Raw genomic sequence first — 72,089 nt, forward strand, 5'->3', positions numbered from 1 at the left:
AGTGCGGGGGAAAGTGTGGTTTGGGATCCAAACCAAGTATTTGCGAGTACCTCTCTATGGTTAGTGGAGGTTTTTAAACTACATCCCTAACCTGGGAACACCTGTGCCCCCATATATATCCGTGGAGTCTGTTTCCAGACCTCCAGCACACACACGAACACTTGCACAGTTATCCTGAGAGTGGGCAGCCTCCTCCAACTGACAGCAGGGCCTGGGTTCTAATAAAATCGCTTAACTTGTCTTCCCTGTTTGGTTGCCTGATACGGAGTGCGGGGGAAAGTGGGGGTTGGGCTCTAAATCCAAGTATTAGCGAGTGCTTCTTCATGGGAAGTGGAGGTTATTAACCAAAATCCCACAACCTGGGAACACCTGTGCTCCTTGAAAAATGCGTGGACTCTGTTTCCCCACCTCCAGCACACACATGAAGAAGTGTTCTGGTATCCTGAGTGTGGGGAGGCACCTCCAACTGACAGCAGCATCTGGGATCTAATAGGATCCCTTAGGTTGACTTCCCTGTGTGTTTTCCAAGGACCGGCTGGGAGCGAAGGTGGGGGTTGGGCTCTAAAGCCAAGTAAGAGCGAGTGCCTCTCTATGGGCAGTGGAGGTGTTTAAAGTACATTCCCTCCCTGGGAACACCTGTGCCCCCATAAAGTTGCGTGGACTATGTATCCCCAAAACCATCATACACATAAAGACTTGTTCAGGTATCCTGAGTATGGGGAGACTCCTCCAACTGACAGCAGCGCCTGGGTTCTAATAGAATCCCAAAGCTTGTCTTCCCTGATGGCATGCCTAGGCTGGAGTGTGGGGGAAAGTGGGGTTTGGGCTTGAAGTCCAAGTAGCAACGAGTGCCCCCTGATTTACTGGGGAAGTACTTAGAGGATTTCACCCTAAAATGGAACACCTGTGCCCCCATTCATCTGCGTGGACTGGGTCTCCACAACTCCCCCCCACACAAGGCTGGGATCCGGAATCCTGAGTGTGTGGAAGTTCCTCCAACTGACAGCAGCGCCTGCGTTCGAATAGAATAACTCAGCTTGTATTCCCTGAGTGTTTCCCTAGGCCGGGCTGCGAGCGAAAGCTGGGGGTTGTGCTTGGAGGCCAAGTAGCAGCTTGTGCCAACCGATTGACTGAGGAATTACTTAGGGAACTCCCCTACCGGGGAACACCTGTGTCACCATTCATCTGCGTGGATTGGGGCTGCACACCTCCCCCACACACAAGAGTGTCTCCGGAGTCCTGAGTGTTGGGAAGTTCCTCCATGTGACAGCAGCATCTAGGTTCAATACAATCCCTTAGCTTGTCTTCCGTGATGGCTTGCCCTGCCAGGAGTGCGGGAGAAATTGGAGGTTGGGCTCTAAAACGAAGTATTAGCGAGTGCCTATCCATGGGATGTGGAGGTGTTTAACCTACATCCTCCAACCTAGGAATACCTGTGCCCCAGGAAAAAGGCGTGGACTCTGTTTCCACACCACCAGCACACGTGCGAAGAATTGTTCTCGTTTCCTGAGTGTGGGGAGGCTCCTCCAACTAACAGCAGCACCAGGGATCTAGTAGAATCCCTTAGCTTGACTTCCTTGAGTGTTCTCCTAGGCCGGGCTTTGAGCGAAGGTGGGGGTTGGGCTGTAAAGCCAAGTAATATCCAGTGCCTCTCTAAGGGCAGTGAAGGTGTTTAAACTACATCATCTACCTAGGAATAACTGTGCCCCCATAAAGATGCATGGACTCTGTTTCCCCACTTCCAACACACACACAAAGACGTGCTCAGGTATCCTGAGTGTGGGCCGGCACTTTCAAGTGACAGCAGCGCCTGGGTTCTAATAGTATCCTTTAGCTTGTAATACCTGAGTTGTTCCCTAGGCCTGGCTCTGAGGGAAAGCTGGGGGTTGGGCTTTGAGGCCAAATAGTAGCGAGTGCCCCCCGATGGACTGAGGAAGTATTTAGATGAATTCTCCCTAAAGGGGTACACCTGTGCCCACATCCATCTACGTGGAGTGCGGATACACAAATCCCTCCCCCCACAAGTCTGGCTACCGGAATATGAGAGTGGGAAAGTTCCTCCAGCTTACATCAGTGCCAGTGTTCTAGCAGAATCCTTAAGCTTCTCTTCCCTGATGGATTGCATTAGCTGGAGTGCGGTTCAAAGTGGGATTTGTTCTCTAAATCCAAGTAATAATGAGTGCCTCTCCATGGGAATTGGAGGTGTTTAACCAACAACCCCCAACAAGGGAATACCTTTGCCCCCTGGAATATGCGTGGACACTGTTTCTCCACCAACAGTACACACACGAAGAAGCTTTCTGGAATCCTGAGCATGGGGAGACTACTCCAAATGACAGCAGCACCTGGGTTCTATTAGAATCCCTTAGCTTGTGTTCCCTGAGTATTTACATAGGCCAGGCTTTGATCTATTGTGGGGTTTGGTCTCTATAGCTAGGTTTTAGCGAGTGCCTCTCTATCGGCATGGAGATTTTAAAACTACATCCCTAACCTTTAAACACCTGCCCCCCATATAAATGCGTGGTCTCCGTTTCCCCACCTCCAGCACACCCACGAAGAACAGTTCTGGTATACTGAGTGTGGGTAGGCACCTCCAAATGACAGCAGCACCTGGGACCTTATAATATCACTTGGCTTGCTTTCCCGGAGTGTTTCCTTTGGCCAGGCTGTGAGCGAAGGTGGGTGTTGCGCACTAAAGACTAGTAATAGCGAGTGCCTCTCTATGGGCATTGGAGGTGTTTAAAATACATCCCCAAACTTGGAACACCTGTGCCCCCCCAAAAACGCGTGGACTCTGTTTCCCCACCTCCAGCACACACACGAAAACGGGTTGAGGTTTCCTGAGTGTGGGGAGGCACCTACAACTGACAGCAGGGCCTGGGTTCTAATACAATCCATTAACTTGTCTTCACTGATGGCTAGCCTAGGCGGGAGTAGGGGGAATGTGAGGGTTGGGCTCTAAAACCAAGTATTATTGAGTGCCTCTCCACGGGATTTGAAGTGGTTTAACCTACAACCAAATATTTGGGAATACCTGTGCCCCCTGAAAGATGCAAGGACACTGTTTCCCCGCCTTCAGCACACACACTAGGTTGTGTTCTGGTATCCTGAGTATGGGGAGGCTCCTGCAAGTGACAGTAGCACCTGGGATATAATTGGATCCATTAGGTTGATATTCCTGAGTATTTTCCTTGGCCGGGTTGTGAGCGAAATTGGGGGTTGTGCTCTAAAACCAAGTATTAGCGAGTTCCTATATTTTGGCAGTGGAGGTGGTTAAAGTATATCCCCAACCTGGGAACATCTGTGCCCCCATAAACTGCGTGGACTCTGTTTCCCTCCTGCAGCACACACACGACATTGGGTTCAGATGTCTTGAGTGTGGGGAGGTTCCTGCAACTAACAGCAGCGCCTGGGTTGTAATACAATACCTTAACTGGTCTTCCATGATGGCTTGCCATGGCCGGTGTGCGGGGGAAAGTTGGGATTGGGCTCTAAACCAAGTATTAGCGAGAGCCTATCCATGGGATGTGGGTGTTTAACCTACAAACCACCACCATGAAATAACTGTGCCCCCTGAAAGATGCTTTGACTCTGTTTCCCCACATTCAGCACACACACGAAGAAGTGTTCTGGTGTTCTGAGTGTGGGGAGGTTCGTCCAACTGACAGCAGCACCTGGGTTCGAATAGAATCCCTTAGCATGACTTCCCTAAGTGTTTTCCTAGGCCTAGCAGTGAGCGATGGTTGGGGATGGGCTCTAAAGCCAAGTATTAGAGAGTGCATCTCTGTGGGCAGTGGAGGGTTTGAAACTACTTCCCCAACCTTGGAACACCTGTGCCCCCATAAAGATGAGTGGACTCTGTTTCCCCCCCGCAGCACACACACGGAGACGTGGTCAGGTATCCTGATAGTGGGGAGGCTCCTCCACATGACAGCAGCGCCTGGGTTCTAATAGAATCCCTTAGATTGTTTTCCTTGAGTGTTTCCCTAGGCTGGGCTTAGATGGATAGCAGGGAGTTTGGCTTGGAGGCCAAGTAGCAGCAACTGCCCCCCGATGGAATGTGGAAGTATTTAGAGGACTTCTCCCTAATGGGGAACAAGTGTGACACCATTCATCTACTTGGATTTTGGCTCCACATTTCCCCGCCACAAAATGATGGGTTCCGGAATCCTGAGTTTTGGGACGTTCCTCCAACTGTCAGCAGCGCTTGTGTTCTTGAATCGCTTCACATGCCTTCCCTGATGGTTTGCCTGTGCTGAAGTACAGGGGAATGTGGGATTTCGGCTCTAATACCAAGTATTAGCCAATGCATCTACATGTGAAGTTGAGAAATTTTAACTACACCCAGCAACGTAGGAATACATGTGCCACCTGAAAGATGCCTGGACTCTGTTTCCCCACCTCCAGCACACAAACGAGGAAGTGTTCTTCTATCCTGAATGTGGGGAGTTTCCTCCAAATGACAGCAGCACCTGAGGTCTAATAGAATCCGTTAGCTTTACTTCCTTGAGTGTTTACCTAGCCCGGGCTCTAAGCGAATGTGGGGGTTGGGCCTTAAACACAAGGATTAGAGAGTGCCCCTCTATGGGCAGTGGAGGTGTTTAAACCAAATCCCCAACTTTGGAACACCTGTGCCCCCATAAAAATGCGTGGAATATCTTTCCCAAATCCAGAACACACACGAAGACTTTCAGATATCCTTAGTGTGGGGGGGCTCCTCAAAATGACAGCAGCGTCTGGGTTCTAATAGAATCCCTTAGCTTGTAATATGAGTGTTCCCCTGGTCCGGGATGTGAGGGAAAGCTGGGGGTTGGGCTTGGAGTCCAAGTAGCAGTGAGTGCCCCCTGATGGATTGAGGAAGTACTTAGAGGACTTCTCCCTAAAAGGAACACATTTGCCCCCATTCATCTGGGTGGAGTGGGGCTGCACAACTCCCCCACAAACAGGAATGTGTTCCGGAATCCTGAGTGCAGAGAAGTTCCTCCAACTGACAGCAGCGCCTGGGTTCTAACTGAATCCCTTTGCTTGTCTTCCCTGATTGTATGCCTAGGCGGGAGTGCGGGGGAAAGTGTGGTTTGGGATCCAAACCAAGTATTTGCGAGTACCTCTCTATGGTTAGTGGAGGTTTTTAAACTACATCCCTAACCTGGGAACACCTGTGCCCCCATATATATCCGTGGAGTCTGTTTCCAGACCTCCAGCACACACACGAACACTTGCACAGTTATCCTGAGAGTGGGCAGCCTCCTCCAACTGACAGCAGGGCCTGGGTTCTAATAAAATCGCTTAACTTGTCTTCCCTGTTTGGTTGCCTGATACGGAGTGCGGGGGAAAGTGGGGGTTGGGCTCTAAATCCAAGTATTAGCGAGTGCTTCTTCATGGGAAGTGGAGGTTATTAACCAAAATCCCACAACCTGGGAACACCTGTGCTCCTTGAAAAATGCGTGGACTCTGTTTCCCCACCTCCAGCACACACATGAAGAAGTGTTCTGGTATCCTGAGTGTGGGGAGGCACCTCCAACTGACAGCAGCATCTGGGATCTAATAGGATCCCTTAGGTTGACTTCCCTGTGTGTTTTCCAAGGACCGGCTGGGAGCGAAGGTGGGGGTTGGGCTCTAAAGCCAAGTAAGAGCGAGTGCCTCTCTATGGGCAGTGGAGGTGTTTAAAGTACATTCCCTCCCTGGGAACACCTGTGCCCCCATAAAGTTGCGTGGACTATGTATCCCCAAAACCATCATACACATAAAGACTTGTTCAGGTATCCTGAGTATGGGGAGACTCCTCCAACTGACAGCAGCGCCTGGGTTCTAATAGAATCCCAAAGCTTGTCTTCCCTGATGGCATGCCTAGGCTGGAGTGTGGGGGAAAGTGGGGTTTGGGCTTGAAGTCCAAGTAGCAACGAGTGCCCCCTGATTTACTGGGGAAGTCCTTAGAGGATTTCACCCTAAAATGGAACACCTGTGCCCCCATTCATCTGCGTGGACTGGGTCTCCACAACTCCCCCCCACACAAGGCTGGGATCCGGAATCCTGAGTGTGTGGAAGTTCCTCCAACTGACAGCAGCGCCTGCGTTCGAATAGAATAACTCAGCTTGTATTCCCTGAGTGTTTCCCTAGGCCGAGCTGCGAGCGAAAGCTGGGGGTTGTGCTTGGAGGCCAAGTAGCAGCTTGTGCCAACCGATTGACTGAGGAATTACTTAGGGAACTCCCCTACCGGGGAACACCTGTGTCACCATTCATCTGCGTGGATTGGGGCTGCACACCTCCCCCACACACAAGAGTGTCTCCGGAGTCCTGAGTGTTGGGAAGTTCCTCCATGTGACAGCAGCATCTAGGTTCAATACAATCCCTTAGCTTGTCTTCCGTGATGGCTTGCCCTGCCAGGAGTGCGGGAGAAATTGGAGGTTGGGCTCTAAAACGAAGTATTAGCGAGTGCCTATCCATGGGATGTGGAGGTGTTTAACCTACATCCTCCAACCTAGGAATACCTGTGCCCCAGGAAAAAGGCGTGGACTCTGTTTCCACACCACCAGCACACGTGCGAAGAATTGTTCTCGTTTCCTGAGTGTGGGGAGGCTCCTCCAACTAACAGCAGCACCAGGGATCTAGTAGAATCCCTTAGCTTGACTTCCTTGAGTGTTCTCCTAGGCCGGGCTTTGAGCGAAGGTGGGGGTTGGGCTGTAAAGCCAAGTAATATCCAGTGCCTCTCTAAGGGCAGTGAAGGTGTTTAAACTACATCATCTACCTAGGAATAACTGTGCCCCCATAAAGATGCATGGACTCTGTTTCCCCACTTCCAACACACACACAAAGACGTGCTCAGGTATCCTGAGTGTGGGCCGGCACTTTCAAGTGACAGCAGCGCCTGGGTTCTAATAGTATCCTTTAGCTTGTAATACCTGAGTTGTTCCCTAGGCCTGGCTCTGAGGGAAAGCTGGGGGTTGGGCTTTGAGGCCAAATAGTAGCGAGTGCCCCCCGATGGACTGAGGAAGTATTTAGATGAATTCTCCCTAAAGGGGTACACCTGTGCCCACATCCATCTACGTGGAGTGCGGATACACAAATCCCTCCCCCCACAAGTCTGGCTACCGGAATATGAGAGTGGGAAAGTTCCTCCAGCTTACATCAGTGCCAGTGTTCTAGCAGAATCCTTAAGCTTCTCTTCCCTGATGGATTGCATTAGCTGGAGTGCGGTTCAAAGTGGGATTTGTTCTCTAAATCCAAGTAATAATGAGTGCCTCTCCATGGGAATTGGAGGTGTTTAACCAACAACCCCCAACAAGGGAATACCTTTGCCCCCTGGAATATGCGTGGACACTGTTTCTCCACCAACAGTACACACACGAAGAAGCTTTCTGGAATCCTGAGCATGGGGAGACTACTCCAAATGACAGCAGCACCTGGGTTCTATTAGAATCCCTTAGCTTGTGTTCCCTGAGTATTTACATAGGCCAGGCTTTGATCTATTGTGGGGTTTGGTCTCTATAGCTAGGTTTTAGCGAGTGCCTCTCTATCGGCATGGAGATTTTAAAACTACATCCCTAACCTTTAAACACCTGCCCCCCATATAAATGCGTGGTCTCCGTTTCCCCACCTCCAGCACACCCACGAAGAACAGTTCTGGTATACTGAGTGTGGGTAGGCACCTCCAAATGACAGCAGCACCTGGGACCTTATAATATCACTTGGCTTGCTTTCCCGGAGTGTTTCCTTTGGCCAGGCTGTGAGCGAAGGTGGGTGTTGCGCACTAAAGACTAGTAATAGCGAGTGCCTCTCTATGGGCATTGGAGGTGTTTAAAATACATCCCCAAACTTGGAACACCTGTGCCCCCCCAAAAACGCGTGGACTCTGTTTCCCCACCTCCAGCACACACACGAAAACGGGTTGAGGTTTCCTGAGTGTGGGGAGGCACCTACAACTGACAGCAGGGCCTGGGTTCTAATACAATCCATTAACTTGTCTTCACTGATGGCTAGCCTAGGCGGGAGTAGGGGGAATGTGAGGGTTGGGCTCTAAAACCAAGTATTATTGAGTGCCTCTCCACGGGATTTGAAGTGGTTTAACCTACAACCAAATATTTGGGAATACCTGTGCCCCCTGAAAGATGCAAGGACACTGTTTCCCCGCCTTCAGCACACACACTAGGTTGTGTTCTGGTATCCTGAGTATGGGGAGGCTCCTGCAAGTGACAGTAGCACCTGGGATATAATTGGATCCATTAGGTTGATATTCCTGAGTATTTTCCTTGGCCGGGTTGTGAGCGAAATTGGGGGTTGTGCTCTAAAACCAAGTATTAGCGAGTTCCTATATTTTGGCAGTGGAGGTGGTTAAAGTATATCCCCAACCTGGGAACATCTGTGCCCCCATAAACTGCGTGGACTCTGTTTCCCTCCTGCAGCACACACACGACATTGGGTTCAGATGTCTTGAGTGTGGGGAGGTTCCTGCAACTAACAGCAGCGCCTGGGTTGTAATACAATACCTTAACTGGTCTTCCATGATGGCTTGCCATGGCCGGTGTGCGGGGGAAAGTTGGGATTGGGCTCTAAACCAAGTATTAGCGAGAGCCTATCCATGGGATGTGGGTGTTTAACCTACAAACCAGCGCCATGAAATAACTGTGCCCCTTGAAAGATGCTTTGACTCTGTTTCCCTACATCCAGCACACACACGAAGAAGTGTTCTGGTGTTCTGAGTGTTGGGAGGTTCCTCCAACTGACAGCAGCACCTGGGTTCGAATAGAATCCCTTAGCTTGACTTCCCTAAGTGTTTTCCTAGGCCTAGCAGTGAGCGACGGTGGGGGATGGGCTCTAAAGCCAAGTATTAGAGAGTGCATCTCTGTGGGCAGTGGAGGGTTTGAAACTACTTCCCCAACCTTGGAACACCTGTGCCCCCATAAAGATGAGTGGACTCTGTTTCCCCCATGCAGCACACACACGGAGACGTGTCAGGTATCCTGATAGTGGGGAGGCTCCTCCAAATGACAGCAGCGCCTGGGTTCTAATAGAATCCCTTAGATTGTATTCCTTGTGTGTTTCCCTAGGCCGGGCTTAGAGGGAAAGCTGGGATTTTGGCTTGGAGGCCAAGTATCATCAACTGCCCCCGATGGAATGTGGAAGTATTTAGAGGACTTCTCCCTAATGGGGAACAAGTGTGACCCCATTCATCTACTTGGATTTTGGCTCCACATCTCCCCACCACAAAATGTTGGGTTCCGGAATCCTGAATTTTGGGACGTTCCTCCAACTGTCAGCAGCGCTTGTGTTCTTGAATCCCTTAACTTGCCTTCCCTGATGGTTTGCCTATGCTGGAGTGCAGGGTAATGTGGGGTTTCGGCTCTAATACCAAGTATTAGCCAATGCATCTACATGTGAAGTTGAGAAATTTTAACTACACCCAGCAACGTAGGAATACATGTGCCACCTGAAAGATGCCTGGACTCTGTTTCCCCACCTCCAGCACACAAACGAGGAAGTGTTCTTCTATCCTGAATGTGGGGAGTTTCCTCCAAATGACAGCAGCACCTGAGGTCTAATAGAATCCGTTAGCTTTACTTCCTTGAGTGTTTACCTAGCCCGGGCTCTAAGCGAATGTGGGGGTTGGGCCTTAAACACAAGGATTAGAGAGTGCCCCTCTATGGGCAGTGGAGGTGTTTAAACCAAATCCCCAACTTTGGAACACCTGTGCCCCCATAAAAATGCGTGGAATATCTTTCCCAAATCCAGAACACACACGAAGACTTTCAGATATCCTTAGTGTGGGGGGGCTCCTCAAAATGACAGCAGCGTCTGGGTTCTAATAGAATCCCTTAGCTTGTAATATGAGTGTTCCCCTGGTCCGGGATGTGAGGGAAAGCTGGGGGTTGGGCTTGGAGTCCAAGTAGCAGTGAGTGCCCCCTGATGGATTGAGGAAGTACTTAGAGGACTTCTCCCTAAAAGGAACACATTTGCCCCCATTCATCTGGGTGGAGTGGGGCTGCACAACTCCCCCACAAACAGGAATGTGTTCCGGAATCCTGAGTGCAGAGAAGTTCCTCCAACTGACAGCAGCGCCTGGGTTCTAACTGAATCCCTTTGCTTGTCTTCCCTGATTGTATGCCTAGGCGGGAGTGCGGGGGAAAGTGTGGTTTGGGATCCAAACCAAGTATTTGCGAGTACCTCTCTATGGTTAGTGGAGGTTTTTAAACTACATCCCTAACCTGGGAACACCTGTGCCCCCATATATATCCGTGGAGTCTGTTTCCAGACCTCCAGCACACACACGAACACTTGCACAGTTATCCTGAGAGTGGGCAGCCTCCTCCAACTGACAGCAGGGCCTGGGTTCTAATAAAATCGCTTAACTTGTCTTCCCTGTTTGGTTGCCTGATACGGAGTGCGGGGGAAAGTGGGGGTTGGGCTCTAAATCCAAGTATTAGCGAGTGCTTCTTCATGGGAAGTGGAGGTTATTAACCAAAATCCCACAACCTGGGAACACCTGTGCTCCTTGAAAAATGCGTGGACTCTGTTTCCCCACCTCCAGCACACACATGAAGAAGTGTTCTGGTATCCTGAGTGTGGGGAGGCACCTCCAACTGACAGCAGCATCTGGGATCTAATAGGATCCCTTAGGTTGACTTCCCTGTGTGTTTTCCAAGGACCGGCTGGGAGCGAAGGTGGGGGTTGGGCTCTAAAGCCAAGTAAGAGCGAGTGCCTCTCTATGGGCAGTGGAGGTGTTTAAAGTACATTCCCTCCCTGGGAACACCTGTGCCCCCATAAAGTTGCGTGGACTATGTATCCCCAAAACCATCATACACATAAAGACTTGTTCAGGTATCCTGAGTATGGGGAGACTCCTCCAACTGACAGCAGCGCCTGGGTTCTAATAGAATCCCAAAGCTTGTCTTCCCTGATGGCATGCCTAGGCTGGAGTGTGGGGGAAAGTGGGGTTTGGGCTTGAAGTCCAAGTAGCAACGAGTGCCCCCTGATTTACTGGGGAAGTACTTAGAGGATTTCACCCTAAAATGGAACACCTGTGCCCCCATTCATCTGCGTGGACTGGGTCTCCACAACTCCCCCCCACACAAGGCTGGGATCCGGAATCCTGAGTGTGTGGAAGTTCCTCCAACTGACAGCAGCGCCTGCGTTCGAATAGAATAACTCAGCTTGTATTCCCTGAGTGTTTCCCTAGGCCGGGCTGCGAGCGAAAGCTGGGGGTTGTGCTTGGAGGCCAAGTAGCAGCTTGTGCCAACCGATTGACTGAGGAATTACTTAGGGAACTCCCCTACCGGGGAACACCTGTGTCACCATTCATCTGCGTGGATTGGGGCTGCACACCTCCCCCACACACAAGAGTGTCTCCGGAGTCCTGAGTGTTGGGAAGTTCCTCCATGTGACAGCAGCATCTAGGTTCAATACAATCCCTTAGCTTGTCTTCCGTGATGGCTTGCCCTGCCAGGAGTGCGGGAGAAATTGGAGGTTGGGCTCTAAAACGAAGTATTAGCGAGTGCCTATCCATGGGATGTGGAGGTGTTTAACCTACATCCTCCAACCTAGGAATACCTGTGCCCCAGGAAAAAGGCGTGGACTCTGTTTCCACACCACCAGCACACGTGCGAAGAATTGTTCTCGTTTCCTGAGTGTGGGGAGGCTCCTCCAACTAACAGCAGCACCAGGGATCTAGTAGAATCCCTTAGCTTGACTTCCTTGAGTGTTCTCCTAGGCCGGGCTTTGAGCGAAGGTGGGGGTTGGGCTGTAAAGCCAAGTAATATCCAGTGCCTCTCTAAGGGCAGTGAAGGTGTTTAAACTACATCATCTACCTAGGAATAACTGTGCCCCCATAAAGATGCATGGACTCTGTTTCCCCACTTCCAACACACACACAAAGACGTGCTCAGGTATCCTGAGTGTGGGCCGGCACTTTCAAGTGACAGCAGCGCCTGGGTTCTAATAGTATCCTTTAGCTTGTAATACCTGAGTTGTTCCCTAGGCCTGGCTCTGAGGGAAAGCTGGGGGTTGGGCTTTGAGGCCAAATAGTAGCGAGTGCCCCCCGATGGACTGAGGAAGTATTTAGATGAATTCTCCCTAAAGGGGTACACCTGTGCCCACATCCATCTACGTGGAGTGCGGATACACAAATCCCTCCCCCCACAAGTCTGGCTACCGGAATATGAGAGTGGGAAAGTTCCTCCAGCTTACATCAGTGCCAGTGTTCTAGCAGAATCCTTAAGCTTCTCTTCCCTGATGGATTGCATTAGCTGGAGTGCGGTTCAAAGTGGGATTTGTTCTCTAAATCCAAGTAATAATGAGTGCCTCTCCATGGGAATTGGAGGTGTTTAACCAACAACCCCCAACAAGGGAATACCTTTGCCCCCTGGAATATGCGTGGACACTGTTTCTCCACCAACAGTACACACACGAAGAAGCTTTCTGGAATCCTGAGCATGGGGAGACTACTCCAAATGACAGCAGCACCTGGGTTCTATTAGAATCCCTTAGCTTGTGTTCCCTGAGTATTTACATAGGCCAGGCTTTGATCTATTGTGGGGTTTGGTCTCTATAGCTAGGTTTTAGCGAGTGCCTCTCTATCGGCATGGAGATTTTAAAACTACATCCCTAACCTTTAAACACCTGCCCCCCATATAAATGCGTGGTCTCCGTTTCCCCACCTCCAGCACACCCACGAAGAACAGTTCTGGTATACTGAGTGTGGGTAGGCACCTCCAAATGACAGCAGCACCTGGGACCTTATAATATCACTTGGCTTGCTTTCCCGGAGTGTTTCCTTTGGCCAGGCTGTGAGCGAAGGTGGGTGTTGCGCACTAAAGACTAGTAATAGCGAGTGCCTCTCTATGGGCATTGGAGGTGTTTAAAATACATCCCCAAACTTGGAACACCTGTGCCCCCCCAAAAACGCGTGGACTCTGTTTCCCCACCTCCAGCACACACACGAAAACGGGTTGAGGTTTCCTGAGTGTGGGGAGGCACCTACAACTGACAGCAGGGCCTGGGTTCTAATACAATCCATTAACTTGTCTTCACTGATGGCTAGCCTAGGCGGGAGTAGGGGGAATGTGAGGGTTGGGCTCTAAAACCAAGTATTATTGAGTGCCTCTCCACGGGATTTGAAGTGGTTTAACCTACAACCAAATATTTGGGAATACCTGTGCCCCCTGAAAGATGCAAGGACACTGTTTCCCCGCCTTCAGCACACACACTAGGTTGTGTTCTGGTATCCTGAGTATGGGGAGGCTCCTGCAAGTGACAGTAGCACCTGGGATATAATTGGATCCATTAGGTTGATATTCCTGAGTATTTTCCTTGGCCGGGTTGTGAGCGAAATTGGGGGTTGTGCTCTAAAACCAAGTATTAGCGAGTTCCTATATTTTGGCAGTGGAGGTGGTTAAAGTATATCCCCAACCTGGGAACATCTGTGCCCCCATAAACTGCGTGGACTCTGTTTCCCTCCTGCAGCACACACACGACATTGGGTTCAGATGTCTTGAGTGTGGGGAGGTTCCTGCAACTAACAGCAGCGCCTGGGTTGTAATACAATACCTTAACTGGTCTTCCATGATGGCTTGCCATGGCCGGTGTGCGGGGGAAAGTTGGGATTGGGCTCTAAACCAAGTATTGGCGAGAGCCTATCCATGGGATGTGGGTGTTTAACCTACAAACCAGCGCCATGAAATAACTGTGCCCCTTGAAAGATGCTTTGACTCTGTTTCCCTACATCCAGCACACACACGAAGAAGTGTTCTGGTGTTCTGAGTGTTGGGAGGTTCCTCCAACTGACAGCAGCACCTGGGTTCGAATAGAATCCCTTAGCTTGACTTCCCTAAGTGTTTTCCTAGGCCTAGCAGTGAGCGACGGTGGGGGATGGGCTCTAAAGCCAAGTATTAGAGAGTGCATCTCTGTGGGCAGTGGAGGGTTTGAAACTACTTCCCCAACCTTGGAACACCTGTGCCCCCATAAAGATGAGTGGACTCTGTTTCCCCCATGCAGCACACACACGGAGACGTGTCAGGTATCCTGATAGTGGGGAGGCTCCTCCAAATGACAGCAGCGCCTGGGTTCTAATAGAATCCCTTAGATTGTATTCCTTGTGTGTTTCCCTAGGCCGGGCTTAGAGGGAAAGCTGGGATTTTGGCTTGGAGGCCAAGTATCATCAACTGCCCCCGATGGAATGTGGAAGTATTTAGAGGACTTCTCCCTAATGGGGAACAAGTGTGACCCCATTCATCTACTTGGATTTTGGCTCCACATCTCCCCACCACAAAATGTTGGGTTCCGGAATCCTGAATTTTGGGACGTTCCTCCAACTGTCAGCAGCGCTTGTGTTCTTGAATCCCTTAACTTGCCTTCCCTGATGGTTTGCCTATGCTGGAGTGCAGGGTAATGTGGGGTTTCGGCTCTAATACCAAGTATTAGCCAATGCATCTACATGTGAAGTTGAGAAATTTTAACTACACCCAGCAACGTAGGAATACATGTGCCACCTGAAAGATGCCTGGACTCTGTTTCCCCACCTCCAGCACACAAACGAGGAAGTGTTCTTCTATCCTGAATGTGGGGAGTTTCCTCCAAATGACAGCAGCACCTGAGGTCTAATAGAATCCGTTAGCTTGACTTCCTTGAGTGTTTACCTAGGCCGGGCTGTAAGCGAATGTGGGGGTTGGGCCCTAAAGACAAGGATTAGCGAGTGCCTCTCTATGGTCAGTGGAGGGGTTTAAAGTACATTCCCTCCCTGGGAACACCTGTGCCCCCATAAAGTTGCGTGGACTATGTATCCCCAAATCCATCATACACATAAAAACTTGTTCAGGTATCCTGAGTATGGGGAGACTCCTCCAACTGACAGCAGCGCCTGGGTTCTAATAGAATCCCAAAGCTTGTCTTCCCTGATGGCATGCCTAGGCTGGAGTGTGGGGGAAAGTGGGGTTTGGGCTTGAAGTCCAAGTAGCAACGAGTGCCCCCTGATTTACTGGGGAAGTACTTAGAGGATTTCACCCTAAAATGGAACACCTGTGCCCCCATTCATCTGCGTGGACTGGGTCTCCACAACTCCCCCCCACACAAGGCTGGGATCCGGAATCCTGAGTGTGTGGAAGTTCCTCCAACTGACAGCAGCGCCTGCGTTCGAATAGAATAGCTCAGCTTGTATTCCCTGAGTGTTTCCCTAGGCCGGGCTGCGAGCGAAAGCTTGGGGTTGTGCTTGGAGGCCAAGTAGCAGCTTGTGCCAACCGATTGACTGAGGAATTCCTTAGGGAACTCCCCTACCGGGGAACACCTGTGTCACCATTCATCTGCGAGGATTGGGGCTGCACACCTCCCCCACACACAAGAGTGTCTCCGGAGCCCTGAGTGTTGGGAAGTACCTCCATGTGACAGCAGCACCTGGGTTCTATACAATCCCATAGCATGTCTTCCCTGATGGCTTGCCCTGCCAGGAGTGCGGGGGAAAATGGAGTTGGGCTCTAAAACGAAGTATTAGCGAGTGCCTATCCATGGGATGTGGAGGTGTTTAACCTATACCTTCAAACCTAGGAATACCTGTTCCCACACAAAATTGTGGACTCTGTTTCCACACTTCCAGCACACGTGGGAAGAAATGTTCTGGTTTCCTGAGTGTGGGGAGGCTCCTCCAACTAACAGCAGCACCAGGGATCTAGTGGAATTCCTTCGCTTGACTTACTTGAGTGTTCTCTTAGGCCGGGCTTTGAGCGAAGGTGGGGGTAGGCCTCTAAAGCCAAGTAATAGCCAGTGCCTCTCTTTGGTCAGTGAAGTTGTTTAAACTACATCATCTCCCTGGGAAAAACTGTGCCCCCATAAAGATGCATGGACTCTGTTTCCCCAATTCCAACACACACAGGAAGATGTGTTCCGGTACCCTGAGTTGGTCCGGCACATTCAAGGGACAGCAGCGCCTGGGTTCTAATAGAATCCCTTAGCTTGTAATCCCTGAGTATTTCCCTAGGCCTGGCTCTGAGGGAAAGCTGGGGGTTGGGCTTTGAGGCCAAATTTTAGCGAGTGCCCCCCGATGGACTGAGGATGTATTTAGATGAATTTTCCCTAAAGGGGAACACCTGTGCCCCCATTCAACTACGTGGATTTGGGATACACAATTCCCCCCCCCACAAGTCTGGCTTCTGGAATCCTGAGAGTGGGAATGTTCCTCAAACTGACAGCAGTTATAGTGTTCTAGTAGAATCCTTAAGCTTCTCTTCCCTGATGGATTGCGTAATCCTGAGTGCGGATCAATGTGGGATTTGTGCTCTAAATCCAAGTATTAGTGAGTGCCTCTCCATGGGAAGTGGAGGTGTTTAACCAACAATCCCCAACTAGGGAATACCTATGCCCCCTGAAATATTCGTGGACTCTGTTTCTCCACCAACAGAACACACACGAAGTACTTTTCTGGAATCCTGAGCTTGGGGTGGCTACTCCAAATGACAGCAGCACCTGGGTTCTATTAGAATCCCTTAGCTTGTGATCCCTGGGTGTTTCCTTAGGCCGGGCCATGAGAGAAAGCTGGGGGGTGGGCTTGGAGCCCAAGTAGCAGCGAGTACCCCCCGATGGACTGAGGAAGTCCTTAGAGGAATTCTCCCTAAAGGGAAACACCTGAGCACCCCTTCATCTGCGTGGAGTGGGGCTCCACACTTCCCCACCACACAAGGTTGTGTTCCAGAATTCTGAGGGTGGGGTGGTTCCTCCTAGTGACATCAGCATCTTGGTTTTAATAGAATCGATTTGCATGTATTCCCTGATGGTTTGCCTAGGCCAGAGTGTGATTGAAAGAGGGATTTGGGCTCTTAATCCAAGTATCAGCGTGTGCCTCTCCGTGGGAAGTGGATAAATGTAACCTAAAACGCACACTATGGGAATAAATGTGCCCCCTGAAAAATGCGTGTGCTTTGTTTCCCCACCTCCAGCACACACAGGAGGTTTTCTGGTATCCTGCATGTGGGGAGGCTCCTGCAACTGACAGTAGCACCTGGGATCTAATTGGATCCATTAGGTTGATATTCCTGAGTATTTTCCTTGGCCGGGTTGTGAGCGAAATTGGGGGTTGTGCTCTAAAACCGAGTATTAGCGAGTTCCTATATTTTGGCAGTGGATGTGGTTAAACTTTATCCCAAATCTGGGAACACCTGTGCCCCCATAAAGATGCGTGGACTCTGTTTCCCTCCTGCAGCACACACACGACATTGGGTTCAGATGTCTTGAGTGTGGGGAGGTTCCTTCAACTAACAGCAGCGCCTGGGTTGTAATACAATACCTTAACTGGTCTTCCAAGATGGCTTGCCATGGCCGGTGTGCGGGGTAATGTTGGAATTGGGCTCTAAACCAAGTATTGGCGAGAGCCTATTCATGGGATGTGGGTGTTTAACCTAAAACAACAACCATGAAATAACTGTGCCCCCTGAAAGATGCTTTGACTCTGTTTCCCTACATCCAGCACACACACGAAGTAGTTTTCTGGTGTTCTGAGTGTGGGCAGGTTCCTCCAACTGACAGCAGCACCTGGGTTCGAATAGAATCCCTTAGCTTGACTTCCCTAAGTGTTTTCCTAGGCCTAGCAGTGAGCGATGGTAGGGGATGGGCTCTAAAGCCAAGTATTAGAGAGTGCATCTCTGTGGGCAGTGGAGGGTTTGAAACTACTTCCTCAATCTTGGAACACCTGTGCCCCCATAAAGATGAGTGGACTCTGTTTCCCCCCCGCAGCACACACACGGAGACGTGCTCAGGTATCCTGATAGTGGGGAGGCTCCTCCAAATGACAGCAGCGCCTGGGTTCTAATAGAATCCCTTAGATTGTTTTCCTTGAGTGTTTCCCTAGGCTGGGCTGAGATGGAAAGCTGGGAGTTTGGCTTGGAGGCCAAGTAGCAGCAACTGCCCCCCGATGGAATGTGGAAGTATTTAGAGGACTTCTCCCTAATGGGGAACAAGTGTGACCCCATTCATCTACTTGGATTTTGGCTCCACATCTCCCCGCCGCAATATGTTGGGTTCCGGAATCCTGAGTGTTGGGAAGTTCCTCCAACTGTCAGCAGCGCTTGTGTTCTTGAATCCCTTAACTTGCCTTCCCTGATGGTTTGCCTATGCTGGAGTGCAGGGGAATGTGGGGTTTCGGCTCTAATACCAAGTATTAGCCAATGCATCTACATGGGAAGTTGAGAAATTGTACCTACCACCAGCAACGTGGGAATACATGTGCCACCTGAAAGATGCCTGGATTCTGTTTCCCCACTTCCAGCACACAAATGAGGTAGTGTTCTTCTATCCTGAATGTGGGGAGTTTCCTCCAAATTACAGCAGCACCTGAGGTCTAATAGAATCCGTTAGCTTGACTTCCTTGAGTGTTTACCTAGGCCGGGCTGTGAGCGAATGTGTGGGTTGGGCTCTAAAGACAAGGATTAGCGAGTGCCCCTCTATGGGCAGTGGAGTTGTTTAAACCAAATCCCCAACTTTGGAACACCTGTGCCCCCATAAAGATGCGTGGAATGTCTTTCCCACCTCCAAAACACACACGAAGACTTTCAGATATCCTTAGTGTGGGGGGGCTCCTCAAAATGACAGCAGCGCCTGGGTTCTAATACAATCCCTTAGCTTGTAATACGAGTGTTTCCCTGGTCCGGGACGTGAGGGAAAACTCGGGGTTGGGCTTGGAAGCCAAGTAGCTGTGGGTGCACCCTGATCGATTGAGTAAGTACTTAGAGGACTTCTCCCTAAAGGGAAAATTTTGCCCCCATTCATCTGGGTGGAGTGGGGCTGCACAACTCCCCCACAAACAGGAATCTGTTCCGGAATCCTGAGTGCAGAGAAGTTCCACCAACTGACAGCAGCGCCTGGGTTCTAACTGAATCCCTTTGCTTGTCTTCCCTGATGGTATGCCTAGGCGGGAGTGCGGGGGAAAGTGTGGTTTGGGCTCCAAAACCAAGTATATGCGAGTACCTCTCTATGGTTAGTGGAAGTTTTTAAACTACATCCCTAACCTGGGAACACCTGTGCCCCCATATAGATCCTTGGAGTCTGTTTCCAGACCTCCTGCACACACACGAACACTTGCACAGTTATCCTGTGAGTGGGCAGCCTCCTCCAACTGACAGCAGTGCCTTGTTTGTAATAGAATCCCTTAGCTTGTCTTTCTTGTTGATTTGCCTAGGACGCATTGTGGGGCAAAGTGGGGGTAGGTCTCTAGTTCCAACTATTAACGAGTCCCTCTCCATGGGAAATGGAGTTGTTTAATCTACAACCCTCAACCTGATAATACCTGTGCCCCCTGAAGTATGGGGGGACTATGTTTCCGCACATCCAGCACACACACGAAGTAGTGTTCTGATATTCTGACTGTGGAGATGCTCCTCCAACTGACAGCAGCACCTGGGATCTAATAGTATCCCTTAGCTTGACTTGCAAGAGTGTTTTCCTACACCGGGCTGTGAGCGAAAGTGGGGGTTGGGCTCTAAAACCTAGTATTAGCGTGTGCCTCTCCATGGGAGTTGGAGGTATTTAACTTACATCCCCCAACCTGGGAATAACTGTGCCCCCAGAAAGATGCATGTACTCTGTTTTCTTACCTCCAGCACACACACGAAGTCGTGCTCTGTTATCCTGAGGGTTGACAGGCTCCTCCATCTGACAGCTGCCCCTGGGTTCAAATAGAATCCATTAGCGTGTCTTCCCTTTGTATTTTCCTACGCCGGGCTGCGAGGGAAAGCTGTTGGCTGGGCTTGGAATTCAAGTAGCTGCGAGTGCCCCCTGATTGACTCTCGAGGTAATTAGCGGACATCTACATAACGGGAAACAAGTGTGCCCCCAGCCTTCTGCCTGCTGTTGGTCTCCCCAGCTTCCCCCCACACAAGGCTTTTTTCCGGAATACTGAGTGTGGGGAAGTTCCTCCAACTGATAGCAGCTTCTGGGTTCTAATAGAATCCCTTAGCTTGTCTTCCCTGAGTGTTTTCCTAGGCCGGTCTTACAGGGAATGTGGGGGTTGGGCTCTAAGCCAATTATTGGCGTGTGCCTCTCTATGGGCAGCGGAGGTTTTTAGCCGATATCCCCCAGCCTGGGAACACATGTGCCCTCAGAAAATGTGTGGACTCTGTTTCCCCACCTCCAACACACACACGAAGTCAAATATGGTGGAATGACTGCTGTTATTTTAGGTTCTACAAACTCTTAAATGGATTGATTTCTATCTCCATTATACAAGCACTCCTGGGTAACCTTTATATTCATGTGAGGATCAAAAGAGTACTCATTAATAGTATTACCATACTTCTACTGAATTAACTCTTCTGTAACAGTATAATGGCCACACTTCTTAACAACTGCCTCTGTAAGGGTCTTGTAAGTCACAAATATTTATTATAAAGAAATTATATAAAAAATAATAACAATTACAACAACTATGTTGTTTATAACGATGATAGTGTTAGCATCTCCCTCTCATATTAAACAATACCCATCACTGGATTCCTTAGGAAGCAACGCCAATGCATTTTTGGACTCTTCTAAGTCTTCACCCAATGAAGCCTTTTTACTCACGCTGGTCCACCACAGCCAGAATTGCTGTTACTTTCATGGTTGACTGCCACGCTGTGATGTTCTGGGCTTTTTCTGGCACCATGCGTCTATACTTTGTAGTCAAGTTTCCACGTACCGAGTCTGATTTCCAATATATTGTTCTCCAGAGCCAACAGATGGGCCACTGGAAAGAGGCAACAGATAATGTGGTGAACCCAAACTGAATACCTGTTTAAGGGATGGACACATAACATGCAGTGGTGGACGGATGGAAAGACAACATCAATTCCTTTACTCCTGTAAAGAGAGGGGGGCAAATGGTGAACTAAATCCCAAAGAGAAAACACATTCATGGTAATGATAATGTTTAACAGTGAAAGAATCCAAACAAAAGGCAAATATAATATCTCTGGGAAGAAGACTTATTACAAACTGTTTCTTTCACGTATATACCCTTAGTAGGAATAACATACTTAAAAATCTTCAACCAACCATAGTTATTTGCTCGTAATAAACTTGGGAATCTTGAAGCATATTATTCACTCTCAGTGTTGAAATAATGCAATCTTGGAAGATAATTTGTAATTGAGGATTAAAAAAGAATATTGTGGATTTATCTAACAATTTAAATAGGAATAAGGAATGTACTTTTGGGAAAGCTCTGCATAGAGAATGTTGGAGGAAATGCACTGAAAATAGGGAAGTGAGCAAGCTCCCTTGAGTCTGGGAAGGTGAGTGCAGCACATTCAGAGAGTCTATGAAGTTATTACAAGTCACAGAAAGGTATGCAAATAAAGTGTCTTCCTAAGCAAAATATCCTTCTTCAGGAATTTTTATCTTGATATTTCTATGATCTGTGTGGTCACAGGAAGTCAAAGTTATGGTGGTGGCTTAGAAGTTCTTTTCTCTCTGTCTGTAGTTTACAGGGCATTGCTACAGATGGGGCAGCAGAGATCTGCGGTAAGCTGTTCCATGGGGTGGGGGAGCAGTTAGAAATGATAAGGCCAGAGATCTAAAAGACTTTTAGACCCTCCCCTCCTAACTGGCAGACCTTTAAAGTAAACTAGCACAGGTATGTAACTAAGACAGAGGATGAGAGGCAAATTTAAAGTCCCTTTAGTGTTACTGATCAGTCAAGGGGTAGGGACCACTCTGGCCAGGAACGGCAAGACCGTGGATGGGGTGGATGGGTAGGAGGAGCTGACATTTGCTTCTGATCTGAGAGGCAGGGATGTGTTGCATAAAAGCCGACAGTGCTGGAAAGATGCAGTAGGTCCACAGCCCAAAAGGAGCTGTCATATTCAGGGAGGTCAGAGAGCAAGAACCAGAGTTAGTGATGCCAGAGTGTCAGCAGCGTGGCAGCAGTGATGTCAGTATCAGTGTCCAAAACCCACCTAACCCTACATGAACTCATCTGCCTACAGGGGGCAGGTAAGTAGCAGAAATGTGTGGAGTGGGTGCAGCCACTGGCAAATTGGCAAGTGGACATCCTAAGGAAACACACTGCTCACAGTCACCATATTGGAAAGAGTGCCCCACACTGTCAGATCTCCTTCTCATTGCCAGAAATTAGGAGTTTATTAGCAATCAACCCAGTTAAAAACCCAGAAAAGATATCATTTATAATGACAACAAAGGCACAGACTATTCAGAAATAAATTAATTAAAAATGTTAAGATGATTCTGATAAATGACTTAAAAAAAAGAAAAAAAATATGATGATTGAATGAGCAGTAGAATGCACCATACTCTTCATTGGGCAGACTCAAGCTTGGGGGACATAGAACATTATTTCTCCAAAGTAAATTTAGAATCTGAATGCAAATTTAGTTAATAATCCAAAATGGATTTAAGAAAAACATCTGAAAGGTGATCGTATTGTTCTTCCAGAAATATACACAAATATACAAATAAAATAATGAGGAGGGAAGTTTGAATTTGCAGTATTAGGGATATTCTGGAAAAAGATTAAATAGGACCAACTCTAGGAGGCATTAATCTATGGTCGTGGAAAAAGTATAGAAATAGTGCACTGAGAGTATGAATGTAATACAATGCATTTCAAGAATAGACGTGGATATTTTTGAGATTTTAGTAATATTATAAAACTGACACTTCACATCAGTGGATTCAAGTACTGGAGTAATTAGCTAAATCATTGGAAGACCTGGCACAGTGTCCCCACTTTTGATATTAAAATAAATTCCAGATAATTTATTAATTAAAAAATAAAATACCAGAAATAACCCAACATGATTTAATCTGTTCAGATATTCAAACGAGAAGAACATTCTAAAAAGCTTTTGGAACAAAGACCAATAACAGCAAAGGCCTAGGAACTCATCAAGGCCAGAAACGCCCACTGTAAAACAAAACTAACCCTCTCCCAACCCTCTCACGGCCCTGTGTTGCTCTCTGATACTTTCTACTCTCTCTTCTTCCCTTTAAAGTCCAGTTTCTTGGAGAAGTGCCAGCGCTGATGACTCCTCCAGGGCTCGGAGCCCTGCATCCCCCACGGCCCTCACCGTGGCACTGAGACAGGAGTTGCACTGCCGGCGGCTGCGTGTTTCAAACCAGTGGGCATTTTCAGCTCCTGTTTATTTGATTACCAGGTAGCTTTTGCCGTGGACAAATATTTTCCTCTCAGTGGAATGTTTTCCCCCCTTAATTTTTGTTTTACTTAAATAAATTTAAAAAGCCCAGGCAGAAAAGTGTGTGTGCACATATGCACACACACAGATACACACAGATCTGTTTTTTACAGGCTACCTTAGTCCTCCTCCTCCCTTTCCCCAGTCTCGGCAATTAAAGGTGGGATTTAGCCCTTGCTTTTTTGCCCCACACACCCCCAGTTTCTCACTATGCTCCCTTTAGTCAGTGTTCAAATCCCTCTTAAGCCAGGTTACAGCCTTCTCTGTGTTGCCTCAACTAGCTTTCTCCCAACTGCTCTACTGTTCTTTCTCCTGGTGGATTTCTCGTCTCCCATTTGCCATGTTCATGGCCCTTTTCCCCAGGGCCTCTTCTTCAGTCCTCCGCCTGGCAGGACTGAATCGCCCCCACGGCCTCACCCACAGCTCCTCTGAGCTCCTGACTGGTGAATCCAGCTTAACAACAGACATCACCCCTCAGATGTCCCATAGACACTTTGCACTCAAACTGCCACACACAGAACCATCTCGAAATCAGCTCTTCCCCTTACACTGCCCCTGCAGATCCTCTTTCAAGATGGGTCACTGGAAAGTCACCTCAGCAGCTCTGTGGCCCACCGCCCCAGCCCTGCAGTCCTACTGCAGCAGTCATCACTTCTGCCGCCCATGTCCCTCTTCCTCTGCCCAGGGCCTCTCTGCAGGCGTGTGACACTTGTTGTCTGGGTTACCTGGATTGTTCCCAAAACATCCTTTCCCCCCAAAATATGGGCCTCTCCCAAAAATAGTATCTTCCATTCTGCTGCTAGAATAACCAGATATTCTTCAACATAAACATTATGCAATTCTCTTACTTACAAATATTCCAATATATACCTGTTTCATTAAGGATACATTCAAGTCTAAGCACACAAGGCCCATCGTGACAGAGGCCATGTGCACCTGATATTCCCACCTATGGATCCTTTGTTCTAGCCCTACTTGTTGTTCTTCACTCTAGCCAAGCCAGTTCATGCCGTGTACACTTATGTCTCTACCTCTCTGCATGAAGTGTCCACTCCCTCTACCACACATTAGAGAGCTAACTTCCTTTCACCTTTCAAAATTCAGTTCAAATATTTCTAGCTCTAGGAAGTCCAATTTGTGTTCACCTGGTTAGCAATCCATCAACTACTCGCCAAGTCTCGCCTGGCCTGGGGAGTGCAGACACCAAGTCTTATCTGTCTTGGTCTCCCCAGCAGCTGATACAGTGTTTGGCATAGCAGGTGCTCAGTGTTTTTTGGATAGATAAACGAATGAATCGGTAAAGAGATGAGAGGTCTACAATCCCCCCCAGTTACTCAGCTGCCATTTTGGGAAGTTCATTCTGCAGAGTTAAGGAAATGTCAGTGCAGGTGGTGGGCAGACAGAACAGAGGTGAGGGCGTGGGGGAGACAGGCCTGGTCCTGGAGAGCACAGGAGAGGCGTGGGTGGGATAGCACTGGAGAGAGAGGGAATGGATGGTTCGGGTGCAAGGAGATGTTGAAGAACAACTGATATTAACTGCAATAAATTAAATGGAGAACATAATATATGAAGGGAAGATCAAGTTAACACAGCAAGGGTGGAAAAGGCAGTACCAGAGACAAAGAGCTCTCACTTCATCCCTCACAGCATTTCACTTATGGCGCCCGCCCTCTGGGAAGGCAGCATCAAATTTTTGAGAGACTGGTGTTTGTGCTGTGGGTGCTCTAAGTACAAAATGGTATCTTATGGCTTCCAGATTTTAAGACTGATAGATTATTTCTCTTATGTCCCATGTCTGAGTTCTCAGACAGCAGGATCTTTCGCTGGTGTGGGGAGAGCTATTGTGGTTAACAACTCAGGATTACTCTAATAATCTCAAAGGACAGTGGGGAATTCACTAAAACAAATAAAAGAGAAATTTCACTCAGAAAAAGCCATATGCCATATAGAACCTTGTGGGGCCCTTGGGGGCAATATTACCGCCAACTCATCTAATAGTTTTATGTGAGTGTGCTGAAACTCCAAGCTCAAGTCACTTAAACACGTATGAGGCCCAGGGTCCAGGCTGTGGTGCTCCAGACAATGACGGGAGGATGAAAAGCCTGACTACAGCCTCCAACAGGATCAGTCCAGCCACGGAGCACAATGGACACGGACACGATCATGCACCATCAAGACAAGAATCAAGTGCAATTCATGCCTAGACAGGAGAGCAGATAATCTCTAAAAAGTGGAGGGGTCCCTGCCAAGGCTTGGCAAGAGTCCTTCCAGGCAGAAAAGCAGAGAAAGATACTTCAGGCGAAGGAGACTAGGGTTGGTGGCTGGGTGCGAGGCCTAACGAAGCTCAGGTGGAGGGCTCCAGGGTCATCTGTCAGTAGCTGTTCCCCTTCAGCAGCTAAGAGGCATAACTAAAAAGGCAGGTGGGGTGACATTAATGATCATGGGAAAAACTGGGAGGAGGAAACTGAGGTCAGGAGATCACCACCAAAGGCAATTTATTTTAGAGGAACAAAAATAATTCAAAAAGCACTTGGAAATTCTACCTCCCATGAATGAAAAGAACACAATATAAGTTTCACTCCAGCGTTGAACACAGAAAAACAGACTGCCTACTCTCAGAAATGGATTGAATTTTCTAATTCGTCAGGGATTATTTAGATAATAGGAAAACAAATAAATCTGAACAATCTCTCTAGAATAGCTGTTACTCCATCCTGTTATGTAGGGAGAATGTAATTTAGGAAAAAGTAAACTCCCTCTATCTGTAGACTTATAAACAGGAAGCACAAAGGGGTGCCTTTGTAGACATGAACCCGCATGCATAAATGCAAAGCCTGTTGACCCAAATCCTTTCTTGTCTCCTAAGCTTAAAAAAAAAAAAAAACTACTTCAAGGCAGTGGTGAGCTGAAAGGGCTCAGATACAAAACGTGCACTTCATCAGCCTTCTAGTAGATAAAAGTGCGCCATGCATAATAGAAAAGATAACGTTTCCTATGGAAATCTATTTTGAGATGCAACAATTTAAAGGCAACTGAGAGCTCAAAACCAAGTTCAACCAAAGAGAAACCGAGCCCAAGCAAATGTACAGAAATGGACAAAGACATTGGAGAAGGAGGGGATGTGTGCTCTACCGATACTCCAGATCAGCAAATTCATCTTGAATTCAAGCCAGTGATGTGCCATGAGGTCACTCAACGAATCAGGCAGAAACCATATCAAAGGCAGGTGTGAGATGTGGAAGGGGTGACCCTGTGAACCTTGCTGCAATGAGGCAGGATGCCCTTGCAGGCTTTCTGCACAGGCCGGCTGGCTCACATGACTCTGTTTAGAAGGATATCAGCCAGCAGCTGTGCCACACGGGCTACAGCCCTAGCTGAGTCACATCTAGTAACGGTTCTGAGTTCATCCTCAGACGACATGACCAGAAGGATCTGAGAATCAATGGTGGAGACGTATCTGAATGAGTATTCCATTTCATTCCTTGGCAGTAAACATTCAGCTTTGTACAACATAAATATTGACAAAGATACACACAGGCACCCTATTTGAAAGCCTGACTGCATAATTGCATCTAATGGAGAAAAGTGGGCTCCTTGTCGATATGCTAGGTCATTGTTTGGCTCGGTAACCGATGCTTCTGAGACCCAAAGCATATACTAGTATAACCAACAGCACAGAAATCTCCACTGATGACTTACTCATTTCAGGGTATTCATAAAAAACCCCAGTTTGCCCATGGGATACAGACGGTTGTCCCATTCCCATCGTGGGGTGGTCTGTCCTGCTTCTGGAACTGTGGCACCATTAGATTAATGACCCAGCTGTCAAACAGATCAAATTATAAGGCAGGATATTATCAGACCAAGGTCATAAAAGTATTACTGACATTTCAAGCTGAACACATCATCTTCCCAAGAATTTAATTTCTTGTTTTCAGGATAAATTTCTTTTTATTGCTGCCTCCCTACCCTCAAAAATTGTGAAAACTAGTCCTGACCACGTACCTTGGGTTTACCAAAATTGTAACGACTACTGCTACTTTATCTCCTACCTCCTTTTCAGGTGGGCATTTTAGGTTTTAGAAGATGCCTTCCCTCATTTGTCTTTTTTACCCCCATTTCTATGCTATTATCCACCATGGCCTTTCCAGTCTGAAAATCTCACAGAAAATAAGTAAAAGACAGAAATACAGGGTCTGTGAGCCGGTGATAAGTGCTGTGAAGGAAAATAAAGGAGGGTGAGGAATGTGTGCTAGGGAGGAGTGGGGATGGGGCAGTGACCTTTGAATAAGGCAAAGAAGAAAACAAAGGGGTGGGCAGAGGAGGGGCAGAGGGAACAGTGATTACAGGCCTGGAGGTCTCTCACGCTGGAAAGACAGCATGGAGACTGGTGTGGGCCACAGTGAATAGGAAATAAGTGGTGGTTTTGGGGGTGGAGCCTTAGAGGCTGCCATGAGGATGTGGGCATTTTTCCCTCTGAAGGAATTGCGGAGCCATGGAGGGTCACCGAGCAAAAAAGTGATACTCTAACGTTGGATAGAACAGGTCCAAGACCCTAATTTAAGCTGAACAAATCAAGGGCCAGAGAAGTGGCATGCCACCTCAAATTCAGTGCAGAGCTTGAAAGAAACACAGCCTCGACTCGCAGCCCAGTGCTCTGCCCCCTTCTGGATGCTGTCCCACAGAGCTGTCTCTAACGTTATGTTTTTTCCTCACTCAGAGGCTTGTGGGCCAACTGAATGCTTTCCCCTTTTTCAAATGGCAATTTTTCCTGAAAGGAAATCAGAGTTGGCAGTGAAACAAGGCATGGACCTGTAGCCTACAGAGCTGTTGTCCCTGAAAGCAACAGCTGGCGCGTGGTTTACTCGTGGAGTTCAGCAGAAGAGACAGAGCAACAACAGACAACTTAGCGTCTGGCTGAGCTTCGACTGACTGCACTGCACGTTTGGATGGATTTCAAATTTGGACAGTGAGGCGGCTTCACATGAAAGGCAGGTGTATACATCATACATGCCCACACGTCTGTATGCATACACACGTAGACACACACAGAGCATATGATGTGACTTGTAAAGAGCTGCCTCTTCTTGGTTTCCCATGGCCTCTAATCTCAGCATTAAGTTTTCACTGGCCATGCTCCCAGGTTTGCTACGAGATTTCTTTGCAATGGAACTTGCCCTTCGCTTCACAAACTTTCCCCACTTCTTTCAATGACATTAGGGGAAGAGCAGGGAGCACTGGGAAGTGCTGGGGATATGGACTCGAGATACCCCTGAATCTGAATCCACACTTCATGGCTTATTTTTTATTTAACTTTATTTACATTCAAAATGCAACTGTTGCAGATCTCAGAAGATGACTTACACTCACTGCTATGGCAGAATGTTGCGGTTAGTAGACCCACCACTGGATCCTCTTATTCAACACATTCTTCCAATAATTCAGATATTACTGTATCACAAATGCCCATTTCTATATTTTGATATCTGCTTTCCAGTATAATTATCTTCCTTCTTTATTCTCTAAATCTTATGATTTTAAAACATATTTCTGAGAAGTGTTCCACAGGCACTTTACATATGATAATTTGATAAAGAGATCCTGGAGATCAAAACCACATTTAAATCCTGAGATAAACTCAACTGTGTCATATACATGGCTAGGTTTAGTCTGCTTACTTTGTTACTTTGTTTAGTAATTTTTGTTTCAAACAACAAGATCCTTCTGTATAGCACAGGGAACTACACTCAATAACTTTTAATAGCCTATAGTGGAAAAGTATATGACAAGGAATATATATATATATATATGAATCACTATGCTGTACAGCAAGAATTAACACAATATTGTAAACCAACTATACTTCCAACAAAAAAAGTTGAAATAAAATTGAGAGATGAAACTTCAACTGCCCAGGCTGCTGTCAGGATGAAATGATTCAAAGCAGGCCAGGTATTAGCAACCCCCCTGACACATCAAAACCCCATGGGGGATCGTCCTTTTGAGCAGCACTGGCTAACCGGCTGTGGTCACCTGTAAATAGGGTTGAAGTCACTTAGACCCTTGGCTTGGGATCAACGTGGCCACAGGGTTGGGGGTCACTGCAGCACCTACGAGAATGATGGGGCCAGCCTGCTGCTGAAGCCGCTCCCCAGGCTGCAGCCCAGAGCACTGCAGGCAGGTCTGAGGTCCGGCCGGGGGCGCGCAGCTCCACAGCCACTCGGAACCCTGCGGTGCGGGTGGCGCTGGGACCACGCTCGTCCATCACCCTCCCTGGCACCCAGACTCGGGATTCTCCTGGGGGAATTTTTCTCTGCCTCATACTTCCTGTCTCAGCCTCTTGTGGAATCCGGTCCATGCCACAGGGAAGCAGGGCTTTTACCCTCCGGGACCCAAATCTATCACGGTATGGATCCAGGGTGAAACTTCCATGTTAAATCACCTGGCGCTCCCTTCTTGTGCTGAAATGCCCTCCCCTGTCGATGGCATTAGGTCGTATTAGAAGTCCTGACTTGCTTGTCCTTAGCTAAGACTCTGAGCCTCTTGCTCAGTCTTCCTGAGTGGAACCACTCATCTGTGGCAGAAAAGCTTCGGCTCTCGTCTACCTATCATTGTCCACGGTCTTTTGGGTTTTCTGTTGGTTTAAGGTTCTCGTGCAGGAATATCAATTTGCACATGAGACGCACCTCTAGACATTTAAAAAAATACAGACACTGGAACCTCCCCCTTCTCCAGCCAATGCTGGAAGCTTTCTTCCTCTAGCAGGGGTTACACAATCATTTGCTTGGGAATTGACCACACATATTGGCATAATCATAGTAAATTGCCCTTTACACTGTGCTTGCCACGTGGCATTTTCTACTTCATGTTGTCTTTTTACCTTTATTATCACATTTAATCCCTGAATTATAGATTATCACCATTTCTGTTGAGGACACTCCTACTTGCTAATCTTGAATACAAGTATCTTTGATTCTCTTAATCTATTTCATTCCTGAGTTTCCTGTTCCTGAATTTAAAGAGTGAATTATGGACGCATGTATTTAAGATTCTCTTATTATATTTCTCTGACTCATCCTCTAACCAAATCATATCTGGAGAAGAGAGATTTTCTCTTTTAAACATTTGCTTTTTCTTATTATATAGTAGTGCATACACACAGTGGAAAATGTAGAAAACATATAAAGTAAGAAAATTACAGCCATACATTATCTAAACACCAAAGGACAATGCTATGTCATTTTGGGCATTTAACTATTTTTCTAAATATTTTATCATAAAATTTCCCTAGGAAATTTGCTTAACCCTGGAATTGTACTAGCCTTTGGTCCAGTACAGAATAACATTCCCAGAAATGACCCCAACATCAAAATAGTATGTGAGGCTGGGAAGGCCACAGGGCACTCAGCTTATTCTCTGAGTCCTACAAAGAATGCTGTTAATTCACTGATGTTACGCATTCGATGCCTGTGAGTCACTCACTCACTCAGCTGGCTTGGACTGAGACCTACGTTATACCAGGTGCCGATCCAAGTGCTGGGGAGAACCCAGAGGGAGCCTGGATCACGGCATCACTCTCCTTCTTCATTTACTCCCAGATTCCTACTCAAGAAACCCACATGGGATTGGGGGGGTGGAGGCAGGTGAGATATGGTGAAATTCATTTCATTATGTTCCTTTAGACATATTTGAATAGCATGAAAATAGTCGCTAATTTTGATAAGTTTTCTTTTCCCTTCCTATGTATTTTTGAGGATGGGTATAGCTTTGGTGCAGCAAGAGTAATTGATAGATCTTTGGTATGTTAGGATTTTATATGAAAAATTAAGAATGAAACTGCACTTAAACAAAGAGAAGAGGCAGTGAGGAAAACACAAGCCACCCTCGAACTTGGCTACAATTCAGAATTCCTGGTTTTCAAAAAAGGGAATCATAATTCAAAATAAATTCCCTAAATATTTTAGCCCATAGTAGAAATACATGGAGGCAAAGTTCAGCTCACTGGAACCTAGAACAGTGTGCTTACTTAAGCGAAGGTATAAATAGACCACAGATACTATAATGCATCCTTTACTTTAAACTAGCTCATGTGAGCAAGTTTCATTTCACATGAATTGCTCAGTATCAGTTTAGGAAATATATCCTTCTTGATTGGTAAAAATAGCTCACGGATAACCAGATTCAACAAAATTTAGTGTTAAATAATTTACTTATTTCCTTCAGGAAATGCTTTTGAGTAATCTGAGTTAAGTATTTCCTCTATCTGACCCTATATCTTTTCACAGAGAAAAGTAGTATTATTTGCACATGACCTACTTTTACTCCTCTGGAAATATCTGACTGTGAGCTCAGGGTAAGTGTCGTCTACTGCACAGTAGGGAAAAAGAAGATTCATTTCACAGCGAAGATCAGAATCTTTTTTTTGAGGGGCGTGGTGAGCTGGGGGACAAGGGAAATGCCTTTGTTTCGAGACAGACCCCAGTAATCCATACTGAAGCTGAAAGTTGAAGCCATTATGAAGAAATGTGGGAGGACACACTGACACGCAAAGGTGTTCACTCTGCAAAAACAGAAAGAAAGAAAGAAAGAAAAAATAATTTAACTGCCCTATAAAGAGAATGGACAGAAACTTGGTAATAAGGGTAAGAGAAGGAAGGTTAGGGAAGGGAGGAGAAACAATGAAAGGGAACTTGGATGCGGTGGGCAGAAGAGCAGTTTTCTGGAATCTAAAATGAAGGATTATAAGAAAAAAAGTAAAGTTTAAAAAAAGTTACAAAATTTAAAATAGTTTAAAAATTAAAAAAAGAAGTTAAAAAAATAAATTTTTTATAGTGGCATGGAAGATTTTAAAATGATGGAGGTTTTTTATTTCAAAATTCAAGTTGTTTGAGTTTCTCCCCCATGCTCCAAACAACAGTAAGATCTGCTTGTGTAAGTGGTTTTGGGGGACACCACAGAGAGGGGAGGGCTCTGCAGTTACGTTGGCCAGGAACAGAATGCTGGTGTGGAAGGCAAGACAGAAGAGAGATCAACAGTTTCATGAGAACAGAAACTCAAAGCCAGAAATTATCTTAAAAAGTTTAGTGTGGTAGGCAGAAAAATGTTCCGCCACAATATGTCTATGTCCTTATCCCCAGAACATAGGAAGAGGTCAGATTCCCTGGCAAAGGGGGCCTATGGTTGCAGATGTGGTTAAGGTTGCTAACCAGTCGACTCTAAGAGAGATCACCTGGATTATAGATGTGGGCCCAGTGTAATCACCAGGGTGGTTAAAGGAGGAAGAAGGAGGCAGAAGAGGGGAGAGGGGAAAGGAGATGTTATCACAGGATCAGTGTCAGAGGCACACAACCATGCTGACCTTGAGATAGAGAAAAGTGGTCACAGGCCAAGAGACGCAGGTGGCCTCTGGAAGCCTCAAAGTCAAAGATACAGGTTCCCCTGAGGCCTTCAGAAACAGCCGTGCCAACACTTTGACTTCAGCAGGCTTCTGCATTCAAGAAAACTACAAGGTTATATTTGTGTTGTTTAGAGGAGACTTTTTCTTTTTTCTTCCTACTACCATGATATTTGGGGATACTAGTTAAAACAGCAACAGAAAGCGAATACAGTAAGCTCCTTGAAATGTTCAGAAATTGCAGATAACACTGGACTGTCCACTTTGATGTGGGATTGGGCTTATGTGAAAATCAAAAAGACAGTGTGACCTTTGCTAACATCTGCTTTTCTCATTTTTAGGAAGAGAACAGTAAGTCAAAACCTCTGTTGCTATTATTTTAGACAAGTGTCTCTTAAAACATTATGTAACCCTGTGCCTTAGGACCCCAAGGGATTCTCTGTTCTTAGAAGAACATGGATTCAGAGAGACAGGGTCTTACATCTGAGTCCCACAGTGGACTCTTATTGGCAATGAGAGCTTGAGCAAATCAGTTACCCTCTTTAAGCCACAGGATCTTCATTTGCAAAAGGAAGATAAGAATAAGGATTGTTTGGGTGATTAAATTGTACACACACACACACACGCACACATACATATATGTACAACATTTAATACAGTGACTAGCACATACTAGGCACTCAACAAATTCCTGTTATGGATTTTTAAATGCATATATAAAAGGAGGAGAAATTTGCAGGAAGTTGTGGGAAAACTTAGTTCATGGCCCCAGAAAGGGCCATCTCTCAATGGGCTCTGATCAATCAGTCCCCAGTGGTGGGCTAATAAGCAGAGACTATAGCACTTGAGGATTTATGTTAAACATAAAAAGGAAGGTATTTAAATATAATTATTAAACAGCAGGTACGTTTATACTGTTGGCTGGATCATCTTATCTGGAGAACATTACTAAGCAGAGAGTCTCCCCAGTTTTAGAGATGGGCACGCAGGAAAATGACGTGGGTCGGTGGGCCGTTCTCACCCCAAGATCACATGACTGAGTACTCACGGAAGTAACACCTCTTGTATGTTATTCCAGATGGACTGTCCTCCCATGATTATAGTCAGCTGTGCCATCAGTTCAAGGAGACAGCCACTTGGGTCACACTGGAATATTAGAAAGAAAATCTCATTTAAATTTTAGATAGCTCTAACATGAAATAAAGTCATTATTTTATGCCTAAAAGAATCTAAGGAACAAAGAGTAAAGACACTCTTCATTGGGCAACTAAGAGAAAACCTGAAACAGGTTAGACTGTCAGAACACAAAGCTGTATTCACACCTCTTCATTTCTGTATTTTTACAGGGAATACATCAGATCTCATGGATAAGTCACAAATCTGCCCTTAAAGAATGTGATGTAGAAACACGAGGAGTAGTAGTTGACAAAATGGAACAAGAACACCTTCATGGCTGGGTTGTTCTCATAGTCAGTCTGGTCCTTGGGAGCTCTGCAGCTAGAATAAAGAAAAGGTAAGTCTGTAAAACTGTGAACGGCTTTGAGACCCTAATCAAAGCCACGGATACATGAGTTAACCCAATAAATATGTATACATATATATATACACAATTCACACTGTTTTCATATCAGCTGTTTTGAATTTCTTAACATATCCACTATGTTAATTCCAACTGTACACACTGTTGTAAGAGTTTCTCCCACTAAGAACGCAATATCCCACAAGGCAAAAAAAAAAAAAGTCATCCGTTCCTTAAAATTTATAAGCACAACAGTATCCAAAGGGCAAGAACTGTCCTCTGTCAGGTGTAATTTGAAAGAAAGCTACTTCTCAACATCCTGCTAAATAATATTCTCTTGTCTCCCTGAACAGCAGTAAGGTAGGACTATTGAAGGAGAAAAACCAAACACGGGGCAACTTGCTAGAAACATTTGGGGAACATAAAACGGTCATCCTCCTAGTTCAGAATTTGAATTGGTCTTAGTATTTTCAGAAGATGACCACTGAGCAGACCACTGGGAGAACCACCCAGCCACATGCAACGTGTGGGAAGCACTTAACTTAGGCCGCTAAGCCGCTGGGTGGGATACAAGCCAGAGAGAAGAAACATTTATTATAGAAGCCGCACCTGATGAGAATGGAGCTACACTAACAGGAACAGCATGGGGGGAAGACACATAACAGTGTGATTAATTGTCCTCTCCGTAACGCGCAAGCAAATCTGCCTCTGGAACCACAACCCTCTTCCACTTATTTGCAATACAGAGACTATTTACTTTCAACAATAGGGTACATTATCTAATATAATTGAAATTATTATTAAACACTGACATATTTACACAGAGCTTGGACATTCTAAAGGGACCTTTGTCCCTTTTACTAATGCAAAAATGGAGCTAATTCACTTCTCATATAGGCTAGAGAAAATACGTTTACACTTGAAGTTAACTAAAGAGTGTAATGTACTGCAATTGAAGTGCCTAAAAGATAATCTCTGTTTTGACCTGGTTCTAAAACTTGTGTAGAAATTATCTCAGCTGCAGGAGGAGCTTACCAGAGTCAGTCATCATGACTGTCACTTTCTCATATATGGCTTTCAGGGTCATGAAGATGATAAAACTGATGAGGGAACCAGTGATGGGCGTGGCCCACCTGCACAGTCAGGTACTTTTGGATTGGGTCTGTTCCACTCAGGTTCTTGGGAAGTTTTGCAGGAAATACAATGAACACTGAAAGTCCGTAGACAATGATCCCAATAACTGAAGCAATGGTCAACAGGACCTGACAACCCAAAAACCCAGCAGCATGAGACTCACTAATGATCGTATTTTTACACAGAAAACTTGCCCCCAACCCAGCTTAAACAGAAAACATGCATGTGTTGTAAACTTCACATAAACGTGAGAAATGATATAAATAGCACGTAAATGCCATAAGAGACGTGAATATCAGGCATGTTAAATTTTAGTGGAGGAGGAATGAAAGATGTCAAAAAGAATGAGTGCATCCACTAATGTAACACGCTGGCAGCAGTAGCAGCTGTGTGTAGGGCATAGGGAATATATGGGAACTCCACTTTCTGTGAATTTTTCTGTAAACCTAAAACTGCACTAAAGAAGAAAGCCTATTAAGTATATTTTAATGGGTGAAAATGGGGCAACTGGTGGCATGTTCTTTTGGAGGGAAGTCTGTGATAGCAGAACAAATGAAAGTATCCCTTCTACATCTGTAGAATTACTTAGGTTATGAACTAGTTGTAACCCATGAAGGGGATATGCTTCCTTTCAAGGGGGAACCTATCACTGATTCAGGGTTCAGCAGGTGCTAGCTGTCGTCTTCATTCTGAATAGAACCAGTGAAGCTATGGACATGCCCTGAGGGAAACAGTGGAAGTGACAGCAGGTCTCTGCTGATGAAAGCTTCACATGCTTTTCATACTCCTTGAGATCTTAAAATGGCAGGTATTCCTACTCCCTGCATTTGCACAAGATTCATGTCCCTGATCCACTGTAGTTCTGACTGTGTGGACCCAAGGGCAGCGGGGGTGTCTGAAGCATAATTTCACGTGGCTAATAGGGTTTCAGTTCCTCACTAGGCAGGTTTCTTTCTGGCCACTGAAGAATGCGCATTAAAGATCCCATTTTTAAACAGTTTTCCTTCCATGTACCTTCTTGGTCATAGTCCAGAAGCATGTACTCAGTGTCCCTGTCTGCTCCTGATGGCTGCCCCAGAGAGAAAGCTACAAAGAATGTGAATTTCAGGACTAAGTGAACCACATCATGTTATTTACAGCAGCGGGCGGCTGGCTTGCACCTGCAGGGGAGAGCAGAGGGAGTGCTTACAAGCCCCTCCTGGAGCCACACTCCTGCATCTGGATCCCAGCTCCCGATGCTAGCTGTGGGGCCTTGTGCAAATTTCTTAACCTCTTGTGGCTTCAATCTCCTCACCCATATAATGGGGGAATAACAATAGCAATTTATAGGACTATTATGATGAATCAATTATTTACTAATTGTGAATACAATTGGAACATTAACCGCAGGCATGTGAAAAACTCTACCTAAGTATTAGCTACAAATATGGTGACCAAAGTCTTAAAAAGGTGTTTTACTTAGTTTTTAAGCCATCAGATTGTAGAGAAAGCATTTTATTTTCTCCTCTACTCTCTTTCATCATCCTTTTCTTCAGTTAAATCTTCATGCTTGTGAAAGGAATAACTTTTTGGTGTGTGTGTGATTAAATGTGAAAATTAGTTAAGGCTGAGAAAAATGTATTATAGAAGGTATATTAAGCCTTCCTCTCTTGTACAGCACATATAGGCCATTTAAATACTATGCATTTTTAAAAGTCTACATAATAATTTTTTAATTATGTATTAAGTAAACATAATAGTTAAGAATCCTTAAATGCTTACTATTGCTTCAGCACACATCTATTTTTCAAAATCCTCACAATCACCCTGTGGGGAAGGTAATATTATATCTCTTTTACAGATGAGGAAATACAGCCACGTGGAGATGATGCAATTTGCCCCAAATCAAGCAACTATTCAGTGAAAGTACTGAAATACTCAAAGAACCCAAAGACACACTAACTGTATAGCACTGTCTCCTACATGGTCTGTAAAATCAATTCTAATTCATTTCAGAACTTTTACAAACTTGACACATTTCCATTTTTCTTCCAAGCACTTAATGGGTTCAATATTTCTTAAGAAACAGGAAAGCTTTCCATTCTCCTTCCTCAAGTTTCTTCTAATTTATCATCTTTTCTGATCATAAATTTAACACTTGCTCATTAAAGAAAATTTGAAAGTACTCAGTAGTGGACAGAACTGCTGTCCTGGATCTGTCCCCAGTCTTAGAAGAGGACCCAGAACTTGCTTTAGGATAAGTAACCTCTATTTTGTTTATAGTCCTGTGATTTAACCTCGATTGACCCACTCTTTCTGAAGCACCAGAAGTAGATCTCAGTTGGTTTAAGACAAATAATACCCCTCATAGTATTGGCCTCTCACATGATCGGAGAATTGGCAAATAACCCAGGAAGAGCCACTATTATGTGAAGAGATACATACTGGTGCCCATGTGAACCATAAGCTTCCTCCATTAAGAGAGGAAGCTGCCAAAAGAGACCTGTCTTTGTTTGGATGGATGATCTGGGATGCTGCGTGCCTAGAAGCAACATGCTGAGACATCTTTGGACACAGAATGAAGACAGGACAAAAGCAGCCCTTGACATCATCTGGGCTAGAGTATCTCTCCTTGACTGAAGCCAGACCTCAGACCTGAGGTTTTCATTTACAGGAACCAATAAATCCCATGCATCCCCATTTTTTGGTTGTTGTTTAAACACATTGGAGATTGATTTTGTCACCTACAATCAAAAGACTCCAACTCTGAAAATGAATAAAAAATAAAATAAGAATAATGCTTTGACCTATAGACATAATTTCTTCAGAACGGTGCATTGTTTGTATATTACAAATCATTTTATATATTAATTTTATTCTCAAATCTATCATAAGCATAACACTTTGACATGTCATAAAATATTTTCATGGACACACTTTTTCATGGCTGCATACTATTCTACTTTGTGAAGAGTTGGAAGAATATTTTGGCTGAGATTTTATATATATATATATACATATAAAAGTATGTCTGTGACTTGCATCCATAATGACTTTTCCCTGCCATTTTGAAATAATTCCTGATTAAATTTTTTCAAAGCTGAATTAGTGGATTAAAACATATGAATATTTTTGACTCTTGATATCAACTGCCAGACTGCTTTCTAAGAAGGCTTGAGGAGTACACCAGAAATTAACACAGCATTGTAAATCAAACATACTTCACAAAAATTATCCAGTAACCTAGGCATGGGATTGGTGATCACTGACATTTCATCCTCATAAACAGAGCTGTGTCACTTGAGAGGTGGAAAACTATTTCATTTTGATGTGCACTGAGTGAATTACCATTGAAGTGTGACATCTATTTTTTCCTTTGTGAATGTGTGTTCATCTTCTCTGCCTTCTACGCTCCTGAGATATTTTGATGTTACATTTGAAGTGATCTGAACTCTCTATGTATTGAAGGAATTAGCCCCTTGTCGGATTTGTAAACAAATAACATCCTCTGCTTCTGATGCATGGAAATCTTTGTATAATTTCCTCTGAAACTTACTGTTCATCTAGAGGTTGTATACTCATCCATATTTATTTCTAGTTTTTTTTCTATTTGTGTTACTTTTTAAATGTTTCTGGAATTTATCATAATATATGGTTCACTGTATGATTTCAATCTTTTCTTTTCCCCCCAAGTAGCTAACAAGTGTTCCATTCACTGAATAACCTTTATTTATATCCCTGATTTGTAATGCCTTCCATCTCTTATAGTAAATTATTATTTATATCAGAGCCCATATCTGGACTTCCTGCCCTATTTTCTAATCTGGCTATTCTTGAACTAGTAAAACTCTCATTATCTTATTAATTATTATATTGCTAATATGATTTTATTCACAATAAACCCAAATGAATTTTATAACTTCTGATATTTTGGAGATATGATCTTTTAATCTAGAATCATGTGATTAAAGCATCTTTTATATCTTTCAGTAGTTTACTTTTATTTTTTGATAGTTCCTACTATCCTTTAGTTAGGCTATTCTTGGACATTTTACCTAGGTTGTTACACTTGGAAAATTTTAGAAATCTTAATGCCTCCATCTGGTCTCTTAATCAGACCCTGGAGAATCCTAAACCACTGATCTGATTTGAACAAATGAGGTGAAAAGAATTGGGGGAAGCACTGTGTGCAGAAGAGACTGTGGACCCTCCAGAGTGGCGCCCTGCGTTGGCTCAGATTTTCTCTGGAAAAAGTTTTCTCTATGAGACTACATAGTTCCCAACTTGACTTTCAGTTTTCTCAGCATTTCACATTAGATTTTAAAAGTCTGTGGCAGGTTCTTACCCAGAAAAAGAGCACTTGCACAAAGGGTTATATGTATACACTTTCCCCAGGTGGTAAATGGAACACGCTCTTCTTCCTTATTAAAAAAACAAGTTTAGTCAATCAAGGGATTACACCAATGAAATGCTATTTCTCCTAACTGGTCACTAAATCCTAAACATAAAAAAAATATTAATTTTCAGACATTGCCTCCTTGTTTGTAAATGCATGGGTTTTTTTCCTGTTTTTTTTTCTTTTCTTTTCTGTTAACCGATGTCAAACACACAACAAAATATGTACAGTGTTCGTTTTAATACTATTTTTTGAAAATGCACATGTGAAGAGTAAACTGTTTCCCTGCCATGGTCTGAGCACTTGACAAGGCCAAGATTTAAAGCTCTATTCCTTAGCTTGCCTTTGATTTCAGAAGTGAAGGTAGTGACAGCTTAGAGTCTGTGCAGGACAGAAAGAGTCACAGGTATCTGCAGCTAACTGGTCTCCACTGTGTGTTTCTTGGTTGAGCTTTATGTGTTAATTAGCTACAACTATGAAGTTTAAGAGTTTCCATTTCAGAGTTTATATTTAGAATTTTTTAAGAGATGAAATCAGTTAGACTCAAGATTTAACTGGATTATAAAACCAGATATAGTATAATAATAGCTGTAACTAAGTACATGGCCCTTCCTCTATGCCAGGAAGCCTTCCAAGTAGATTCTGTACATTACTTCGACCCGTCCTTACCACTGTCATGAAGAAGCAACTCTCTTATTCTTATTTTATAGGAAACTATGGCACAGAGAAGTTAAGTTGTCCAAGATCACTCAGGAAGCAAGCTGCTGTGTACAAATATGAATTTAGGCAACTTCATTCCCAAGATCTCACTACCACAACGCTGGCCTCTCTAAACAATGGAGCATGCTTTCACAAGTAAAGTAAAATACTTCAAAAAAAAAACTAAAAAAAAAAGGCAATTTTTTAAATAAGGAAGAACGATAAAGTTAAATGAGTCTTCATCTTCAATTTTTCAACAAGCATGTTCCAATGAAAATTTAAACTAATTAGCTGGCAATTTTAAATTTAAACTTGGCAGTTTAAATGACCAAAAACTTTTCTTCAGTATTTTTTGTATGCTGCCAATATGATAAGTTTTTGTTTTTCAGGACTCAAAAGCATTATGAACATCTAATTTTGTCTAAGATTCAGCTTTCATCTCTGAATGTACAGTCTTTCACCAACATATGCTTTTACCCCCATCTTCAGTTGTAAACAATGGGAGCTATTCATAATGGGGATTATTAGAAGCTTATTACATTGTAAAAGATAAATGTCACTTTCTATTGGTAGCTGAATCTCATTTTTTTCCATTTATAAAAGAGGATTTTGACCTGCTCTCTCCATATCTTTTCAGTGCCAACATTCTGTAGATCTGTGATTCATTTATTAAATCTATATTTGGAGACATTTTCAGATGCTCCTAATAAAAGAATTTTTTCCAAGAGTTATTCATGCTCATAACCTTCTGTCCTGCTCCTGCTGACTGCAAGAACAAACAGCTCTAAATTATCTCAGCTGATGGAAAGAAGCAATAATACAAATGACTCAAAAATCATCTTTTCATAGCTCTAGAATGTTGATACAAAGATATACAGTTTTATTTTTTTAATTTTGCAGCAGGAGTGGCAGCAATAAATTTACATTTTCAATTATGTAAAATGACTAGCTCAAACACTGCTCAAACACTGATGGCACCTCAACAAATGTTTCCCTGCTTCTTCTACCCTTTCCCTGACTTTAGGATGAGAGCCATGCTTCTTTGTGCACATCCCAACAGGAAGGGGGAGCAGTGACCGGGACTTAGTTCAAGACAAAGGGGCACTTAGTCTACGATGAAAACAAGGCCACATGTGAAAAAATGGGAGTCAACTATAAAAACCAATTTGTCTTTCCTTCTACATCTATGTTATTGCAGCTAATTTATATTTTGCATTTTTTTATTGGTGTTATGAAAGGATACAAATCAATGCCTCTTTTCTTATACACTTATACCAGTCTTTTTCTTTTCCCCCTTTTTACTGTTATTATGAAGGAAGGGCCTCACTTCTCTTCTGTGTCCACCATTCCAGGCAGTGCTCCTTCACCTTGGCTGCACATTAGAATAACCAGAGGAGCTTTAAAAACTTCCCTATGCCAGAATGCACCCCAGGCCACTAAGTACCATCAGAGTTTGCAGTGGTGGAATCCAGGCACCAACATTTTTTAAGGTCCCCTGGTGATTCCAACATGCAGCCAAGGCTGACAAGTCCAGAAGTAAACAGACTAAAGTGTATCTAAACATCACCCGCTTTTCCTGGGTAATCTCATCTATCTCCACGTGGGGACACCGCGCCTCCTATTCTGGTCGGACTTGTTCTTCCTGCTCAACCGTGTCCCATTTGTACTCAAGTTCAGCCTGGCGCTGCTTTCAGAACTCCAAAAGTAAGGTGACTAACAGAGCGAGAGAACAGCAGAATGTGGATCTTCAGTGATGACTGATGCTTCAGAAATCTGTACTTAATATTTATTACACTTAACACTTTGGTAAATGGTTAATAAAATCACATTATATTTATAGGCGATACTAAAAAAAATGAGTTAATACCTTTTGTTTAAGAAAAAAGAAAATGTAGATAATTTATTGAACTTTTGGGAACAGACTAGCTCTCTAGCTCAGGGGAAAGGTATTAACGTGATGATCAGAGGCAGGTGACTGTGTCTGATGCTAAAGTACCTGCTACCAGCACATTATGCCCACTAAAAACACAAATATCGGGGGGAAGGGTGGGTATAGCTCAGTGGTAGAGCACGTGCTAAGCATGTACAAGGTCCTGGGTTCAAGCCCCATTACCTCCATTAAAAAAAAGTTAAAAAAAGCACAAGTAACTGTCACAATTTTAAAGCACTGCACTGTCCACCCTCCAAGCCTTCTCCTCACATTCCTCTGTCTCTTCTGTCCAAAGGACCTGAGGGTGGGGAAGGGGATGAGAATGCTTTAGTAGCCCCTGCATTTCTATTTTCCACCACCACAGTCACACAAACTTAAAATAATATTCTTAAATATGGAAAACTGCCATTTTCCTCAATCATCAGTAAAGTAATTTTTAGAAATCGTCATTCTGTTTTAAGACTCGTAACTTTAAATAGCAGACAAAAACAACATGAAATGTTAATTGAAAATGTGGCTTCAGGGTAAATTCCCTAAGCCCTTCTTCCCACCAGACTGTTACCACTAGGCCCCAACTCTAGAGAAATTGCAGAATAACCACTGTTCCCTCCACCATTGTATCTGAGTCTCTACAATGCTCTGAGAATAAAGAGGAAAAAGACACAGTCCCTGCTTCCGGGAGCTCCTAGGTGCACAGGACTCATAGTGAAGTGATGGCTGAGGAGGCGTGTTAAGAGGGCTTGGTTAACAGTCAGCAGAGGGTGCTCAGGGCAGAGAGCCGGAACTGTAGCCAAGGCTCTCCCAGAGAAGGGAACCACTGTGCTGAGTTCTGAGATGCCCTAGAAGTGATCAGGTGAAGGTATAATGTTAAGGCCATTTCTCCCTGGGGAGCTGCGCATGCAAAGGAGGGAGACCAAACAAAGCCAGGTCCTTTCCAGGAACTGTAAATAGTCTAGAAGCGAGCACAGGGTGTGGGAGGCAGATGAGGCAACCAGGTGGAGAGATCACAGGTGTACATCACAAAGGACTCTGTGTGCCTCCAAGGTAGAGGAGACATGCAAAGTGATCTAGAAAGAGACAAGATAGAGGCAGGGAGGACTATTGGCAGGTTCATGTGAAGGCCTGCTGAGGCCCTGCCAGGAGAAGAGAGAAGAAAACATTTCAGCAGGTGGATGGATTGGCCACAGGTGTGATGGAAGGGCAGGAAGAGGTCAAAGATGCCGGCCAGCTTTCTGGGTTTGGCAGTGTCTAAATTATAGTGCTATTCCCTGAAATAAGAAAGGCAAGAACCTCCTAGCGGAAAACATAGGCAAAACATTATCTGACATACGTTTCAAAAATTTTCTCCTAGAAGAAATAAAAGCAAGAATAAACAAATGGGACCTAATGAAACTTACAAGCTTCTGCAGAGCAAAGGAAACCAGAAATAAAACAAGAAGTAAACCTACGGAATGGGAGAAAATTTTTGCAAGTGAAACCAACAAAGGCTTGATCTCCAAAATATATAAGCAGCTCATATGACTCAATAAGTAAAAAATAAACAACCCAATCCAAAAATGGGCAGAAGACCTAAACAAGCAATTCTCCAAGGAAGACATACAAATGATCAAAAAGCACATTAAAAAATGTTCAATATCACTAATTATGAGAGAAATGCAAATCAAAACTACAATGAGGTATCACCTCACACCAGTCAGAATGGCCGTCATTCAAAAATCCACAAATGACAAATGCTGGAGAGGCTGTGGAGAAAGGGGAACCCTCCTACACTGCTGGTGGGAATGCAGTTTTGTGCAGCCACTATGGAAAACAGTGTGGAGATTCCTCAAAAGACTAGGAATAGACTTACCATATGACCCAGGAATCCCACTCCTGGGCTTGTACCCAGAAGGAAATCTACTTCAGGATGACACCTGCACCCCAATGTTCATAGCAGCACTATTTACAATAGCCAAAACATGGAAACAACCTAAATGTCCATGAACAGGTGACTGGATAAAGAAGATGTGGTATATTTATACAATGGAATACTACTCAGCCATAAAAACCGACAACATAACGCCATTTGCAGCAACATGGATGATCCTAGAGAATGTCATTCTAAGTGAAGTAAGCCAGAAAGAGAAAGAAAAATACCATATGAGATCGCTCATATGTGGAATCTAAAAAACAAAAACAAACAAAAACAAAGCATAAATACAGGACAGAAATAGACTCATGGACAGAGAATACAGACTTGTGGTTACCGGGGGGGGGGGTAGCGGGTGGGAAGGGATAAACTGGGATTTCAAAATTGTAGAATAGATAAACAAGATTACACTGTATAGCACAGGGAAATATACACAAAATGTTATGATAAATCACAGAGAAAAAAATGTGACAATGAGTGTGTATATGTCCATGAATGACTGAAAAATTGTACTGAACACTGGAATTTGACACAACACTGTAAAATGAGTATGAATCAATAAAAAATGTAAAAAAAAATACAAACCAATTTGAACCTGTTGAAAAGACATTTGCTCAAAACAGCACAGTAGCAATGAAGTTGCTCTGGCTGGCAGGGACTTATTGGATTCCTGTGAGTGCTGGACTCCTCACATGGAATTCCCTTGGCACTCCAGGACGCCTGTGGTTGTCCCCATGGGTTTGTGGCCATATGTGGCACACACAAGTCTCTGGCTTTGCCACAATTTCAATGCCTTTTTTGGCTTATGAAAGGTTTTGCACTCAAATGGAGTTTTCTTGAGTCCACTCACTGATGTCATTTACCAGATTTATAGTCCAGATCTGACATTCTGGACTCTTAAAATCTTGCAGACATTCAAATGTTTCAGTTTGGATGTGTATTCACCTCTGGAGGCCTGGACCATATTCGATAAAGCCACCCGGACAAGTTCAGCAAAATGCAAAGAAATTTTTCTCTCTGCTAGACTGAAATGTCTATGAAGGTATAAAAACTTCTGCGTCTACAAATGTAGGGAACCAACTCATCAATAACATATCTATCCGTAATGCATGGACATTTAAAAAAATACTGTATTTACTCCTATCAAATTCTATCTGGCTTTTGCCAAATTTTGTCCTAAACTGTAAGGAAAGTATATAAATTTAGAGAATTTTTTACCTTTTAAGAGAGAAAGGATCCCTCCTACTCGGTTGGTGGGAATGTAAATTGTGCAGCCACTTTGGAGGACAGTATAGAGTTTCCATAAAAAACTGAAAATAGACTTCCATGTGATCCAGCAATCCCATTCATGGGTATATTTCTGGAGAAAAATATAATTCAAAAAGACACATGCACCCCAATGTTCACAGCAGCACTATTTACAATAGCCAAGACACTGAAACAACCCAAGTGTTCACTGACAGATGAATGGATAAAGAAGTTGTGGTATACTATATATATATATATATACACACATATATGCATATATATACACACAGATATACACACATGAACACACACACACACAATGGAATACTGATCAGCCATAAAAAATAAAATAATGCCATTTGCAATAACATGGATGGACCTACAGGGTATTATGCATAGTGAAATAAATCAGAGAAAAAAAACAAATATTCTATGTATTAACTTATATGTATATATAAAAAATAGAACAAATTAATTACTATAATAAAACAGAAATAGACTCACAAGTACATAGAACAAACTGGTGGTTACCAATGGGGAGAAGGAGGAGAGGGGAGGCAGGAAAGTTGTAGGGTATTGAGAGGTAAAAATTACTATGTATAAATTGGATAGCTTACAGGGCTGCATCATACAGCACAGGGAAATATAGCCATTATTTTATGGTGACTTTAAATGGAATATAATCTATAAAAATGTTGAGCCTCTGTGTTGCACACCTGAAAATATTATGATGTAAATCAACTATTCAATTACAAAATTTTTCATCAAAGTTTTCTTTTCATATTATTTGCAATAAGTTAGAAGCCAGAACTGTCAATAGAAACATAGTGTAAGTCACAATTTTCCAGTAATACCATTTAGAAAATAAAAAGGAACAAGTGAAATTAATTCCAGTAATAATTATATTTATCCCAAAATATCCAATATACTATCATTTAAAAAGTGTGATTGACACTTTTAAAACTTATTAATAAATATTTTACATTAGTTTTGTTGTATGCAGTCTTAAAAATCTATTATGTATTTTCCACTTATAGAACATCTCAATTCAAAATAGCCACATGTGGCTAGTGGCTACTATACTAGACAGAGCAGATTACACCATTCACACTTCTGATAAATTACCTTCTGTTACTTATTTTAAAAACTTGCAGAAAAGGCTTTAGAAATTCCCTGTATCAAACAAAGCAACCTTGACGGGTGGGGAGTATCTTCATTATAAACTGAAAAATAAAGGTAAGAGAGCCATGGTTACATGTATGTTAATGTAACAATACCTTCTTAATTCATTCAGGACTTTACAATCTTTCTTCATATGCCAAGGATTCACTGTCACTGTACAATATTTTTCACTGTTATTTTCTTTGGAATTGAGAGGGTTCTGATGAACCTGCTTTGTGCATCTGTACATAAAAGAAAACAACAAAACAGCTACAAGAGCTACAGTGAATGCCCCCCCATTAATTTAGAAGAAGTCTCACAGTATTTCCCAACATAAATGCTAAAATATAATTCAGAACACTTTGTGATGGTCAGCATGATTTTAACAAAAAAGTAGATAATTACCTCCCTGGTGTCAAAATTCTTTCAGAGATGTGTACCTGAAATTTAGTAAAAATGATTTTGCATATATCTTTGAAAGAAATGCTAAGAAATGATCTTTTCTGTTGGAAATTAGCCTGCTTTTACATTCTGCAGTAGGCATACGTGTTTACAAACCAGGCAGGAACTGGATCATATTTTACACATACTTTAGAAACTGATTTGAATTTTGCTTTCTACCTGCAAGGCTATTTCTTACGTAATTACATAAGCTGGCCACTATACTAAATTTTGTTTCACTGTTTGCTTAATCCTCACAACAACTCTGTAAGCTGCTATTATTACCCCCATATAACAGATAAAGAGCTTGAGGCAGAAAATAATTTGGGTAACTTGGTAACTGGTGGAGCTCGGTAAGATTGCAGCCAGTCTGACACTCAAGTCCATTCTTCTCACCGATGTCTGATACTGCTACCTACATTCAGCAATGACAACTGAATTCATATTTAAGTGTGTCATTTCTAAAAGCGCAAAGCTATAGTAGTACTGTTGTGTAAATTATTCTTTTGAGATGTGATTGCCAAAAAAACAAAAACAAATAAAATCAGGGTGCCACTGAGTGGAGGGCGAACTGCATATGGATGGACAAAAGGGGACTTTGTGAGGACACAGTTGCACAACTCTATAAATATCTAAAATGGCTGATTTGTACAATTATAATTTGTGAATTTTATGGCCTGTAAATTACACCTTAATACAGCTATTAAGAAACTGGATATCAAATTAAGACTAAAACACATATATATATATCACACAAAGAACAACAGGCAAATATCATTATTTACTGTACCATTCTTTCATGCAGCTTCCTTTCCTCACCCGTTCCTGAAATGATGACTCAGTTTTATAATATTTTAAATTATTTAGCAAATAATTTTTGACAGACTACTATGTACCCAGGACTAATCTAGGCACTTGGAATAGATCAATAAACAAAACAAAATTCCTGTCCTCACGGAGCTTGGTTGGAGTCTAGCTGGGTTGGGGGGTGGAGATGACAATTCACACAACAGAGAGGCAGAGGAAGTGGCATGTTAAGAAAGAGGAACCATGGAAAAAATAAAAAAAGGGCAAGGTAAAGAGAGTTTAGGGCATGGGATGATGGTGATGTTGTATTAAATACCAGAGCAGGCCACACTGAGGACTGAGGTTAGAAAAAAGACTAGGAGGTGAGAAGTCCCAGGTAGACGGAATAACCATCACCGAGGCCAGCGTGCACCTCTCATGTTCCAGAATGGGGGCACTGCTGGAGCTGCGGAGAAGGGTCAGTGCAGATCCTGTATGGCCTTGGAGGACGTTGCAAGGACTGTGGCTTTTACCCGGAGTGAAATTGGGAGGCACTGCAGAATGACGACACAATCTAACTTAGGTTTTCACGGCTCACTTGACTGCCGGGTGAGAATAGTCAAAACGGCTCAGAGATGAAAGGAGGGAAGCCTCTGAGAAGGGCTGTGCAGGAGGAGAGGACAGTGGCTCAGGGCAGGGAAGCAGCAGTGGAGGCAGGAGCCATGGTGAGAAGTGGCTGGGTTCTGGATCTGTTTTAAAGGCAGTGTTAAACCAGATCTATTGACAGAATTCATGTGGTATGTCGGTGAAAATCAGAATAACTCCAAGTTTTTTGACCCAAGCAGCTGGAAGGATTAAGTTTCCACTAACTGAATGGAGAATGTTGCAGAAAGGACCAGTTTGGGGGGTAGGACGACAAAGAGCTCAGTTTTTACACATGTTGATTTTAAGATATCAGAGTTCCAAGTGAAGATGTCAAATCAGCAGAAGATTGTAATAGTTCAGAGTTGGAGAGAAAAAGTCTAGAGGGAGGCAGAAATGTGGGAATCATGGGTCACACAGGTGGTAGAGGAAGACATGAAACCCAGATACTCAAACATTAAGATAACCTGGCATTAACCATAGAAGTTGTCCTTGAGGGCCTGCCTACTAGGTGTGGATATCAGTCCTATTTCCCAACCACTCGAATTTTATAAAGGAACTTACAAATGAATTCGTGCAAGACACTGCCTCCAGTGGGTGGATCCAGAGAAGGAGTGGGAGAATGGGATGCTGCACGCTACTCCCTACGGTAGAATATATGTGTGTGTGTGTGTGTGTGTGTGTACGCATGTTTGTGTGCACAGGGGGATGAGACATACCTGGCTTAAGAAAAAGAGCAAGTAAGTCTAGAAGCCGAAAGATGAAAGAAAATCCAGATCTGGTAGAGGGAAGAGGGGAAACACTGTGTACTGTAAGACATATCCCCATACTGCCATTTCCCACCATCCTTTCATCAGGAACACAGTTGGAAAGGGGGGAATTATGTAGATACGTGTGATGTACACAAACTTTCTGACTATGTAACACTTAATATCTACATATGTAGCAAGTTAATGATATTTATATCTGCTTCAAGTTTAATAACAAGTTCACAACAGAGGGAAAATAAAATATTGAGGACTGGTAGGAGTATCATAGAAGGCCTTTCAATGCTCACAATGGAAGCAAAAGCAGCTTCACCCCACAAAGAATGTCAATAAGAGTCAAGAATGTTTATATTTGCTTAAGAAATTGAGAGTTACAGCTTCCTGCTTTAAAGAATTAACTTTAAGACAGATACCATACTATAAGCAACGTCTATACTGAAGCTTTCTTAAAGCCATTTTTAGTTTCTGCTTGTTCTGATGTACTCCAGACACTCTGCAAAGAAAACCTTCTTTTCAAAGGCTTAAAGGAATAAAAAAAGAAATAACACTGCATTCTTTTCAGTGTTCTCTGTACTGAAAGTCACTTGCAAATGAAGCACCCAGCCACAGGTCTACATTTTTAACAATAAAGTCGTTTGCACAATTTTTCAATTGCTATGTGACTTTGTGTCAGTCTCTCACTAAGAAGCAGAATGGAGTACCAGAAAATGACACATCAGGTCTATAACTACAGATGTGGGAGATGAACTTACACCAGGAAACAGCTAAGTGGGAGGGTAAGGTTTACCTTTTAAGTTACCGTAAGTGCAGTTACACCTGCTCCCTGCTTCCCCTGTGAAGTGAAGAGCTAGTCTTTTCCAGAAAAGCTCTCATTCTGAGAACTGTCTTCTTTAAAATATTCGGAGATTCTCTTTTAAAGTTCTTTCATTTTTAAGTCTTTCCCCAACTCTACATCCCATAACAAGTGTAAAAATTATCCTACAGCCTATTGTTACAGAACATACTCTACAAAAGCTGAGGTTTCCCAGGGTTTGGATCCCAGAACTCTGCTACCAGATAATCCTAAAGCTTTCCTTCCATAACAGACTCTTCCGCCAATTCCCAGCTGCGGGCAAATTCGGCTTCTTAGACCAGGTAACTTTCTAACTCTGCCTACGAACACTCTGCTGCCAGGAAAGGAACTCTCAGACCGAAAGCACACAATGCCCCTAGTGAGGGTTGCCTCCTTCAATCAATCAAGATGCCATCACAAAGCAAATATTTAAACCTACTGCAAAACTTCTGAAGACATCTTACAAACAATATAGTTTCTATAGATGCATACTATTTGCTCTGGAATAGTGATTTCCAATGGAAGGAACAAAGGACCACATGACCCAAGCAATTTTTAAAACTGCACATAACCATCCCTCTTCATGTGAGGATTCAGGCAAGCCCGTCTTACAGGCCTAGGTGTAACAGAATGAGAGCACCTCTAGGAGTAGGATGAAAAGCAGCGAGGTAGACTTCTAGTGAAAGGGGGTGATGTAACAGGGCCCATCGCCCACTTACCTACCACCACAGGACAATCATCTCAGATCGAGAACAAACACTTTGGGAAACAGAGTTTGTTTATATTTCTATGGATTTCTGGTGGAAATAATATCCTGAGTCATGTGAAGTTGTGGCTGCCAAATTGAACAGGGGACTGGACATTTTCACATTCAGGACAAAAATAGCCCCTGGATAGCCACCATATCTGCTCTCCCCTTTGCCTGTTAACCCCAAGAGCTGCAGGACTCTCCTGCTTGCAATGACACCCACCAATTCTCACAAATTCTTGCCAAGTTCACGTCATCAGCTGGTGGTGTCAAAGTCACTATTTGTACTGCTATGAAGTCCCTCCATTACTTTATATCCCTTCTATTTTCTCTCTTGTCTTCCTAGCTACACTTGCATACACAAGATGGTTACTGCACTAACATTGCCTCTGTAATCAGTCCAGGATATAGGAAGTAGAGATTCAACTGTAACCAGTCCCAGAATACTTGTCATGCCACTCTAGTGTCCCAAAAAATACTCTGGCATCCATCATCTCACCCAAACAACCACTGCATTACTTAGAGGTTGTAAAATTAGAGGGCTTTCTCTACTGGGAAACACTGTGGCTTGTGGTAGAGTTGTGATTTCAGTTTTTGCAACTGGTTACAGGCAAAAAGACATGGTCCACAAAATTTCTTCAAGCGTTTGGAATTTAAACTTTCATTAGATACAGAGCCGGAGGACTAACCGTAATCTATGAACATATGGTCATATTATCAAATAATGTTCATGTCTACCTTACAGACATGTAAGAACTTGGATTACACCTGCAGCCTGTAGGCCTTTGGAATTGGATGTGAAGCATCCTGTGAAATAAAAACCTCCTATCCAGTCACAGAACACCTTACAGACAACATCACACTAATGTCACTGAATACATTAGTATAGTCCATGTATGGTTAAGTTACACCTCCAATTTCTCAGAGATGGAAAGGAGATGTCTAGAAAAGATGGAAAACCCAATTACTAAAACAGCTCAAAAGTTAATGCAGACTCCTACACATCCCAGAGCAGAGGGCGGAGGGGGCATTTCCCAAAACTCTGTCCTTCCCCAGGACGTGGCATGTGGGGAAGCAGGCAGGAATGTGTGGCTGGGACTCGGAGGTGGAGAGGTGATGAAAGCAAGAGTGGAACTGCTCTGGTCCTAGAACAACAGAGCTGTAAAATGCTCGGCTTCAGTACAACCCACTCCCTCTCCCACTTTCCCTCCCACCTATGTGACAAACAGAACATAACCAGGCACTTTCTGCCCATGACGGTGACTACTAGCAGGAAAGGGACCAGGATAAAAGCATGTCCTATAAAAGATCAGTCTGATTTTAAGGCTATGTTATAAACAATGAACAGCACTCTCAGAGTGGGACACTTGTGAGGCGCTCAAGTAGGGAGGAGGAGGTTGAGGATCCATTTCCAGCACTTCCATGTCTTTTATCACTCCTATTTCTGACCTTTCCTTTGCCACTATTTGTAGCACTTGCCATCACTGGCAGGTAAAGGGGCAGCAATGTGACTTGGCCGTTTGGCTGATGGGGCTACATTTCCCAGCAGTGGAATGAAAAGGCACTGGAAGGCGATCAGCTGGATGATGTGAACTGTGGTCCTGGCCTGTGCCAAACACTAACCAGGTGACCGTGGGTTAGGCTCTTAGTCTCTCTGGGCTTCCGGCTGTTTACTTATAAAAGAAGGTTTTGTCATTGCACAAATATATCCAATATGAAATGTAACGTGAAAGTCAAACATAATGACATCTCACCTGCTTGCCTCAGGGAACTGTACAAGCACTGAACACTATGTGAATGTAAACACAGACTTAAGAAAACTTTTTAGGTAAAGCGCTAAACTGAACATGGAGATAAAGTTTTATGGATTTTCTTGGCTTTTTTTTAAATTGCAACACTGAATTAATAGTTATTAGCTATAATCCACACCACCACCCTGCGAATAAATAAAGTAGGTAAGCACTGCCTGGATGCATGTTTTGTCCGATGCTAAGCAGGGTGAGGGGTATAAAGGAGGCTGAACAAGGTAGTCTTCTCCAGTTACCAGCTAACTGAGGAAAAACATTGGAAACCACCCAGGGATGGTACCAAGTCAGTACTCAAAGCCAAGATTACAGGCTACTGATCATAAACAGTGCAGGAATACAAAGAGGAGCTAGAAGTATTTGGAGTAAATAGGGAAGACTCTATGAAGGGGATGGGGCTCCAACTAGTTCTCAGGGCAATTGTAATCTGTTTTAACTGAGGACTGGATAGGAAAAGGCTGGTGACTCCTGGTTTTTAATAAGGCACAGGTTACCATAGGAGGCTAATTTACATAATAATTGGAACACATAAGGTAAGTACAAAATGATGATTGGTCAAGACTACCTGACTGAGATCTGGTTGTGTTAAGTCTTTGACTTGACTCTAGATGTTGGAGAGCCAAAAATGTAGGTTGACTGAAAGGGGGGGAGAGAATATCCAAGAATTCAGCAGAAGGAAAAAATAACGTATCAGGGATGAAAGCTCTTCATCAGAGTATCAGCAATCAGTATAGACACTTGAAACCAAAAACATACAGTTCAAGAAGCTGACAAAATATGGAGGGTGGTGATAGAAAGATAAATCAAAGACCACTCCAAGCCTTTGGGTATTTAAGACCGGAAGAATGATTATCCCACTGAATAAGTGGAGACGCTGCAAGAAGAAAGATTATGAAATCAGCTTTAGACATGTTGAATCTGACGTATGAGCTAAGAGTAGGTTTTCTCTAAGAAGCTCAAAATTCAAAACTGAAGCACAGATATTGAGTACAGGCTTAAGATGCAGATGGACAAGACATGATAAATCTCCTAAAAGAAAACATAGGCAAAACATTATCTGACATAAATCTTAGCAACATTCTCCTAGGGTAATCTACCAAGGCAATGGAAATAAGAGAAAAAAATAAACAAAAGTGATGTAATTAAACACATAAATTTCTTCACAACAAAGACAACCATAAGTAAAACAAAAGGAAACAACAACCTACGAATGGGAGAAAATATTTGCAAATGATACGACTAACAAAGGCTTAATATTTAGAATATATAAACAGCTCATACAACTTAATAACAAAAAAACAAACAGCTCAATCCTAAAATAGGCAGAAGACCTAAACAAGCATTTCTCCAATGAAGACACAATTGGCCAATAGGCACAGGAAAAAATGCTCGATATCACTAATAAACCGAGGAATTCAAATCAAAACTACAATGAAGAATCAGCTCACACTAGTCAGAATGGCCATCGCTCAGAAGTTCATGAATGATAAATGCTAGAGAGGCTGTAGTGGGAAGGGTACCCTCTTACACTACTGGTAGAAATCTAGTTTGGTGTAGTCATTATGGAAAGCATGGAAATCCCTGAAAAAACTAAAAGTAGACTTACCCTATGACCCAGCAATTCCACATCTGTGTACATAACTGGAAATAACTCCAATGTGAAAAGATACCTGCTCACCAGTATTCACAGCACCACTGTATACAATAGCCGAGACATGGAGGCAAGTTAAATGTAGTAACAGATGACTGGGTAAAGAAGTTGCTGCATATTTATATACTGGAATACTACTCTACCATGAATAGGACAAAATAAAACCATTTGCAGCAACATGGATGGAGCTAGAGATCGTCATTCTAAGTGAAATCAGCCAGAAACAGAAAAATACCAAATGATACCACTCATATGTGCAATCTAAAAAAAGAGAGAAAAAGACAATGTGAACTCATCTGCAGAACAGAAACAGACTTGCAGACTTAGTAAACAATCTTAAGGTTACCAGGGAAAGGGGAGTTCGAGATTTACAAATGTTAGCCACTACATATAAAAAGAGATTTTAAATAAAGTTTCTTCTATATAGCACAGAAACCTATGTTCATTATCCAGCAATAACCTATAATGAAAAAGCCGATACAGCCACCAACTGAGGAAGCAAGAGAAGAAAGGAGAGTTAGTTATGCTGGGCTAGAGCCCACTTCTAAAATACTTTTCAGCCACTGATGCTGCCCCAAGTACACTGAGCCTTCCTCCCAGGGACAGGCTGACATGACATGTGTCCTGCAAACCTGGGGCAGCAGAGGCTGTCCCCAGGTCTGGCCCTGGGGGAGATGGGAGCAAGTCCACCTGCTTCCCTTGGGGCAGCACCCCTCCCCGCAGCCCCCGCCACCTGACTGTACCACGCCTGCCTCTCAGGAAACCACTGGCTTGAAAACAAGTGATCCACGAACCTGGGGCAGCGGCAGGGAGATGGGCAGCGACCTGGCAAGCTGGTCGACTTGCCCCCATCTTCCCCACGGCCTGTCAAGGGCTCGGCCTCTGCTCCTCCAGGCACGGTCAGCAGGTCAGCCTGCTCCCTGGAGGAGGGCGCGGTGTGGTCGAAGGCAATGGCTGGTTATGGAGTCTGACCATGGGGGCCCGTGGATTTGCTTCAAACTCCCCAGCGCATGGCCTGAGCTTGGCCTCTGCTGCCTCAGGTTCGTGGAACTCAGGTTACAGGTCAGCCTGCTCCTGGAAGGCGGTGCTGTGCTGTCAGGGAAAGGTGGCGGCTGCGATGGCGGGATTGGGGCTGCCCTGTGAGAGCGCGGGGTTTGCGACCATTTCCCGCTGCCGCTGCAGCCATCCCAGCACACTGATCACACCGAGCCCACCTCCCAGGAGTAGACTGACCTGTAACCTGAGTCCCACGAACCTGGGTCTTTAGAGGCCACCCCCAAGGTCAGGCCGCGGGTAAGATGGAAGCAAATCCAGGGGCTCTCATGGGGCAGCCCCCATTCCATCCGAGGCCCCGCGACCGCACCGCACCCGCCTCCCAGAAGCAGGCCATGATCTGAGGGCCAATAGGAGATGCTCCGGAGCCGTCCGGCGACCTCCCACCTCCCGGGGCTGTACCTGCTCTCCTAAACCCGGGTATAACCGGCTGTAAAAATGCGGTGTTCAGGAACTACTAATACCGGGGTTACCACGAACCACAGCAGCGGCTGGGACCCGCCTCAGGGTCCCAACGGGACGCGCAGCCGGGACCTCACCTCCGCACCCCTCCCTGGGCGCATCCTCAGCTGCACAGCCCAGGCGTCACCCGCCGGCTCCCCGAGCAGCGCGCCCCTACCAGCGCCCTCTTAACTGTCCGGCAGCGGCAGCCGAGCCGCGGGCAAGCGGCGGCCCAGGCCCCAGGCCATGTTCCTCTTCCAGGAGCTGGTCCAGGAGCAACCGGCTGCAGCCAGCTTCCACGCGTTCTGGGTGGGTTCCGGCGTCCGCGAGTCTGTCCGTCTGCGCGTGCGCGCCCCTCCTCCTCCCGCCCGCAGCGCAAACTGCTCGGGTGGGTCTCCTGCTTTACCGGCCCTGGTCGCTGGGGCCGGGAGGAGCCAGGTGGGGGCCCTCCTGCTTGTCCCGCCGGGTGTCCATCCCCAGAGCCTTCACCCAGCCACCGACTGGGTCCTGGCACTGAACTAGAACCACGACTGCCCTGGGCCAGGCCACACCCCGCCAGCCCCAATTCCCCTGCTCACCTTTTCCTCCCTGTTACTACCTTCCCACCCCTGGCCAGGCCCAGTCTCCCACCAGACCTTGAAGACACGGCTCCTTCTCCTCACACCGAGGTCCCTGCCCTGACACTCCATCGTGCTAGGTCCTAACCTATGGCCCCTACACCCACAAGCTTACCCCTCATGTCTCAGCACAGGACACCCAACATCCTGAAATTGTCCCCCTCACCTCTCAACCAGGTCAGTTCCAATCTGATCGGGCCCCACACCTCTCAACCTGTACCCCCTCACCATGGGATCCCCTTCACTCTGAGTGCACCCCTACCCTGAACTCACTCCCCCACCCCTCACCCTGTGGTTGAGGTGGGGAAATCCGGGCTCCAGTAATGATGACTACTGCCACCAGTGGGGGATCCAGCCTAGTGTGCACATTCATAGTTAATGTCTGAGGCTACAGGGTGAGGCAGGCTGGGCTGAAGGTGGTTCCAATTCCCGCCTTGGCAGCCTGATTCCCGCAGCCTGTGCCTCAACTGACCCAATGGGTCTGGTTGATCCCAGGCTGCCAGGCACTGGCCTTGGGCTTTGGGTGGTTGATGGTACTGATGGTGATCTGGACCCCTAAGGCGGAGCCATTGGGCACGCGGACGTTTGGGGTGGGGGAGTTCAGAGTTTGCACTTGAGCCCAGGGGTAGACAGCAGATGGTGGGCTGTGTGCATGGGGCTGTGTGCGTGGCCTGGTCTCAGCCCAGGTGGGTGCAGGGAACTTGTTCATTCACACCAGGCCAGAGGGAAGAGGGAAGGGAGCTGTCAAGGCGTCAAAGTGAGGAAGCCAAAGCTTTAGAGCAAAGTAGGAAGGTGCACTGGCCAGGCCACCATGGATCTCGCCGCGACGCTGGTCCCTTGCATCAGGGGAGACTGGCAGTTGACTGGCCAATGAGACATCCCCTGCTGTGGTATACTTTACAGGCAATTGAAGGGATTTTGAGAGGTAATTTTAATCCAATAATTGTCACTTTCTCTGCAGTAGATTAGGTCCAAAGTCATGGTGAATCTGGCAGGGATCCTGCCTGAATTCCAGCCTTGGACAGTGGAGGACCCACCCAGGAATCATCCACTTAGCTCTCACCAAAAGTCACTGTAATAGAGAAGAACAAATCTGACTCCATATTGGATCTGTTCCTTTTCCTTTAACACTCTTCCATGTTTTCTAGGCTTAGACTTGCTAGTTATGCACCTTTTGTAAAACAATGTTGCCTTTAGCCTGAAATAAACAGGAGAGCCTATTCCCAAAACTCTGAGTTTTAAGGATATTAATACTTTGCCCTCCTATAAAGATAACAAGTTGCAGAATAGAAAAAGTTTGTTTTGTTGCAGGATTTGCAGAAACACCATGATCTGACCCATGTGGACAGCTGCAAAGGATTCCAAGAACAAAGAATTCCTACACCAAGAAGTTTGCAACAACCAACCACAGCCCCTCCACTTTTTAGTAGAAAAGGAGCCTGAAGTTGACATGGTTCTCCAAGATATTAGTCCGCCATTATCTTGGTTTGCAGCTGTTTATGTAGACCAGGTCATAGTGCCTCTGTAAATCCTCTAACAAAACAAAAGTAGTTTTCTATTCTACAACCTGTTGTCTTTATACAAGTGCAAAAGTGTTAATATCCTTAAAGAAGGAATCTGAGCCTTGAAAGTAGGCTCTCCTGTATATTTAAGGCTAAAGGCAACATTGTTTTACAAAAGATGCAGAGCTAGTAAAACTAAGTCTAGAAAAGAGGGCAAAGGGTTAAAGCCAAAAGGACAGATCTTCTATGGAGTCAGATTTTTTTCTTTTCTATTATACTATATTCTATTTTTGTTTTAAGTATATAAGAATAAAGTTTAGCCTTTTCCCATTTTAAACTGTGCAACTTTAAGGAGCATTAATTGCATTCACAGTGCTGTGAGACCAACACCACTGGTTTCAGACTATTTCCTTCGTCAAAGTAAAATCCTGTATACAAAGTGCACCCCACGTCCTACGTCCCCCAGCCCATGACAAGCCCTAATCCCCTTTCTCTCTCTATGTCTTTACCTATCCTGGAGGTTCCCTATCAATGGAATCATATAAAAGTTGGCTTTTTTTTTTTGTTTGTCTGCCCACATATCTTAAGTAGGGATGGGTGAAATTTTAGCTTGTTTGTTTTCATGTGAATTAGCATTTTTGTATTTTGAGAGGAAAATCCAGATTGATTAAAGATGAGACATACCAAATGAAGCCCTTTTAGTAACTCTGTGCATAATCTCGGGGTAGGCACTGCAGTTCTAAGTGTGAAACCAGAGCCAGAAGGGAGATGCTTAGCTCTTCTTGTGGCAAAATAAAACCAAACAAAAGCAGAAAACAAAGGAAAAGAAAGACAGGTGTAAAGACAAACCACAGCCTGGAAAAACCTTTCCTCATGACCCAAGGTCGGAGAAAAGCTTCACATCCCTGTGGTCCAAAAAGCTCTTGAAGCCCAGTGTTCTGAAAAGAAACAAAACACACAGAGTCAGTTCCAACGAGAGGCGGTGCATGTGGCCGGTTTGTGCTAGAGATGCTCGAACTCTCAAGTGAGGACACAGGCAGAAAGACAGACTGCAGAGACAGCATTGGCCACCATCACCCTGGCAGGTCTTTAGCCCGGTGACAACCAGCCCTGGTGACAACGTGAGCAGGCAGAGGCCCCAGGAGGTACTCTGGAAGGAAGAGCAAATGGACGCTCCACTCCGGCAGAACAAGGTGCAGGATACATCAAAATTCCACAGGTGCATTCCTTCCCTAGCAGTGCTGAGCCTTAGAGAAGATCCCACCAAAGTGCTTGCACAATTTTCAAAGATAATGTTTCTTCAGTAACATGAATTCAAAATAATCAATATGTCATCAAGGGATTTTCAGAAGTGACCTGCCCTGGACCCGTACAATACACACACATAAATACACACATATACACATAAATATATACACACATACATACAGGAAAAGAGACAGACAGACCGAAACACAGAGAAGCAGGGGGAGACAGAGAAACAGACAGAGAGACAACTCAGAGAGGCACTGAGAGGCAGAGACCGAGAGAAAGAACACTGGAGCTGGTAATGAGTGGAACTCACATACATTTTCACAAGTCAGTCTATGTGTCAGAACCTGGTCCCAAAGTCGATCCACCCTCCAGGGAATGGTGTGGGGATCCCACAAGGGTGTGGGAACAGAAGGCAAAAAATAGGAAGCCATTGTGGGGCAGCCCACCACAGAGGCCGAGATGGGACACTGGGCCTGTATGTCAACATGACAGAATGACCTAGGAGGTTGTATGCCAGAGCGGACGATGTCAGAGTTGTATTTAATTTCAGTCTCACGACTGGGAGCGGGGAAGCAAGCAGCAAGGAAAGTGACTTTCTCCAGACCCCAGGGCAGACCCCGGCCTGTGTGGGGTGTGCTTTGCACTCTGCCAGCCCTCTGTGGGGTCCTTCCTTTGCTGAGTCTGTGCACGATCTCCCTGTGATGCCAGCCCGTGGGGGTGACAGATGCAATAGGTGTTTCTAGGTCTAGAGACAGGATGGCTTCTCTAGGAAGCAGGGGCCAGAATGATCCCCACTGTGCTGATGGGGGATAGGGGAGACCCTGAGAGGCACATGGCTTGTCCAGGATGATAACACTGCTGAGTAGGGGGAGCCAGGTCTGAACCCAGCTGTGTCTTCAGAGCTGCGGCACTGGTTGCATCCAGGCCTCCCCAGGGCTATGGGGGAGGGCTGAGTTGGTGTCACTGTGTGTGGACATGGCATGGAGTGAGAAATGAGAGATTGGAAGCCCAGAAAGGCCCTTGAGGAGCTTTGTGTCAGGAGGAAGCTTGGAGAAGTGGACCCCAGGAAGTGACCTCACTTCCCTGACAATAGAGCCCAACAAAACTTGGAACCGAAGTCACCAGGCACCCACTCTGTAGAGAAGTCCCTACTCAGCTCACCTGGTTGGAGACAGAGGCATGTTCTGCTGCAACCCAATATCCCAAGGCCGCAGCCCCCGGAAAGCCCACAGCGAGGGTCTCTACCAATGCTGCCGGCACTGGGTCAGGTCTCACCCAAGGCACCTCTGGCCTTTTGGCCAGAGAGACCCAAAGGTAACACAGGGAGGCCCTGGGCAGGCCCCTCCAGGCTGGGCCACCACTCAGATCCCATCCAGGTAGCCACACGGCCCCATCCTGCCTGGTGGAGGTGGGGCAGTCATGTTGGGGATGGGTATCTGCCTCAAGAAAGAGCAGGACAGAGGCCTGGGGGGCCCGGTCACATAGACAGCCCAGGACAAAGCTGGCTGGCTGATATGTGGAGAGCCCGGGAAGGGTCCTGCTGCCCGAGGTGGAGCCCATGCTCTCTGGGTATGTATTTTCCCTCCCGGATGTCTGAGCTGAACAAGGTTCTGGTCTGATCTAGCAGCAGAGGGTAGAGTCTACAGAATCAGGAGTGTTCCTGGCCGGGAAGGACTCTGAGACTTCCATGCTGGGTCAGCTGCTGGTCACTATCATTGCAGAGCCAGATACCACATATTGAAAAGAAGCTGATGAATAAGAACACCAACGCCCCCTCCCCAAGTGAAGGGCTGGTGTGTCACTCTTCTGAGGGCCAGCGCAGACTCCTGGTGGGTCTGGATATGGAGGGGTCCCCACCAACATGGCCCACAAATCAGTGGGGCAGGCCTCCGACCAAGACATCACCCAGGGCTCTCCCAGGGACCTACCCGGGGCTGACGGGTAGCTCAGCACACCCGGGTCTGACCTGGAGCACCGTGCCCACCTCGCTGCAAGTCAGGTGGAGGACCAGGAGCCCCCGAAGCAGAGACCAAAGGTCAGAAAGGCAGGGCTGGTGTATGTGTGTAGGTGAGGGTGGGGCGAGGGCTGGGCCACACAGGGAGGTGTCCCTAGAGGCTACTGTTGGGACCAGAAAAAAGAATGGCCTCAGACCACCTGTCTGGAAAAATTCAGTCACAGAACACATCCTGTGGGCACTTTCTGGGTGGGAGCTGTCTGGAAAGCTCTGGGAAGATTTCTGTCCTTGTAGAGGCACATGGAAAGGGAGGCAGGTGCGTAAAATTTTCCTCTCTCACAGCATGAGGTCTTCCACAAGAATTAAAACTCTCTCCACTTGCAATAGTTACAGAGGAGGCAGGGGCAGGGGAAGATGTCAGAGGCCAGAAAAAGGATGATCTGGATCCAGCAGGAGACACCGAGCTCCCTTCTGCCTCTCCTGCAGCTACTCCTGAACCTTAATCTGCAGCTGAACTGCTGGGTAATGGAGAACCAGTTCAGGAAACACCACCACCTGGGGCAGAGCCCCTTCTGCACCCACCCACACCTTCTTCTCCAAAATGATCTCCAAATTCCCATCATCAGTCCCCTCCCCCTCTCAAACTTCACGTCACTTCTGCTGGAGATGTTTTTGTTTCATTTTCTTTAGTTTCCTTTGCTTGTTTCACATGATTTATGACATCCTTTATTTTTCTTTTCAGAGTTTCATGTAATAAAATATAGACTTTTCCCTTTTTAAATTGTGCAATTCAGGAGCATTAGGGACATTCACAATGTTGTGCGACCATCACTACCATCTAGTTTCACACTATTTCTTTCCTCAAAGTGAAACCTTAGATCCAGAGCACACACTACCCTTCCTCCTCACCCAGCCCCTGACAAACCCAAGTCCTCTTTCTCTTTGCGTGTCTTTAACTCTACTGGTTGTTCCATGCCAATGAAATTTTAAAAAAGGTTTTTTTCCTCCCTGCCCACATGTTTTAAGCTGGGGCTGAGGACTTCTGTTTGTTTTCACTTGAAACAGCATTTTTATTATTTTCAAGGGTTATCCAGGGGGATTAAAGATGTGATGCACAAAATGAAGCCCTTTTAGTAACTCTGTGCATAATCTCATGGTAGACACTGTTGTTCCCCCTGTGACATCACAGCCAGAAGACACAAGGTAGATGCTTAGCTCTTCCTGTGGCAAAAACAAAACCAAACGAATCAAAAAAATTAGTAAAAACCCAGAAAAATTGCTTGAAAGACAAACACAACCTGGAAAATGCATTCCTCATAACGCAAAGTTGGAGAAATTTTTCCCATCCCTGTAGTCCAAAATCCTTTCGAAACCCAGTGTTCTAAACAGTAACAGAACAGGCATGGGCAGTTCCAATGAGAGGCAATACAGGTGGCCAGTGTGTGTTAGAGATGCTTGACCTGTCTGGTGAGAACAGAGGCAGACGGAAACACTGCAGAGACAGCACCGGTCACCATCACACTGGCGGTTTTTAGTCAGGTGACAACCAGCCCTGGTGACAATGTAAGCAGGCAGAGGCTCCAGCAGATCCCCTAGAGGGAAGAATGAAGGGACGCTCCTCTTTAGGAGAACAGGGTGCAGGACGCATCAAAGGGCCACAGATGCATCTCTTCCCCAGAAGTTCTGATCCGTACAGTTCACCCCACTAAAGCCCTTACACACCTATTCAAAGATGCCTTTTCAAGGCTGTTCATCACAGCACTGGTTGAAACATTCGGAATTAAAGCAACACTAATGTTGATGGAGAGGGGATGGGGTCCATTCGTTCTGGTTCATGTGGATGAAAGAATGCTGTGCAGTTGGAAAAATGGGTGCTTGGTCTCAACCCAATATCAAGGGAGGCCTCAGGGTGGAAGTATGCAGACCCAGTCTCTGCATCCAGGGTCCCATCTGCACGACCACATGTGTGTGAAATCAATATAGATGGAAATTGATCTGATTGTGAGTGTGTGAGAGACAGAGATGGAGAGAGACATACTGAGAGACAAAGAGACTGAGACATAAGCACCAAATCATTCATGACAGTCACCGCTGTGGGTGGGAATTACAAATCTCTTCTCTTTTAGGCAATATTTCAATTTTTTTGTACTGTGTCTGTATTACTCTACTAATTCTAAAAGGATTAAAATCCTATGCTAATGTGACCCATTCATTACTCATCTATGGAGTAATTAAAGTACATTAATCCTATTTTTAAAAGAATTTAAAGCCTTCTCAGGACTCAGTTCCTTGTCAGCTCCGTGGCAGCAGAGGTTCTCCAGGAGGTCGTGTCTCTTCTGAATCAGCATCCAATAGAGGTGAGGAAGAAGTACCCGACTTGGACACTGAAGACTACAATAGATGAGAGTCTGTTGAGAGAAATTAAGACCTACATTCACAGAGAATAATCCCATATTCATGGAGCAGAAGGCTTCATTCTACTAAGATGACAATAGTCCACGAATAGATCTAAGGCTTCAAAGAATGCCTACCCAAATCCCAGGTCGTGTTTTGCAGGAATTGACAATCAATCTAAAATTCACGTGGAAAATCCAGGGGGTCAGAATACATGAGTGAATCTTGAAAAAGAAGAACAAAGTTCGAGGAATGGAATTTCAGATGGAACCCACGGCTAATACAAATCCTCTTTAAGCTGAAGATAACTGAGATTCAAAAGATGTAGAAGAAAACCTGTCATGGAAGACAATTCTCTCCTCTTCCTTTGCCCTAATAAGTTAGTTTGATAACAAAGCCTTTAACTTTCACCATTTAACATGGTAGGTAATTTTCTGGTTGACTCCTGCGTGTGTATAAATTAACCGTTTCTCTCCTTCATCTCCTCCAGAAGTGGGCTCTTTGGGAGGGACTCTGGATGATGGGGACTTGCTCTTTTCTCACCTTCTTTAGTGACATCTTTTGTCCATGGTGAAGTTCTTAAAAAAAAGAAAAGTCTCATTAATTTTGGGTCAGATTTGGAACATATATACCTTTGGAGACCCCCTGGAGGAACAAGGGGGTTCAATACTGCTGGGAGAATTCACTTGTCAAAATGCCTAACAAGACGCTATTTGCAAGGTTTTTTTTTTAAAGATTCTTACCCTAAAACAAATCCCCTATCTAAACCTTTTGGATGATCAAATAGAAAGAAAAAAGGAGAATCATGTCTGGCCTAAGAACACTTGCTTAACAAAACGGAAGGACAGAGTCAGTTTCAGAGCAAAAATTAAAATGCATTTATACTATCAACCCTCCCACCCTTTTGTACACTGTCCTCATGTAATCTGCCAGATGGCCCCCTGAAAAAGGCCCTTTGCCCGGAACTCGTTCTCATTTTCAGAGCTCGGCCAAGCGGGAGGTTGGTCCCCAGGGCCTGAGAGGGGCTATGTGTGAAATCTTCCCTGCTGAGACCCAGCGGACTGAAGGTAACTGTGTTCTCTGAGGGAGAGAGAGCACACCGAGCCTCTGTGGAGGCATCTCTGAGACCCTCCAAAGGCACAAATCTCTAACTCTGGACACGGGAATTTTTGATTGGCATCTTAGTTGGAAATCTCCTCCTGGATAGAAAGAAGCAGATTCAAGATGTTGCAATTGGATGGGCAGGTCGGCCTCTCGAATTAGTCAATGAGGAGGACACGCAATTCTCTGCAGAAGTAGGAACACCCATCCCTACTCTGCTGACGTCATGTACAGAGAAACAGACGCAACTCTAGGGGGAATTCAAAACCCACCATCCTTTCTTACCGACGTCAATGTCCCCACTTTATTCTCCTGTCAGGTCTCTGCACAAAAACTGGCTCATCCCCAAATATCACATACCCATCACCCTGTACCACTCTGTGTCTGTGTCCAACTCGAGCATTAAGGCCTGTGACCGTTACTGTTAAATCGTGTCCCCCTTTCTGCCCGTCTCCCGCCATCATCCCAGTCCAACCTCGGTGTCTCTCTCCAGGTCAGCAGCACTCTTCCCACTGGCTTCCCATCAGCTTACCTTGCCCTGCATCCATTGCTTATTCCCCATACGTTACCCACAACGGTCTTATTAAAGTATGAATCAGATCAAGTTGTTCCGCATTGCAAAATACTTTCGTGATTTTCCATTGTATTCAGAAGGATATCCAGAGTCCCTATCAAGGCCCTATGTGATCCGGGCCCTCACCGATCTCTGCAGCCTCAGCTCTCACCATTCTGCTCCAGCCCATCTTCACCGCCCCGATGGACCCCACCAGGACAGCTGCGTTTCTAACTCCAATTCTAGTACTTACACTTCTTCCGGCCTGGGAGGCTTTTCTTGTCTGTTACCTACGTGGCTTATTCTTTTGCTTTATTCAGGACTTTGGTCAAATTATTTACCCTCAGAGAGGACTTATCTGACCAGATTATTTAAAATAGCACACACATATTTCCTATTCAAACATTTTCTCTCCTAATATGCTTTATGTTTCTTTGTGGCAATTATTAGTACCTGGCAGTACATCATATATTTATTTGCTTACTGGTTTACTGTCTGTCTTTCTTACTAGACCTATATTCATGGAACCACAAATAACTGTTTTAGCCAGTAACTTTGAAACCACCTTTAAATGAATTCTTTTATAAGATGAGAATTTCAGAGGCTTCCACTGGTTGCTTAGGGGAAAAAAGAAAAAGGATTCAGGTTGAAATAATTTATTAAGGACCTGAGAGTTGGTTATTTATTTTATACATAGTAGTGTGTACCTGTTAATCCCAAACTCCTAGTCTAGCAAAAGACCTAGCTTACTACTATTTTTAAAGGAATTTTTTCTTTTTAAACTGGGGTTGTTTGAGATCTCTTTTCTTCTTCGTTATTTTTCTTTTTTTAAAGATTTTTTTTATTATTTTTTTACATTGAGGTACCGCAAATTGAATCCAGCATGTACTCTACCCCTTGAACTATACCATCCCCTCCAAAAACAATTATTTTTATACTTTGACAATACCATATTGAATTTAGATTTTTGTTCCATTTTCCCTTCATAGAGTTTATAACTGAGGGAGAGAGTCAGAGGAAGCCCTGGGCCAAACCTTCCTTCTCAGCGGGTCACTACACAGCAGAGGAGCTTGGCTGTCTCCAGGCCCAGCTCACCTTTCTGCTCTGAGGGCCGACTCAGGCCACTTCTCTTACAAGCGGCGTGTTAGAAGCAGCAGAAAGCCAACTAGCGAGCAACAATGACAAAACTGACCCACCTGCAGTTGGACATCATCTGGTCTGAAAAGTACCTCTTAAATCTCTTCTTCTTATTAGTGGATGGTTTTCAAAAATATTCCCAAGGAGATGAATCTCACTCCATTTTTTCTGAATTTCTTGGGCCTTCTATGACTTTAACTGCAGGCTTCATTTTCTGCACAACATCTGCAGGGAAGCCAGGCAGAAAACGTGAACAGACCCTGCAGGCCGCGGCTGAGGCCTCCCGTCAAACATCCTTGTTGTGCAGAGCCTACGTTCATGGGACCAGTTTCATTACTGCTGTAATTAGTTCTTGTCCAGGTGTCCCACCGGAAATGTTTCTAGATAGAACGTGGCCTGACGCAGATGAGCAGTGGGGATGTGGGGTGCAGATGACACACAGACTGGAAGGAGAGAAGGGAAATGTTTCTTCAGGCTTCAGTTTGGAAGATTTCTGATTTTTATATGGACATTAAACTTGGTCAGGCTGAAGCACCATTTGCTCTAAGACGGGGTGATGTACACGTATCCCTACAACTTCAAAAAATATGTTGAAGCTGGGCGTAACAGCCTAGGGGACAGACAGCTTTGAGTGACACCTCCGTTCCAGGATGCCTATGATCTCGGGCTCACAAAGAGGAAAAGAATGCACATATTTTGCCTCTGTAGTTCTATGTGAAATTATTTTGACCCTTGCCGGATGGTGTAAGATCAGAGAGCATGTAGTCTTTCGTACATCGCAAAGACGACAAGTCTTCTTGATGAGTCAGCACACTGTTTCCGAAGGCCCGGGGTCTATGCCAGACATTAGCTGTCTAGACAAATACCACACAGCCCCCCATCCCTCAAGGAGATCACAGTGTGTCGTGGAAGATACAAATTTAAATAGATTTTCAAAACAATGTGGTAAGAGTCACTTTGCATCATATATACTATAGGTTCAGAGGGGCTCTTGCACTGCCTGGGGCTGTGTTCTAGAAGATAGGGAAGGTGTCACAGAGGAAATGCTTTCTGCACTGACATCTGGCGGATTCCAGCAAATCTCTAGACCAGGAGAGTGCATGGTGGGGACGGGATTCTCAGCAGCTTGCGTGTCTCGTGCAGACCCCTGGTCGTGTCTAAGAGCACTTTGCACTTAGGGAAGGAACGTCAGTGAGGCTAGAGGCTGTGAGGAACTAACGGAAGCTGAGGCTGAAAAAAAGCAGCAACGAGGTGATGAGAAGGTGTGACGTTAAATCAGAGAGCGTGGACTTCCTCACACACGCAGCGTGGAATTCTTTGGGGTTATAAGAGGAGAGTGACACAGATTAGTCATTAAAAGTGAGCAAAGTGGATTGTTCACTCTAAAGTACAGCACTGGGGAGACTAGCAAGGGGGGGAATTAATGCAGTGGGGAGCGAGGAGCAGGGACTTAGTTGGGGGACATTAAGGAATAGAATTATAGTACTGACGGGGGTGAGGGAGTGGAAAAGTAAAGGAAAACTCCCAGATGTTTGGCACAGAAAAGAGATGGGACAGTGATGCCATTGTTTGAAAAAGTAAAACTAGTTCTGGGCGAGTGTAAATCCAGACAAACAGAGCTTGAGGTTTTTATGTGCTAACCAAATGTGAATGTCTACTTGTCAATTAGAAATATATTTCTAGGACTGAACTGAGATGTCCATGCTGGAAAAGATTTGACAGTTAATCATTGGACAGAGAGCAGTTGAAGCCACGGGAATAAATGCCACCCACTGACAGTTTACCAAAGAAAAGGGAAGGAGGGCACTTCTGGTTCAGAAAATATGGCAGACCAGAATCTTGAAGACCCACTCACTTAAGACACATAAAAACGTAGGACAAAATGCTGCCAGTGTTTTCCTGTTTTTTTTTTAAGGGCACGTTTATTGTGGTATGATACCTGTACAATAAAATACACATATTTCACATGTACTACTTGGTGAATTTGATAAATGTCTACACCCAGAAAACCATAACCACGATCAAGATAGCTAACATTTCCATCACTCCCCAAGAGGGGCACTTTTCGAATCCCCATATTTATCCCTTCCCATCCATTTCTCTCCCTGTGAACCGTAAGTTTGTTTCTCTATGCCTGTGGGTCTGTTTCTCTTCTGTATTTAAGTTCATTTGTGTCTTTTTTTGATTCCACATATAAGTGATATCATATGGCATTTTTCTCTTTTTCTGGTTTACTTCACTTAGAATGACTATCTCTACGTCCATCCATGTTGCTGCAAATGACATTATTTGTTTTTTCATGGCTCAGTAGTATTCCATTGTATAAATATACTACTACTTCTTTATCCAGGCACCTGTCAATGGACATTTGGGTTGTTGCCATGTCCTGGCTATTATAAATACTGCTTCTGTGAGCATTGAGGTGCATTTGACTTTTTGAATTAGAGTTTTCTTCTGACATATGCCCGGGAGTGGGAAGGCTGGATCATGAGTTAAGTCCATTTTCAGTTTTTAAAGGAACCTCCACACTGACTTCTCTAGTGACAATGCAGCCCATCTTGTGAAAGCAGAGCCATGCTCAGAAAGTAACGGGTATTTCTAAAGGCCAGACATGATGCGCAGTGAGTGTGGCCTGTTCAAGAATCAGAGGGCAGTCTGCCAGGGCTGGAGGAGAGTGACAAGGGAAGTGTGGTACAGGTAGGAGTCAGACCATGTGGGGACATGGCAGGCTGGGATAAGGAGCCTGGACTTCCAGTAATCCCTTGGTAACCATGGGGCACTGGTTCCAGGACTCACCCTGAAGTCAACATCCATGGATGCTGACGCCTCTTGTATAAAATGACATAGGACTTGCATGGGACTCATGTACATCCTCCCATCTACTTTTATATATATATACAAACTTTTTTTATTGAGTTATAGTCATTTTGCAAAGTTGTATCAAATTCCAGCATACAGCAAAAGTTTTCAGTTATACATGAATATACACATATATTTGTTGTCACTTTCTCTTTCACTGTGTCCTCCTGTGTACTTTAAATTATCTCTAGATTACTCATGGTATCTAATACAACATGAATGCTATGTAAGTAGTTGCCAGTGTATGGCAAATTCAAGTGTTGCTTTTTGAAACTTTCTGTTTTTTCAACAATATTTTCAATCCACCGTTAGTTGAATCTGCTGGATAGGGAGCCCCTAGATACGGAGAAGCCCCAAGCTCCTCCTTCCCACATCCTATATTTTCACTGCAAGCACTGAAGGGGTCCAAACATAGAAGAGACCCATCTACCTGCTGGGAACCCTGAGGAATTCCGTCAGCGTATGTAGCGCAGGAGAGAAGGCTTAGGGCCAACTAGTGGGAAAGGAGGGCCTGCCTGGAGAGGATGGAGGAAGGACAGTAGTGGAAGCCATCATGTACACTTACTGGAACTAGCTGATAGGAGTGAGGAATGCCAAGGAACTGGGTACACGTCACGTGTGGGGCGATCCTGGCCACCAGGTGCAGGGATCACATAGCTGGGACACAATTTGCAAGATCAAAATAACAAGGAGGGAAAGGGGCTGCCTCAGTCCCAGGATCCTGACAACGGCCACAGTGACGTGACCCCAGCTAATGCGGTTCCCCTAGTAAGCCAGAAAAAGGAAACTCTGAGCCAAGATATTGCAGATTCCACTGCAGCCACACGGATAACTAGATCTCTAACCTGACAAAATGGAACCACCAGAAACAGGAATCTTTCCTTTTCTCTTCCTTTGGAACTTTGGACAGGGAGTCACACATCTTTGACGGGAACCACCTATAAACCAATAGAGAGCTCACTTTTTCAGGAATAAGCATGGAGAAAAAGAGTGGGGTGATGGTTTAAAGCAGAATTCAAAGTTGAATCCAATCTGAGAAATGGTAAAAACATGCTTCTCAATGAATTCGAGTTATGGCAAAAAGAAGGAGGAAGGTTAAGGAAATCTCTATTAATATCCATTCACCATAAAAGACTAGCCAGCCATAAAATGACAGCACCTTAAATTAATAATTTTTTTTTTTTGGTGATGAAAAACAATGCCTTAATTTAAAACAAGGCTTGGGTCATCAACAACACTCTGAGAGTTGTTGATGAGGAGAACATAAATCTGCATATAGATATGTAAGTGTTCCAAGTCCACCACTCAAAAACAATTAGTCAATCATGTGTCCAGTTGATTGGGAAATCCCAATAAGAAAATAACTCAAAAGTGGGAAAGACTTGGGATTAAATAGTGGTAGTGAGCAATGAAATCCAAGATGTATATACCTATATTTTCTTTGTTAATGTAACAAACTTAAAGCAACTGTCTAAAAAGTAGTAACTGGAGCACACAAACACACACAATTTAGAACAAGAGAGAGGTAAAATATGCTAAATTTATCATTATTGAGGAACAGGATCTAATAGATTATTTCATTTTTGAGACACTTAAAAGAATACTGGTCCAATTGCATATAAATATATGAACTTAGAGATGATTTATAAAGATTTAGAGAGAATTTTCTTTAAGAGGCAATATAGCTTCCAAATCACTGAAGAGAAAATTAACAATAAAAAAATTAATTAATCTAGGTAATATGGAGTAACACTGACCATATTTACCACCCTAAAATAAACCACAAAATGGATAAAATATATGAAGCAATGATTTTTAAGACCCGTGGAAACGATCATCCACTAGGACCTTGCCTTGCCACCTCGATACCAAGGCTCCTAGGCCTCCTACTGCCATCACAAAGGATGTCCACCAGGAGGCAACATTTCCTTCCTCTTCTCCTACTGCAGAGCCAGTCCTGAGCAGTCATTTTCCAGGTGTTGGCAGGCAGCTCCCAGAAGTGCTCTCGTGGGCCTTGGACCCTTTTGGCCACCAGCAAAGGGATCAAGGATGAGCAGTGAGCCTCCTTCCTCATCCAAGACCTAGGAAACTATCTGACTTCTGAGCAGCCCTTCACTCTTGTCTGCTGTCTGGTACTCCCCACTCGGCTTCCCGAGTCCCCGGCACGGGCAGCCTGCACGCTAGCCACAGCCCATCAGAATCTGTTCCCCTGCCAAGAGGCCACACATGATCGTGAGCAGGGCTCCAGGCCTCTGGAGCAGCGCGGCTTGGACTGGGTCCTGGCCCTGGGCACGCGAGCTCCATGCCCTTGGTTGAGTCAGTTAACATCTCTAAGCTACAGTTTCCTCATCAGTAAATTGAGGACATAATCAATATGGAAAAAAAAAAACAGAATCTGAGGGGGACTAAATTTCTGGTGATTGAAGATAATTTTAATTTTGATTTATACAGCAAAGGACATCATACAATTTTTACTACTTCGTATTTCTAAAGGACAGCTTCTACTATTAAAAGTAATGCATGCACATACACACAAACACACGTGCAGACACACTTGCTCTAGTCCACATACATCCCCACGGGCACACACACATGGAGTCATGTAACACCCACACACCCATAACATACACACAACCACACACATCCTCAGGCGCACACACACACATAACATACAGAACCACATACATCCCCAGGTGCACGTGAGCACACACAAACACACAGTCATGTAAAACACATGTCCCCAGGTGCGCGCGTGCACACACACACGTCTTACACAATTTGGCGTTATTCTAAATCAATTTACAATTGAGGGTCCAGTGTCCATTGTTTTATCCACTCAGAAGATCCTGACTTTGGAGCGTGAAGCAGGAGCCCTCCTCTCTGGAGATGGTCTTTACCATTTACAGTCCCAGTAGAGCCAACATAACTGCTCTGGACCTTTGGAAGTGCAGGGCCAGAGCATACCTGGGAACTCACATCCTATACATGTAAACATGTTAAGTGCAGTAGGTTCTAAAGTCCTGCCTT

At 44.8% G+C, this 72,089-nt stretch overlaps 1 long non-coding RNA gene across 1 annotated transcript; it reads right to left on the reverse strand.

Annotated features, from left to right (window-relative positions):
• Positions 1 to 20,314: 20,314 nt before the first annotated feature.
• Positions 20,315 to 55,991, reverse strand: LOC140690731 (uncharacterized). Its single transcript, XR_012066007.1, has 3 exons — positions 55,790 to 55,991; positions 33,599 to 33,696; positions 20,315 to 20,689 (listed from the first exon to the last, which is right to left on the reverse strand). It is a non-coding gene; the product is annotated as an uncharacterized lncRNA (long non-coding RNA).
• Positions 55,992 to 72,089: the final 16,098 nt, after the last annotated feature.

This window comes from Vicugna pacos, chromosome 31 (genome assembly GCF_048564905.1).
Source record: "Vicugna pacos chromosome 31, VicPac4, whole genome shotgun sequence".
NCBI lineage: Eukaryota > Metazoa > Chordata > Mammalia > Artiodactyla > Camelidae > Vicugna > Vicugna pacos.